Here is a 72,089-nt window from a genome sequence, read left to right as displayed (position 1 = left end):
AAATGATTTTTTGTTCATGTTCACTTACCTTACAAAGTCAGTTTTAAAGCTACTGTCCATTTACAGCACAGAACAACTAAAGCGAGGCTGCCATCTGTTTAAGTGGATGTGAATTCCTTTTCCAGTCAGCTTAGTTAGTTTACTGTATACTCAATTATACTATGAGAGCATTTAGCCAAGTCAGCCAGTGTGGTGGAACTAAACACCACACCAGTCTGTCTTGGCCTCGTTGGCATGGCCTTGGGGTCAGGCAGACAAAGAGAAGCAGTCAGGGATACTGGGGCACAGCAACATCTGAGCTTATGCATTTGCCCTACATACTATGGACTTTGGATTCATTTTCAATAAAGATTCAATTGAATATGACTTGAAATAATTTTCTGTCATTCACATTGTCTCCAGCATTTGACAGCAGGACCAAGTATCAACAGATTATATAGGATCATCTCAAGATTAAATACCCTTACTCACTTTCTTGCAGAGAGTTGTATGAGATGTATGTACAGGTGCTGGTAGGTAGATTTTGTTACCTCCCACAGAACCAGGCTAGCTGTTTCTCCGTTTCCAGTTTTTGTGCTAAGCTAAGCTAACCGGCTGCTGGCAGTAGTTTTATATTTACCATACAGACATAATTTTGGCAGTGATCTTCTCACCTAACTCCTGACAAGAAAGCGCACAAGTGTTTTTCCCAAAATCGTACACTATTTCTTTAATTCAAAATAACATTCAACGTTCTTTTAAAAATGTTACATTACCCCTGAATAATCACACTAGGTACCACCATATTGCCTATAAAATCCAACACTTGTTTATTATAAATACACAGTACTTTACAGGGAAATTTTGCTTGGTTACATCACTACAGACTTTGCTCTCCTGCCTCTGGCACTGGAAGAGAGCTGTGTGTTCACAAATTTACATTCAAACTTTTTAAAGTCTTAATTACCATGACTAAGATTACACAGACACCGTTTTGTTCGAGGGTAAATTGTACCATAAATTATATATAATTTCGCTAAATATTCACTAGATTTACATAATGACCTCACAAATTCCTAAATTGTTTTTAAGGGGTGTATGTAGGTCACTCCATTCTGCTGGCACCATACTAATGGTTGAAAGACCAACGGTACGCGTCTTCTTGAATGCAGCAGATGTTGGGTCCTGATCAGTGGAGCAGCAGCAGCATCACCACTAGCTCAGTGGCCCCGGGACTTAGTCTGTTAGTCTGTCTGGTGTCTGGTGTCAACTTTTATGCATGTATTCACACGTACTGTACACACAGGCTTCTTTAACACACTGCAGAAAATACAAAATACAAATCACTCCACCCACTCTGCATTGATGATACATCATCAAGATAATTCTGCCCCCATCGCTTTGTTTTCATCATGTCGCTTCACAAAACACATAGTCGCACCCCCCACATGTGCGCAGACACACTGTTTCCATATCACTGAGCTGTCCCTTATGATTGCCATATTCAGAGGGCCCTGTGTTTTTCTACAGAATATTTCTATAAAAAAATAAATTAAAAAAAACACGCACAGCTTGATTGACATCTATGGAAATGAGGAGGCTGCATCCTCAAAGGAGACACCATACGGATGGGAGCAGCACACTGACGAGAGGCATCTACAAAAGGCGCTTGTAAATTCCTGACATGCCTAGCATATGTTAATGAGCCATTCTCTCGCTCTGATATAATTACTGCGAGGGGATATTGCCTTTGGTGTAAATATCTGTCTCGCATGCATGGCTACCTCATGGGGGTGAAAAAAGTAAAGAATGACAAAGTAGCGGGTGCATACATTCTCATTTACCATTGGAAAATTCACTCAGGATGATATATTGGGGAGAAGGCAACTTGTGTTTATTACATACCTCCTTTGTTAAACCACTTTCTGCAGTCTTGTATCGTTTGAGGGTATTTAGTCTGTCTTGTCATTTGGAGCACTTACTTATAGGATGTCTTTAGAGGAGCCGATGGCTGCTTGAGCTCACATTGCATGTTCGAGCTAGAAAGTGATAGTTTAGCAAAAAACAGAACATAGGATGCTGGATTTTGTTTTTTTCTTTCCTTGCCACTGTCGCAATAGCCAATGCTAATGCTTGCTCTTGAGGAAATTACTGTAATTGTTGGGGCTTTGTAAATCATAGTGTGGTCTAGACCTACTCTATCTGTAAAGTGTCTCGCGATAACGGTTATGATTTGATACTATAAATAAAATTGAATTGGATGAAAGCTTTTATTGTAATGGATATGATAAAAATGTCTGTTTGCTGCTGAAGGACAAAAGGCGTCTTGTCTCTGTCCTTCTCTTCTTTGATTTTATATTCTACTCTCTGTATCATCAGATCTTAGTACTACATGTTAAGGCTTAATTTATCATTTGCATGGTTATCTGTGGTTGTCTATGAATCAACATTTTTATAGTATTACATTTGTCTTTGCAACGGGTTCCATTAACAAACACTGCCCAGCATGATATCCCCACTGCAGCACTTTTACATGTATAGTCATTTTCAGAGATCCATCAAAGCCTATATTGCGGTCTTCCCCTCAAAAAAATGATTTGACACCAGCCCACCCTGATTTCTCCTCTCCTCAGGGCAACAGCAGTGGTGCTATTAAAATGAGTACATTGATTGCTGAATTAGGGGGCTTTTGACTGGATAGAGAGAAAAACAGCCATTTGATAGCGAGCGGTAGTCCAGTGTCATAGCCAGGAGTGTGCACCACTCCAATCAGTAGAATCTATTGTCGTGCATCGCTGCCCATGACAGATCTTGGTATCGAGCCACTGGCAGAGTACCAAGGTATTGTCTGGTTGATGGCTGCACAATCAATTCTGTTGTGTTACTAATAGCTGTGGGCACTAGGGGGCAGTATGATTCTCTGGAGCAGATGAGGAGAGAGATGCACTGATGCACAGCACACTGAGATATGCCTGATGAATCTAAGAGATAAAGCAGCTAATAAAAGCAAGAACAATGAGGTGTTATTGGAATTCAAAGCTTAATTGAAATCTAAGCATGAAATCAGAGCATTGTAACTCATGTGTGACTATTAAATCTAAAACGTGCAACCAAATGTGAGAAAAAGGTGAAAGTTTGCTTGCACCCATTGATGCATATCAATAGAAAAAGAGATGACAAAGACACCAGATGTACAAGACAATAACAGCACCGTCTCTTCATCACAATCAACACATTGAACATCTTTGATAAATAATCTAGAAAAGAGATTCTACAAAACAGCCACCCATATGTACTAGTCTAATAACTCAGCTTCCTCGTAGTCTTTTTCTTTTTCACACCACAATATAATATATAAATAACAGTTGGAATACAAGCAAGAAAACGGTCTGTCCTTTGAGGTTACAAGGAAGCGATGCCATTACTGAGCCATCCCTCATTAGGGGCAGTTTTGAGACAAGAGCCTGGCCGTCAGGCCAGCAACCTCTCCGGCAGTTCTGGGTCAGCATCAACCACACTGCGAAAACACCATTACCACGCTGCATTTGATGGAAAAAGAGACAAAAACAGTGCTGAAACTTCAAAAGAACAAATAAATCTTTCATCTTGAATGTCTCTGAATCTTTTCTCGGGTTGGGTAATGACAGGGACCGTAGAGAGGGATGAATAATCTGCGTTTCTGCTTGTTTGGGAGAAAACGTTTATATATTAGGGGAACAAAACTGGATGGAAAATCAGCCTGGAAGAGATAGATGCTGCATTTTATCTTTTGATGTTACATGTGTGTTTTGATGCTTTCATCTTAAAATAATTATTTGTGTGATATTCATTTCTATTAGATTTTGATATTATTCCTTACACTGTAGTTGACTTCTCTATTGTAAAAAAATGCAAATCCTCTGACTCACATGTATGCAAGTATTTCATACTTTCTTGTAGCTACCATATTTGATTAATTATTCAAAACAACCTGGCATATGAATTCAGCCTGTCAGAAACACAGTGGCGCACCTGCTGAGTCGACCCTAAGAAGTCTTTCAGTTCCTGCTCCACTCTACTCCATCATCAGTATGATTGACGCCGCACAATCTCAAAACCCAGTTTGAGGTCAAGTGATGGCCATTGGAGCATGCCCAGTATAGCGGAGCAGCAGGCGGGTGGGACACCAGGTAGCAGCATCTGGTCTCCGGGTTTTTCTAGAACACACACTGCCTGTGGCGCTGCAGGCTTGGCTGGTCAAACATCTGTCTGCGATGTGCAGGCCGGCTGGATGAGCAGACCCACAACCCAACCAACCAGCCAAATGAGCGTCCTGCACAAGTGAACGTACTTCAGGAATATGTGGGTTAATATCTCTATTCTCTCAATCCAATCTCTACTCATTCTACTACGAGTCATGCTGTCTGTGATGGGGCGCATAGCTGCCGTCACTGTAGCGATGCACTACCTAGTTAGGCTCACAAAGACAGAGTGCGAATGTTGCCGGTGTATGTTTTTTTAGCATGTTGATATGCTCCGTTTCAAATCATCTGTTAAACTTGCCATTTATCTAATTCCACACAGTAATCCCGTAGCGTTCTTGTGCACAAATTTACAGCTAATACTGCGGTGATTTAAAGGCTATAGCTATATCCATCAATACATCATAGTCTGTTTAAAACCATACTGTTTGTCACAAACATCATTTATAATAATCACACTTACATCTTTGTTAACTTACTGTTTATTTAGTTTAAAAGGTAACAGTATAACAGGTAGTCTTTGTGGCTTACCGGCGTCTGCTCTTTTGTTGATAAAGGAAAGTTTGCCGCGATCGGCGAGTTTAAATTACGTTACTACATCCAGGGTAACAGGAAGTGACTGTAATTTTGAGTAATTATTTATTTTGTCTGTTAAAGTATTTTGTGGCTTAATGAAATGTTTTGGTGAGTCATGTATAAATCTTCAGTAAATTACTAGTCTCCTAGATCTATTATTGTTGGCTGTTCGCCTTAGCCACCCCTGTATTTTATTTGTTGTTGGCATGTTCCAATTTCAGGGGTGTGCTACAGGCCTATATAGGCTGTCAGTTTCAGTGGCTCGGGCAACTAGAAGGGGTGGACGTAAGTCTGTGTAAGGCTCTAGTGACTAGTTTCACAAGTCAACTTATATACAGCTGTATCTGTATTTTTGGTACCATTTCATAAGTTTTGACTCTCATGTCAATTTATTTTATTTTTCGTGAAAGTATTTTTTTGTTCTTTTTTTTTTTTGTTCCTTTAATTTTGGTTTTATTAATTGTTTGTTTTGCCTGTGGGCCTTAATTTGGACAGAAATTAATAAAAGTCCATCACTCCAAACTTCATCTTTGACTACCCTGAGTGTCACTATCTGCTCACAACGACTCTCCTACATCTACCTTCAACACTGTCATTGTTTGTTCTAAAGACCACATCCTCTAAAGTTCCATTTTTATTAATGCTTCATTTTTTGTTAAGCAAATGTTTTTCTCCAAATTCACACAGTTCACAAAGTAGCTGTTGCCTCCAGTGACAAAACTAAAACTAGAACATGTGCATATTTCAACCACATATTTTGTTGTTACAGTAAGATGTGTATAAAAAAAGTCCTTTTTGCTCAGCTGTATTTTCTAATCTCTCTGGCCAATATGTATACTATTTCAAGCACACCAGCTATTGTAAACAGAGACATTAGGCTCGTTCGAGATGAGCCAGATCTGTGCAGAATTGATCACCGGCGATCGCCGCCCAATGCATGCCGGTTAGATTTGTGTCCGACTTGATCCCGACTTGCTCTGACGTCATGCACACGTGGGCAACGATAACCTCACAAGATCAAGGCGGCCGCAGTTTTGCGACGCAGGCAGCGCAGTTTCTTTTCACCGACTACAAGACCCAGGCAGACCCAGGGCATGCTGGAAAACGCCTGCCTCTTAGCTGATTGGTTCAGAATTGACTCAACATGATGACGTTTTATATAAACTTTTTATTTATTTTGAATTGGAGGGATTTTAACTGCTATTTGTCTGATTTAAAGGCTTATTCTGTACAAACCACATATTGTGTGGCTGATAGTTATGTTAAGAAGTCAGAGAGACTAAATCCGTTCAGATTACAGATCATCTACAGTGTGTTAGTTAAAATCATCAACAGATCGCATGTAGAGCATTTTGACAGCTACTCTGTCAAAATGTCAATAAAAACAACTGGAGACTGTGTACGAGCTGATATATGGGTCGGATATAATTTTATTAAATCGGACCAGTGTTTCTGTCACTTCCTGTTCAGCCTGAAAGCTGCTGAAAACTGTCCGACTTGACAACGGATTTTTGTCACCACCCCTGGCTGCTGCCGCCTGTTCTTGTCCACTTTACAGGCGAGACGCAGTTCATCTTGAACGAGCCCATTGACACGAAGGAATTTCTTCAGCACAATGAATGTGGACACAGACAATCGTTGCGTTCATACATAGTTGAGAATGTATATTCTAACTTTTGTTTGTATGTACAATTGAACAAGAGTCTACAGCTATACTAGCAACTTTGCGTTGAACTAAAATAGGCCTGCAACTAATGATTATTTTCATTGTCGATTATTTTCTCGATTGATCGATTAGTTGTTTTGTCTATAAAATGTCAGAAAATCGTGAAAACATTTCCACAACTCAAAGAAATTTACTGTCACAGAGGAATGAAGACACTGGAAAATATCCACATTTAAGAAGCTGGAATCGGATGATTTTGACCTTCTTTTCATAAAAAAGAACTCAAACAGATTATCAAAATAGTTTATAGATTAATTTAATAGTTGACAACTAATTGATTAATCTTTGCAGTTCTGAGCTAAATGCTAACATCAGCAAGCTAACATGCTGATGTTTAGCATATATAATGTTCACAAACTATGCAAACATTTCCTAATTAGCACGTAACACAAGGTACAGTTGAGGCTGATGAAGAATCGCACAAAAATCAGGTCAGGGGATCACTAACGTCAGCAGGATTCCCCCTCTGGGGACCATGAATGGCTGTACAAAATTTCATGGCAGTTTTTCAGATAACTGTTGAGATATTTCAGTCTCTGGGCCAAATTGGTGGACTAACTGACAGATTGACAAAAACAAAGTGAAAGCTGCCCTCAGCTCACTCCACGTTTTAAATACCACAATCATTTTTAATGGGTCTAACTCCCTGTCCATCATTTATATACAATCGACTTAAAATTCATAGGTTACAGCAGCATAGGTAGAAAAAAAAGAGTTTATTATTTCTGTGTTCAGAATGACAAGGACCTGCTGTGAATCAAGAGGCAGCTATCGTAACCTTGCCAGGATAATTGAAGAAACTTTGCAGCCACTGTCACGTCAATCAAGCATTCATGTGCTGTCTCCCTGTGAAGAGAGGTAAACATTTCCAAGATAATTAGGAGTGTTCAATTTGACAAAAGGCAACCGTTTGCATGCGGTTTTAATGAATCCAAAACAATCTGTATGGGACGTTGCTTTTGTTTAATTAGCACATAAAAAAGTAGTGCCATCAAGAGAAGCTACAACTACTTTTAACATTGAGGCGCAGTTGCATTTGTAGCTTATCAAATGCAAAATAATTTTTCCTGTTGCTATAATATTTTACCTGAGTAACGCCAATAGGAGTGAAAACAACAAAAACATAACAGCACAAAACTTCACACAGCTCAGACCAACAGAAAAGAGCAGCATGATGCATCGCGCCCGCTTGCCCCCTTCCAATCCAGCCTTGCCGACACCAGATGGCCGTCTCTCCCACAATGCCGTGCGGTCGCAGATGTCAACAGAAGAGGTGACAAACACTCTGCAGGTGTCTGTCCCTCTGCGTCTATGGTGTGTGTGTGTGTGTGTGTGTGTGTGTGTGTGTGTGTGTGTGTGTGTGTGTGTGTGTGTGTGTGTGTGTGTGTGTGTGTGTGTGTGTGCGACGGGACAAAAAGCATCTTTCTTGCAGGGAGAGGAGAGTGTAATTGATAGCAGAGGACAACCTGCAGGAAGGAAGTGCCATCATATGCTAAATGGATGGGTTGGCACAGACTGGCATAAACTATTGGGACAGATGTAGTAGAAGTCAACATTATGGAATCTTATATTAGTATGTTGAGAGTTGAGAGAATGATCAGTGGGGCGTTGTGTCTGGTAAAATCCACATTTTGTGCTTTCTTTCTTTTTTTAAAGATAATATTTTTGGGCATATTAGGCCTTTATTTTTATAGGACAGATGGAGACATGAAAGGGGGGGGAGAGAGAGAGAGAGAGAGAGAGAGAGAGAGAGAGAGAGGAATGACATGCAGCAAAGGGCCGCAGGTCGGAGTTGAACCCCTGGCCGCTGCGTCAAGGAGTGAACCTCTATAAGGGCGTACACTCTACCAGGTGAGTTACCCAGGCACCCATTTTGTGCTTTCTAATATAGTGCCTTAAAAATATTACACTCTTTGTAGCATCCATAACAGTGCAAATATATCATGTATCACTGCATTACTTCATGCTGCAATGTAACAGTGCTTTTGGCTGCACTCTGCAATCTGTTCCTTTTTCCCTGTGTGTTGGCCAGGCCAGGTGTGGTGGTTGGCAGGGGCTAGCAAAGCCAGGTGAGCAAGCTGCTGGCCAGGTGCCCTCCAGAGACTCACTAGACTGACCAGATACCAGATGGCTGTGTTGCACCAGCAGGCAGGCAAGTACACCAACACATGAGAACACACACAGATACTCATGCAAGTGGACCGTCTCGCACATGCTTTATAAACATGCCATGCACACACAGACACTCTGTCGTGCTCCATAAAAAGGAGAGCATTTGGAGACCTTTCAGCCCTCCAGTGAGTTTCAAAGTGAAAAGCTTAATGTGTTTTTACTGTACTTCTCTCCCAGCGGCCGAGGTAGAAGTCATGCACAACACAGCGATATACAACTCGCTCCACCTCAGAGCTCACATAAATGTCACTCATAAAAGTCTGAAGCTCAACTACATTGGGATGAATTTTCGAGAGTTTATGGGACTCCAGTTTTGGTGCTTAAATAAATAGGTTGGCACGTAAGTTAAATTACTTATTGAAACTTTGGCCTATAGTTTAAAGAGATATTACAAACAAAGAAATTACACTTTTCTGAAAATATATCTGAAACAATCTTTTAACAACTGAGCTGTAAGTGGATAACCATGCTACACTGTGTGAAAGAGGATCTAATGTGGATTAAGGTTTTCGTCATGCTGTACATTTCTATGCAAATTTAATCTTTCAAAGCTGCTTGAGCATTATTATTTTTTTACAGTGCACATTCATTCACCTGCTTCACTGAGTAAAGTAAGTCACGGAGTAAAAAAAAGTGAGTTTAGCTACAAGTCACGTTTTTTTTTTTCCATCACATGAAAGTTCTCCAAGCATACTGTATCTAAAAGGCATAGTATTTGCGTACCAGTAGTTCATCATAACTAGCAGCTCCTCCATTTCCACACAGCCGCCCACGAAGATGCTTTGAAACCATGGGTTGATAATCTAGAGCTTTGAATCTCAGCCCAAACCCGATTAGCCTGACTCTCTGGGTTTGGCTCGATTCAGGATCCAATTCCCTCTGGTTTGAATTAGGTCAGGTATATTATTCATCCCCACACCCCCCAACCCCTAAATTAGAAAAAAAAAATTTTGTTTGCATTCATTTTAAATTAATCGAAGGATATTTTTAATGAATGTAGCGCATTCTTCATTTGATGTTGACATGTTTTATGTTAAAATGTGTCTACATTTAACAAATTGCTCTTACTTCACCAACAAGGCAATTTTAAATAGTGAGCCAGGGATAAAGTGACCCTGTGGATATTATAGTAGTAAAGTTCAGTTCAGGGAAAGTAAAACGGAATCCACGCACCAGGTCAAGTGGGGTTATTTCAGAGCAGAGTTTTAAAGCTTTAATATATTCCGTTCTCTCTTTACCCTTGCCAATATCATATCTGACAAGACCTGAAAGGTTTTTGAAGCTAATACCACGGGAATACCTCTTCAGGCTGATACAGTCTCAAGAGCCTGTTTAAACTCAGAACAAATTCCATCTAGACTCACAGTAGCAGCCAATTGCATGTATTATGTCAGCAGTGTCTGAGACCTGAAACACCATATAGCTGGTTGTAATTAAGGGTGTCACAATGTCACAATCTTGAATTTTGAATAAAAAAAATTGAATCGTCGATTCTGCCACGGCCCAATGTAGGGCTGGGCGATATGGACCAAAAGTCATATCCCGATATATTTTGGCTGAATATCGATATACGATATATATCCCGATATTTTTTTCCGCAAAGTGAGAGCAAATGTTCAGTCAAAGCCAAAATCAAATATGACATGTCACAAGTAATTTCATAGAGACAGTTGCAAAATCAAATAAATAATAAACCGGTTTCTTCACCTGGTTCATGATTAAATGCTCAGCTGTTCAAATAACAATAAAATGTAAACCTAAATACTGTATAACAGGAGTACCTTTTTTGAAATCAAAGCTCCATATTTGTGATTCGTTCCAAAGGTCAATTGAGCTTTTGATATTAATATAATCTACTTTGTTCAAAATGTAATGCCTCATGCCTGTAAGCCTAGGTTTATAGTCCCATTCTTCCACTTGATACGGCTTCCACTTAAGCAAACTAAAAGATGAACTATCGAATACAAAACAAAGAAACTAATTAATGTGTTAATACAAAGAATATTTATTATGATCGGTTCACAGATCTGAGTCCAAACGGAAACTTCACCCTTCTGAACTAAGAGTTTCTGCTTCAAGGTGAAGTTTAAAACAGACTGAAATGTCCAGGCTCATTCCTCCACTATTTATTTCTGTATGTATTTATGCGTTACATGTCATTTTAACGGGCACTGAGCTCCAGATCCTGCAGCCGCAGACGGTCTCTGCTGCCCCGCTGTAGCTTCTCTCCGTCCGCCTGCCGCCGGCAAACTTATTGGAACTTTCCGCCGATATCGACATACAGGTCGTCCTGGGCTACGTGTAAGATCCTACCGATCACCACTCTGTCTTTGGCTGGTCCGATCTGGATCAGCGGGGACCGGCGCAGCAGCGAGGCAAAGCTGTGTTTTTCCCGGGGGAAGAGACGCTGCGGCCGGCCACGGAGCTCTCTGCCTCCCGCTGCCGCTGGAGCTCAGATTGCTGGTCGAAGGCGGCATACATAATCATAAAACACATTGTCACCTGTTAAATGTTATTCATTGCTGTTTGTTCTTTTCATTTCCTCTATCGAACATAATTAAGCAGTACAAAAGTCCGGCATCTTTAGCGTTGATCTGAATGCTTCGGACCCCTGTTCCAAGATGGCGGCGGTTTTGACGTATGTTTAGAACCTCAAGGCGACATCTGTGTATATATCTATGGGAGCAAGGATCACATTTGAACTATATCGATATATGCGATATGGTCTAATTCCATATCTCATTTAAAAATATATCGATATATTTTTAATATCGATATATCGCCCAGCCCTAGCCCAATGTCACGTCCGGTCGGCTAGCCAAGCGGAAAAAAAAAACACACGTGTAGCCTGTCCATTTCCTGATTGATTCTACCACTAGAGTGGAGGTGCGAATGAGCTAGATTACTACACACACAGTAGCAGAAGAAAACCAGCTACACACAACAGAGCATACACCGATCGCACTCAGCGTGAACGAAGCCGGCACGAATGAGGTAAAAAAAACAGGAGTGAGTCGGTTCATTCTCCCGGTTCAGATTCCCGACACTACTCGGGTTAATTAACTGGCTCTTTGGTCAGTTCGTCAACACGAGTGTTGAAGTGCTGCGAGTCAGTCAACCTCCTCTAACTTAGCTACAGCCAGTCAAAAGATAGCATAGCAACTGCAAATGCAGGGGCCCCGTCCTCTTTCACTGAAGTCGCCGGTGTGGAAGTATTTTGGATTTCCAGTGAGTTATGTTGACAACGTTCGCGTTGTCGACAAAAAAAGCCACAGTTTGCAAGCTCTGCTATGTGTGTGTACCATATTCTTCCACTGGCAGCACAACTAGCATGGCAGTTAATCTGTGTCGTATATGTTCATCTGTTCGAAAATAGTTTGTTAAGACACTTAATTGTTCAGAGAAGACTATGGACATGGCTGTTTTATTTATTTTTTGTTTGTTTTGTTGTGAACTTGAATGTCATCTGTGAAGAAGACTGCAGTTACAAAAGAGAAACTAGATGGCAGGTTATATATACAAGTTATTGTTAAATTATGTTGTTAATAAATGTTTTAAAATTTGACAATGTAGTGTGGTACATTGCGAACAAAAATCAGATATTATATTGCATACAAGTCTAGTCTAAAAATGGCATAGCAACCTGTGCTTTAAAAAAAATAAATGTAAAAATCAAGAATCAAACCGTGACCTTAGTATCGAAAATGTAATTGAATCGAAGATTTGGAGAATCGTGACACCCCTAGTTGTAATACATACATACAGTGTATAATATCCAGCCTCCATACAGAAACAATGACAGCCCTTTCTACTGTATTAACTAACGGTTCATAAATCACACTTGTGAGCCAGGCCGCGAGAAGACGGATCGGCCATCTGTAAATATTTATTCAGCATCTCTATAATTAAACAATGCATCATGTCAGACATACGTGTCTGATGACGGCGGCTCACACTCAGCGCTGAATAATACAGTGTGGAACAGCTTGGTCAAAAATTTGTTGTAGATTTGAAAAAGAGACAGCGACACAGACAGTGAGAGAGCAATGAACTGACGAAGGCTAGATTGGTCCAACATGTTAGAATAGTAAAGGATGGACTTCTAAATGCAAGATGTCACTTGACAAAGAGTAATAGCAGAGATGAAAACCACAGATGAAATGATAAATACAAGATGATGCAGGAGAGAGAACGGGTGAGAAGGATGAGCTGCAAGAAAAGATGAATCCAAGATGTCAAAGGAAAGAAAGAGAGAGAGAGAGTGGGAAGGTATGATGGAGGCAAAAGTTACATGATGGTCTGCCAGTAGCTATTTGACCCCATTAAAGAAATTAGTTGGAGCCAGGATTCACTGGGATCTAATCTACCTCATTCTCTGGATATTACCATTTGCAGGAAAGTTAAAGCTGTATTGTATACTAAAATGATCTTAAATTATGATAAAACCACGAGAGCAGTATATTGTGTGTGTGGGAGGCAGAAGTTCTTTGACTTGGCTAGGATATTTTGTGGGTCTGATTAAAAGTCGCAGACTAACAAAGCAATTCTTAGCTGGCCGAGTGGTTCATAGAGTAAATGAGCGACTGGAGAAGCTGTGGAGTTCTAAGTAAAGTTCCACAGACAAATTAGGCTCATACTGTATTAATGTCTTTGGTTGCTGATAAAGAGGTTTCCTTACAATACTGTACGCAGCCCTCTTTCAAAAGAGAAAAGGGAACTCTAATTTTCCCCTTGGTCTTATATTTATGTCAGAGTGAGCCCTTTTTGTACACTAAGCTAAGTCAGTGTTGGGAAGGATACTTTCAAAACGTATTCCGTTACAGAATACAGAATACATGCCCAAAAATGTCATTTCCGTCACATTACTAATTTTGAGTAACGTATTCTGAATACTTGGATTACTTCAACATTGAATTGCATTTTATAAGTGTAGGAATGCGACCATCAAATCCTGTTTACTAAACAGGCCTATTCTGTTGTGTTCTTCTGTTCCAACTGGCTGAATGTGTACCTAAACAAGCAGATAGATTGTTGTATTTGTAGTCCCGAACTGCATACAACAAAAATCTAACCGCAGTCTAAGCTACCACAAGCTAATTTTAGCTAACGTTAGCTAGCATGTCAAACGGGGCTAGTCAGTCTTTCAACGGCTCTGGGGCTAGTAAATCAGCACATAGGAGAATGTAAAGTTGCACGTCAAGTAACCAGGTACCTGATACAACTATAAAATAGCAAGGTGACCAGTAAAACTACAGCAGACGGCCGACAGACCCCAGACTGATATCATCTCATTTTTAGCGTGTTTATCAACGCCCTTACGCCACCAAAAAGTGAAAAGGGTCACTAATCATCTATAGAAGTGACCAGGACTCAAAGTTTCAGTCAATAAACTGTAGAGTTAGGGCTGGTTTGACCTGCTAATGGTAACAGTATGGTTGAAAACTCTGTAGTTAGAGTTCAGTAGTACATAAACATTGGTATTCCCCCAATAATCAAAACTGGCCAGTGCACCCCACCCCCAAAAAACTAATAACAAATAACTTGATGCAGAAAAGGCACAAATTGTTGCAAAAAAAAAAATCACCAGAATGCATAAAATGATGTGTTGGATATTGAAAATTTCAATATTGCTCAAAAGTGGAGATCTCAACCCCCCCAATGTTGAACCCAAGTTACGTCCTTGACTAACACTAAGTTTAGGCCTACTTTAGGTTTGTTTCCGTCTGTATAAATGTCTGTTGCGGTGACATGCACACAACTTCTCTGTATGTCTCGGTCTGTGTTCAGTTTGCTCATTAGTATGCAGGATGTGTCTGGATTTGAATCCATAAGGGAGCTGCCATTTCCGATCTGAGACATTTCACGCAGATATAGAACAATGTTGCAACCTCCCCCTGGTCTCCAGACAACCAACCCCGGACAGTCTTCATCCATCTTCCTTCCCTCTCACACTAATCAAATTTGTGTGCCATGGGACAGCAAAGAAGTCCCATGTATATTTCAGCAAAATATCTCAGCCAATATGCATTGCAAAACTCTGGAAAATGTGACATTTAGAATGAAAAATTTATTTTACAAACAAACCCTTCACCAATAAAATAGCTTTTAATCAAGATGATGGCTTGATGTGCCTGCGGTGCTTCTATTACATTTAAACGCCTTTATTAATAAATAGCATTGGAATAAATTAATTTTATATTGTCCACAGGGACAACCTCATGAAGTGATAAATATTCCATTGGTCCTGTCATGCTTTCTTCATCTCATTAATATGAACACTTCATTTCTGACAACTGGGACAAACATAACAAGTAAAATAACACACTGGAGAAATATTTAGAACTCAATAATGTAGGTACTAAGGGTGTGACGAGATCTCGTTTTACAAGATCTCGCGAGATTAAAACGTGACGAGATTTCTCGTCGAGGTGAAAAGTTGTCTCGTGAGGCGATGTTATGTCAGCGTGATGGAGCGTGAAATTACTATTGAAGATCCCCCTGCCACTTTTAAATCATTTGTGTGGCAACCTTTTGGTTTTCCTGCGGAAATAATAAACGGCGAAAGAGTGACAGACAAGACGAACGCAATATGTAAACATTGTAAGAAAAAAATGCCGTATACCGCGGCTAACACGAGCACTATGCAAAAACACTTACAGCACCACCACAGCTCTCTACTAACTACTGCACCCGCGACGAAAACATTAAAAGGGCAAACCACTCTAAAAGCCTTTGCATCTCTGCCACCGGTAAGTGCAAGAGCCACGGCAATAACGAGGGACATAGGCGTTTTCATTGCAGCTGATATGAGGCCATTTTCTCTGGTGGAAAATGTTGGATTTCGGCGACTCCTCCACACACTGGAAACGAGGTACGTCATCCCATCACGCGCGCATTTAACTCGCACTGTAGTCCCAAACCTCTACAAAGAAGCCAAGGTCAGTTGAATAAAAAAAACTATTTTCCATTCATATATTTCATCATTGAGGATTTCTTTAAATTTTTTTTAAAAATCTCGTCTTGTCTCGTTCTCGTGAACCCAATCTCGTGATGTGTCTCGTCTCGTGGAGTAAGTGTCTCGTCACACCCCTAGTAGGTACTGTTAATGCATTTATCCTAGCAGGAAACTAATAAGGCAAACTTTGAAAAAATTAGAGGTACTCTTATATATAATTTGAAATACGTTTTTTTGGGTTTAAACAATGCTTATATGTGTATATCTATTAGCAATAGGACTCTTGAAGGCCTTGCACACATTCTGATACAAATGTACTTAAAAGTGTTGCATTGTGCTTATCTATGTTTACATCAACAAACACATCAACTCCCACTCGCAGACTGGAGGTGAATACTGACTCCTTTGCATGCATTAACAGATTCTAATTTAGCACACTCTTGATAGTCATGACGTCCCCAACTTATGACATTTATTTAGGATTAAAGACCACCATTAAATGCAGGGCCTTTGTAGCAGCACCAACCCAAAGCTTTATAATTTTGTTTTAGCGCGCACACACACACACACACACACACACACACACACACACACACACACACACACACACACACACACACACACACACACACACACACACACACACACACACACACACACACACACACACACACACACACACACACACACACACACACACACACACACACACACACACACACACACACACACACACACACACACACACACACACACACAAGATGGATGGCATGCATTCCTATCCCTCTCCCAGGCAGGCATCCAGGTGCACAACAGCTGGGTTAGCTGGGGGGGAGGGTGCTGGGTATGGGGGTGATGGAGGACCAGGGATGGGTGGATGGAAGTGGAGCCAGACGGTGTAAAGGATGCTCAGGAATAAGCTGTACATTTCCTCAGGAGTGCTCCGGGTGCTTATGGCATCACCTTGTCTGTCCAGACAGCAGTAGTAATCTATGGTGTTGCTGTGGTGGCAAGCCCAGTTTTATCAGGCACACTTGGTCACAGTGACTTTTTTTTTTTTACATAAACTTTAATATGTGCTCTCTTCTGTCCCTTAATAAACAGGAGTAGATACTACCATGATGTTTAAGAACTCTATGTGCCTCCAAAATGAGTTATTTCAGGGAAACACACTACCATTCCTTGTGTATCATGTTACAGGTTTATTTATTACTGCTCAGAATGCAGACAGAAAGATTAAAAAGTTCTAAAATACAATGACATGTATTGATTAATGCATAGAAGCCATATGTTATCCGTTTATATATAAAAGGCATTAACATTTTGGTTTTTTGTTATCCCTTTTGAAAAACATTTGAATCAAATGTACAATTTATAAACTTTTTATGCAATGTTTGTGTATTTTGTCTTATTTCATTCGGTCATTATACTGTGTCATAATCACATGAGATAAACGAACAAATAACTTTTGGAGCTGAAACAATTAGTCAGAAAATGAATTGGTAACAATTTTGATAATCAATAATAATTGCTTAATTATTGAAATAAATCTTCTCTTTAAAAGTTGCTACTTTTTTCTGTTGTATCTCATCGTAAACAGAATAGCTTTATCTTTTGGGCTGTTGGTTGGACAAAAATAAGACATTTAAAGGCATCAATTTGGACTTTGGGAAATTGTGACCGGCATTGTTCACCATTTTAACTGATTAATTAAAAAAAAATAATTTGCAGGTGCAGCCCTAATCGCTTGTATGTTTAAAGTCTGTCGGGTTTTTTGCATGCACAAACATCGCAGTCAAGGTTAGGCTTTAATGTGCGGACCAATTTATCACAGCTCAAACTAACCTGGAAAATAAAATACAATTTCCCAACTATCCATATGTTGTGGGGTTTATACGAGGCTTCATGCAGCGTCTATAGGAGAAGTCTGCATGGCGTTTGAATGAATTGGAGGGATCCACTGAACAGGAAACAGTGGGGTTCAAGATGACTGATGGAGTGTGATGTCCCACTGTGCGTCATGGTAAACTGTTTTTGGATGTGATTTGGCTCAATGGGTTTAGAGTGGAACAGAATGGCTTGAGAGAGAAAATGCTACATGAGATAACCACTTCCAAAGTTACTGTATGGAGTGTAGTGATAAATGGAAACCAGTTAATGTCAGTGGTATGCACAGTCAGAGTAAAGTGTATTACCTGGTACATGAAGGACACTCACTTATACACCTATAAAGCAATTACAGAAATACCAAATAAACCTTTCCATATCAAGATGCACGTCTTACATCCACTCTTCCATACAGACCACACATATAAGCATGTACACACATACACTTTGAGCAGTATCATGTGTATGTGTGGGCCCTGTGTCTCAGCGTGCCATCCATCATGTGGTAAAGCCACAGTAGGCAGTATACAGTGTGCTTGGCCTGGGCTCCTCATTAGCCATCAATCACCTCCTCTCTACTGGCTGCCTGCATGGGAAGAGACCTCCTGACTTACGTCCTAGCAAGATGTTCAATTCGGCACTTAAACACCCCACACACACACACACACACACACACACACACACACACACACACACACACACACACACACACACACACACACACACACACACACACACACACACACACACACACACACACACACACACACACACACACACACACACACACACACACACACAGGTGAAAACATTTACTCTCTCTGCCTTGAAGTCAATGTAAAATATTGAGAGGTTAGTCGCTGTGAGAATGCAGTGACTTAATGGTCCACCAGTTCTTTAAGTAAAATAGCTTGTTTTTCCTACACAGTTTGATGGGAAATTTGAAAATGTCAAAGCGTAGTCCTTCAGCACCGCAAACGGGCAACATTTTCTGTTTTAAAATTATTTCACAGCTATTTTTAATGATGAAACTATGGATTGTCATCTTCCTTACTTTGTAGAGCAAGATTTATTGTTCGCTTCATACAGGAGATTCTCTGATACTACTGTATATCAGAGAAAGTTTCCCATTGGTAATGTTAAAAATGATAAAAGAATGGGATAAAAATGGTTCCATTTAACAGCATGTTTAACGTCCACACATACACGTGAAAATCTTCATTTCCAGCCTCCCCCCACCCACCCACATTGAACAAGCATGTGTGAAACAACTGTGGCTGTTTCAACTAGAACAACTGCATGGTAGATTACAGGATGCTGCCATGGCTAAGGGTGAGATTTAAGGAGGTGGGAGAGATGAAGGGAGGGAGTGTAACAAAAAATAACATAGAAGATACATTTCTTTTTCTGTTGAATCCTCTTGGTAAGTTTTCACTATCCCCCAGGGGCTTAAGGAAGCATAGTGATTTTGTTCTCCCCACTCACCTGCTGGGCACTGTATGGAGGCCATTACTTGACATTGATAGCTGCAAGGGCTTTTGTCCTTGGCCTGTTCATGCCACAGCAGAATACACTGTACTGCACTGCTGAGGAGACGTAAGGTTAGGGCGTTCCTCATACAGTGTTCGTGGTGTAATTGCAAGTTGGTGTCAGACTTTTGTCTGTTATTGCATGGTACCACTTCTGTTGGACTAACAAACTACCCCTGATGCATGACCTTCCTCAAAGTGGTTTAGTGGGTCACTATTCCCTACATACAAGTGTTTTGTCATATGCTTTTGCAGTCATAAATCATTTTGAACTTTGATATTTGCAGGGCATTTCTAAACAAATGCCACTGATAAAGCATTTCAACCTTCTATCCTTTACCCCTGACATCCTCACGCTTCCCCTTATTCTTTCTGTCTCTCTCGCTCAGTCTGGTTCCTCCACTCCTATCTCTTTCTCCAGCTCTCCTCATCCATCTCTGCCCCTGTCTCTTTTGCTATTTTACTTTCCCCCTCTACTGTTCCTTGTGTGTCTGAGAGAGAGAGAGAGAGAGAGAGAGAGAGACAGAGAGGCCTGACACATGGGCCCAGTTCCTTAATAATGTCATTCGGTGTGAACGCTATTAGCAGATTACCCTTGGCCCAGGGCAGCCTAGCCATGTGCAGGAACTAGATAACCTTGTGTTCGGTAATTTAATATCAACACTTCCCCTCTTTTCTTACAACGCTTTACAACACACAAATATCCTGCTAGTCCCCTCCAGTCCTATTTCTTGAAGAGAGAGAGAGAGAGAGAGGGGGGGAGAGAGAGAGAGATAGAGAGAGAGAGGGGATTACAAGATAATGACTTCTTGAAGATGCCTTTCCTCCGCTGAGAAGTGTGGCAAATTACCCCTTGTCCATGGATGTGAGAAAATACATAAACAGGCTTATAGTGAAAATTCCATCAGATTTAATGCAGTGAATTTAGCTCTGTGCAACATCAAAGGAGCCGCCCATCTTTTTAAAGGCCCTAGATGGGCTAGTGTCATTTCCCCCCTCCTTCTAGTTCTTCTCCTCGCGGGCTATCATAGGCCTAACATTAACCACATATCAGGCCAATATGAAAAGCGTAGGAGGAATGTACTGTCAAAATGTTTGATTTTAGAGGCAGGGGCAGACTGGAAGGGAGAGAGAGAGAGAGGAGAGAGAGAGAGATCTACCACTTAAAGGAGCATGTCGTTTTGGAATAAAATCACACGCTCTATCCCCCCCACAAGCTGAATCACAATCCTGCATTAGCTGCTATATCACACATCGTCCTGCTGCTGCTCTTTTTCCTGTCGCCCGTGAGCCAAAGCTGGAGCGTGAGGGCCAGCCGGCACGGCCCTATCACTCACCGGCACTCTCTCACGCCGGCATTACCACGCCTTTATCTCATCTCCTGCAGCCCGGCACGGCCAGCCGCCTCTCGGTCCTCCAGGCTACTTTACTAATAACCTATTCCTTATCAGTCACTGTGCACCTCTGCCTGTGATCAAAGAGCCAATTAATGGAGCGGGGAAAGGTGAAGCATTCAAATAATGGAGACAGCTGTTTTTCTCTGTTTGAGAAAATCCATTTTGTATTGTTATCGGCTCCAAGCAGCCCCCCCGACCAGGGCTTAATTCAAGTCGCTGTCTGCTTCTGCCTGGCTTGATAAGAGAGAGTGAGAAAAGATGGGCGGGGGGGTGGAAGAAAAGAGCTCTGGTAACAATGAACTTTATGTAGAAGAATGTGGCAGGAATATCCCAGCAGTCCAACTCATCCCTGAGCTTTATCAACTCCAAAGTGGTTTAACACAGAGATAAAGATTGGAGGGTGGGGGGTGGGGGGTCATAAAAAGGCAGAGCTTCCAGAACTCACGAGCTGCTTTATGGCTTCACTGTCATTCATTTAGCTATTTAAGGTCCAATACAATCTTGTCAGGCAAAAACCTGAGGTTAGTTAGGTTTTAGTTTAGAGGTTAATTGTACTGGTGACAAAGCAGCATATAAATAGCTCTATCAAAGGCTAGCTAAACAGCTTTGATGTAATTTTTATATCACTGCTTAATTTGAACAGTTCCTTAAGCCCTGTCACCATGCTTAAGGCGCAGGGTAAGGTTATTGCACTGGTTGTATAATCAAGTGTTTAAGATGAAACTGGAAAAAAGGATACATTTCTCACAGTAGGCTGATTTGTTTCCTATATTAGTAAGCTATCATACATCTCCAAAACATATCGTGAAAAGATATAACTACTTAAAAAGGTCATACATAGGCTCTAGCTGGTTGTTATTATTGTGTTTCGTCTTTCAAGTAACCTGAGCTCAGCAAGCCCCAACATTTGGTCACCTGAGACTGTCATGCACCATCAAAATCAATCATTTAGTTTTCCTAGCTACCTCTACTCATTCATGTCAAGTATGGCGACTGATCTTTGCTCTCTTAAGAGCCCACTTGCAGATGGAGAGGATATTTTAAGACGATATAATTTACAAAATGGGCAATAAAATAGTTTTACAGCCAGTCAGACAGGAGGATCATGAAATTTAAAGACACCCTCCCTGACATGTGTAACTGTATTATTGCGTATTTAATTACTGTACCTGACCAGTTCACATCAACATTGAAGTCAAATGGGAAATTTGTATTTTTCTGACAGCCCCAATAACTCCAACTTGTCAGTTAATACAGAAATACAGAAAAAGCATTTTCACATTTCCTGAAAATGCAAAAAAAGGTGCATAAAGTCAGTTGAGGTCCATCGTTTAAAGTAAATAAACCAACATTTCATGGATATAGTGCTATGTTTTCAGTGCACAGTATTTTTATCCTCACTCCACCAACTCTATATTCATACAAATATCTTAAGTTGTCTGATGACTTGAACTCTCAAATGATGAAAACATTGACATCTTTTTTCCATCCATCCCACAGAAAAATAATATAATGAATAAGTCCTTCACTCTTTCTACATCGGTTTGTCAATATTACTTACATTTTCCAAAATGAGCTTATTTCATAGATACAGCTATACAACCTTGTCATTATGAGGTTCTTTCACATCCTTTCTTTTAAATACAAATACAACATTTCTTTTCATCTATATATTCCAAATATTAGAAAGCTGCAGAGATGTGTGAGGTGTAAAATCACAAGTCTAATCTATGAAAATAAAAGATGTGCAGATTCCAAACTTTAACTGTGTCTCTAGCTAAAAGATGAACAAGCCATTGGAAAAGTATAAACTCACTGAGCTCCTTAATAAAGACAGTGAAGTCCAAGGTCAGGAATCAGGTAAAATAGCCAGCAAGGTGGAAAAATGAAGAAGCTGTGTAGGCTACCTACTTAGCAGTCATGCTGCAGCCTTCAACAGACCGTCAACAGATTTTCCACTTCTTACTGCCTGGATTTCCACTCTACAGCACAACCAGCTGAATCAATTCAAACTGGAACAAGATAGTTACATTTTATATTGAAATTGATGAATTAAAAGAGCTAATTGACACTACGGCGAGTGCAACCATAAAACAATAGCCTAAGCTATAAAGTAAACAGCATGACAATTCTTATACAATCAACGGTAAAATAAAACATCACCAAAGCAACAACAGGAGGTGTATAAACAATATAAACTCCGCCGCGACTGCAGCCACACATAATAAAGCAAAAAGAGCTGCAGTTCTTACATACCATGTAGCGCGCGCGCACACACACACAACGCTACGTTGCCAGGTTACTATGGTTGTGGACGTTCTCATCTTATCTGGAGAATGAGTTCTCTGTTAGCTCTGTCGGGGACTCTGCAGCCTTCGAAGTCTACCTCGGCATGCATCCTTCAAATTCCACGAAGGCCGAACCGAGCGGTCTCCGAAATGACACGGTATGGTTTAGTGAGTGTTTGTCATTGTAGGCTACTCACCTGTGTGAACGTCACTGGAGCACTGCGAAGTCCTCATCAATGTGCTCTAGGTTCACCTTCACTGCTCAGTGTATATAGGCATAACCAGTCCACTTAGTGTCTAGCTGTCACAAACAGCAGAAAGTCCTCACACATCTCGGTAAAAGTTGCTCATTGAACGCAGAAGTCACCACTGCAGGGTCCACCATGAGCATGTTAGCATTTAGCTATTATTAGCCAGATACTGCGTGCACCTGTTGATGACGCGGTCACCTTAGCGTGCGCGCCGGGTGGTGCATTAAATCAGTGATTATTAAGGTAGATGCAATCTTTTTGTAACTATGGCATACGAGGTGCAATAATAGTAGCCATAACCCATGCACGCGATCCTTAATTTAAATGCATAGTTGCGCATTGTTTGTAGGCCTACTGTTGACAGTTCCCGCACGGGTGCGAGTCCGAGATCTGCAACTACCCGCAGCTGACTTTCTTTTGTTCCTTTCTCACACAGACACAGTTCATAAGACGTTTTTCCATGTGACTTTTTACTGTGAGGGAAGAAACTTGAAATGTAGCAAAGTACATTACTTGAGGTAAAAGTTGGCTATACTTAGGCTAAGTAAAATTTTATTATTGATTAAAAAAAATAAAAGCCTACTCAAAAAGGCTACACAAAAGTGACTAGAGTAGCCTATGTTAGTTACATTAATGTTATGTGTTACTTCCACCCCTGTCTGTTCAACATGGTGGATAACGCCTCATCTGATCATGCACTTTTTGTGCATATCTAGCTTAAGGACCATTCAGGATGTTAAAGGGTAGGCAGGCTACACATGCAGTTTAGTAGGCCAATTGCACTATCATGAAGATAGGGAGAGATAAAAAAGAAAAGAATGGTAAAACTCAAAGCAGGCCAAGCTATCCTGACCTATTTTTCTCGAAATGGTCAAGCTCCAAAAACACAATGCTGCAGGATTCTACATTTCTCATAATGCAACTAGTGACATGTTAACTGAACATCAACTGTGTCCTAAAAGTGTCTCTTTTAATTTTTAGAAATGCTGGTGTTTATCTGGATTGTGTTGCTGAGCTTGGATACTGCTGCTGTAATGTAATGAAGTCTCCAAGGCAGGTATTAACATATTTATTACACCGTTAAGAGAACAACAATACCAGAATTATACTGCAAAGTTTCACAGACTGACAGACCATAGTTTACAGCCCAAAAAAGAATAATAAAAAAAAAAAATCAACAAAAAGAAAAAAAAACAAGAAACCACAGTTCTGACATAGTAGACTGGAAAGCTCTCTAGAGGACACTGACTCTAGGCGATGGAGAGACCGCCCAGTGTCAGCCTACCACTAACCTGTGGTTTTCATGTCTCAATTAATTATTGCACAACAACTTCAAATCATTTGAGCTCTTTTTTCACAATAAATTTTCTCGAGAACCCAAAAAAAAAAATAAAAAAAAATACTCCCACCCCTGAAGCTCAATTCCCTCCCCCAGATTAATGCTACGGGCTTCGTTGTTCACTGTTGGCCCCACACATTTCCACAAGTAGGAAATTCAAATAACATTTTCCCCTATTGTGAAAAACAGGCATGCCTAAATTCATAGCCTTAATTTTTTTTCATTTTAGTTTTTTTTTTTTTACAAGCTTTTGACTTTTGTATATCACCTCTTTTGAATTTACCGCTGCTGACAAGTCGACAAGCGCTTTAGGATATCTTCACAACAGAGAAGAAAAGAGGAGAAAAAGGTGGAGGGGAAACAGGAGAGGAGAAAGAGCGAGAGAGAAACACCATTTCTTATCCGTGACCCCAGCTTGTATCATCGAAATAGGAATCGACAACACGTTTCTTTAAAACTAGCACAATGTTTTTTTTTTAAATCTGTTCAAACAATTGAAACTCTTGATTTACTCTAAAAACGCCACAGGCATAAAGGAATATAACAAAAGTTTTTTCAGGTTTTTTTTCCCCTCTCATTTCTATTCATTTATGTTTCATTTATTTATGAGGTCTGCATTGTTACCAAGTAATGATATGGTTTTGCAGCTGTATGAGCTTCAACTTTGGGTTTTTTATTTTCCTGTTCTCTTGTGCCCATTTGGTTTAGACTAGACCAGTATCAGCGCTGTGACTGATGCTCTTATCGTGCTGTAAGAGGTAGAGTGAGACTTGTTTGCCACAGAGGAATTTGTAGCAAAACACACATAGAGGAGGGAAGAAAGAAAAAAAAAATGGAGCTTCTCAAAGAACCATTGAGCGATAATGTTTGTCTCCTTTTTTTTTTTAAAACCCAGGTTTTGCCCTGCAGTGATGAACACACGTTATTTATTGTATACTTTCAAATACACTAGTGTTAAAACAGCTTGGCTGTCTTCACAGCTTCTGAGGAGTCGCTAGTAGGGTGTCAGACACCTTTTTGGATTGTTTAACCCTTTAGAGTCAAGAATGCAGGTGTGTATTTTATTTAGACAAGAAGGGAGATATGAGGAAGTACAGAGGGAGCAAACAGCCCAGAACCCTTGTGGGCCTCTACTTGTTCCTTGAGGTCAGAATTTGTAACGCGCTTCTGTGTAGCACCAAGGTGTTTGGGGTGTAGAGCCTTTGTGTGCGTCGTCAGGATAAGTGCTTTCTTACTGCGAATGAGAGGTTTGTTTGATTTACGTTGAAGGTTTACAACAAAAGCTGCGACTGATTATCTATCCCAACAGCAAAAATGACATACTTTGAAATAAATAAATAAAAACAACAACTGTAAATGGCCTGGTGTGAAAGCCTAGTCTCACATTCACCTCTTTTAAGAATAAAGAACTTAACTGCTTAAAGCTGAAATGGACACTTAGTCTGGCATTTGTGTAATGCAAAAATGCACTAACAAGATCAAAAAATATCTCAAAGTTTTTCTTCCGAAATGACCATAGAAGTCATCAGTGTTCATTATAGTTATTATTGCTCCATTAAAATGTAACACTGCTGTAACTCATTGTGTTGAATTGACACCTGCTCATTTCACAATATAAGATGAGTGCCATTTGTTTCCAGAAAGGATTAAAATAAATGACTTTTATGACACTGAAGTTAGTTTTCTTCCATAAATGTGTGAAATAAACAACCAAATATATGTGTGAACAAACCTCTTTTGAAAATCGTTTAAATCAGGATTTTGGTCCTTGGTGTCAGTCTTTGGCTGTTTTTGGTGTGTGTTTTTTTTGTTTATCTCTTGTGTTAATACTGTGTGTTACCTGGTGCTTTGCAGTGTTAAAGCTGTCAATCGTAGTCTACACCTCTGCATTTGGAAAGTTAGTTTGTTAGAATATTTTTTTTGTATTTTTTGTACTTTTTTTGGTTGTTTTTGAGTTTTTCTAAAAAATAACAAATATTTAACAAACGTTCAGTAATGTGCATGCACTGTCTGTAACTATTAAAAAAAAATTGTTATGGCCGCTTTTGTTATGTTGAGAAAAAAAAAGAAGTCTTTGATGATTTTACATTTTTCCAACTCCCCCCATCCCAACAAAATGTGAAAACAGATTCTTCTATTAACTATGTACGAAATGGTTGATGAGTTTTGGCTCTATACCGACAACACAAGTATGCTGAAAAGAAGCATGCTGAAATAACCTCTGTGACAGTGCAAATACATTTATGTATGTCCCTTGTACAAAACATTTAAGTTAGCATTCCGCGCAACATGCTAGTTCTCAGAAAAGATCTGGGTCGGACTCAAGTAGCAGCTCTGAGATATAGCTTGTGTCTTTTCTTGAGGACGAAGGAAAGTAAAACTTATAGAACTACGAGGGATCTACCACTTACACAGAATAGAAAAGCAGCTTAGAAATAAGATAACACTTCTTTTTTTATCTCTTTTTGCTAGAGAGAGAGAGAGAGAGAGAGAGAGAGAGAGAGAGAGAGAGAGAGAGAGAGAGAGAGAGAGAGAGAGAGAGAGAGAGAGAGAGTTATGAACGACATAGAGTTGTGACTGGTTGAAGTACTATGCATTGTCACAATTGTCCAACACATATACAATAAATAACCATTGGTGACACCACAGGACAGAAGTCTTAAACACCATGACATCTACAGAAAAAGTATGAGAACACGAAGAAAGATGAAAATGTTTTTCACAGTTGAGACAGGAGGGGAGCGTCTGGGGCGCAGAATGAGCATCCTACCGAGTTCTCAACACTTTCTAGCTCTGCGTGGCTTAGCGGCTGCTGTTGTGGCGACATGACAGTCTTGCCGGTGGGACGATGACTTCACTTCCTGTTTGAGAGCTTCTGTGACCCACCGAGCATGCATGTGCGAATTGTAGTCAGTGCATCTTCCACATGTGCAGTGGGCAAAGTTTTGTAACTTGTCCAAGAATTCTTCCTTTTACATCCTTCAGGGAGACGGATTTGTATTTCCCAGCCCACTGACCTGGATATTATTACAAGTGAGAGGGAAGTAACATTGGTTGAACAGCTGGCTCTGCTTGCAATCTGCTGCACATCTGCCCATTTCGTGCTGTCTGTTGGCCAGAGATTTAGTCCATCCCTCTCCTCTCTCCAGGCAGCAAACGTTTTTAATCCATCCATCCATTGGTTTGTCTGTCAGGGTATTTCAATCAAATATCTTTCTTTACAAATAGTATTGATGACTTCACTCATTCTGCTAGCTAGTCATGTTCCCTTGGTATGCTGTTTGGTGAAATGAGGTTAATGTCTTAGGTAAAGGAAGGCAAAAAGCATTAATTCGAGGATGGAAAAAAACGTTTAAAAAAAAGGGAGGTCAGATATACTTGTCTCAAGTTCACGGCTATCTCTGCTCAGTCTCTTAATATTTACAGGAAACAATAAGATAAGCTACAATGACAACAACATTAACAGCAACAGGCACGACGACAAACGGACAACAAGAATAGCAAGTGTAACGATAAAAGGATGTCAATATTTAAATTCATTCATTCAGAACAAAGAATATCTTTGTGTTTCTTTAAAGTCATGGCAAGTCAATATGACCTGATTATGGACCTCCTCCTCCTTCTATGACTACGCTGCAAGATAGACAGAAGCATTGCCATCTCTCTCTGTTAGCCACGTTAGCTTAGTATCTCTGCAAGGCAATGTAGACAGTCATGCTGTTTGTGGGGTTAAGGGGTGTCCTTTGCCTCCATCCTCTGTGTGAGTCTCTTAGCGCGGTGTGCCATCCAGGGCAGAGGAGGACGGAGTGCTGGGAGTGGAGGAGCGAGGAGTAGCAGCAGGCGGGGTAGCAGCCGGACTCCCAGTCCCGCTGCTCGGGGTGCAGGCGGAGGAGCTGATGGGAGCAGGGGTCTCTGACCCTGGGACTCCTCCCTGCTGCTGGCTGGCCTGCTGCTGCTGCTGGGCCTGGAGGGTCTGACCACAGACATGGTGGTGCTTCTCCCAGTCCTTATGCTGGCAGAAGGAGCCGCAGTAGCGTGCCGTGTTGCAGCCGCTGCACGTCTCACTGGCTTTGCGGCCACAGTTCCAGCAGCTCTGACAGACAGATAGAGACAAAGTTAACTCACACGAAAATAATACAGGAGAAGGATTTATAATTCAGACAAATGGACAGTTAAGCTGATGAACTTCTGATGATCGATAAAACGGTAATTAGGACCCCTTGTTTGTTTTATTTTATGCCTCTATTCACACAAAACAATAACCATATGTTAGTGACAGCAAAATGCCACCAACAGAGATCTAGCAACAGATATCAGTGCACCAGTCTGCACATTAACAGGACTAGCCTCTCCTTTTACAACACTTAAGCTCAAAACAAACCACAGGCAGATCAAAAACCCATCTCTGATTACACGTTGGGCCTCTGATATATATCGGAAACCGCAGGGAGAGCATGTCAGGGCGGCTGCATATCCACAGGAAACACAAGAACAAGGTTACAAACAGCTTCTGAAAGTTTTCCTTTGGGGCACTTCTCTCTCATAAACATCACTCCTACAATTAATGACAGATGTGAGCCATATCTCTCTCTCACTTAACTGATTAAACGTCAAGGTCTCTAATGGTGATTAGCAAATGAAAGCTGCTTCCCTTATTTCCTCTCAGCTGAATTGGTAACACCTTTCTAAACATGCTAGCTACTCTGTCGGAAAGAAAAAGAGGAAGGAGTGAAGCAAGGGTAATAGATGCTTGGTTGACCTCGTTTTGCTTTACTTTGCTCTCCCTCCTGACTATAAAATGCCTTCTATTTGCAGGAACACTTTTAAAGCTGTAAATGATCAGCAATCTCTTTGATATTTGAAAGAAAGTGCACAATGATTTGCTTTTAATAATACGATAACATAAAACACAACACAACAGAAAGCTTCTTTGTAGAGAAGATCCTATCATTCGTGTCATTTGGGAGTCACTAGAACAGCTGGCAACTAAGGTGTAGTCAAAGTGACAACAAAGAAACTACCAAACAAGAGGATGGCGATGACAGTTTTCATGATGTGTTTGAAAGATGGAGGGTACACCTTTCGATGTTTTGAAGTGCATGCTCCTACCTCGCTGGAGTCCTCCTGTTGGTTGATTATGGAGAGTGCGTCCTGGGCAGCCTGTCGCTTGGCCTCGGCTACAGTATGCTCCATTTTGGCCCGCTCGCTGCTGATCATCTCGTGAGCCTTACGCTCGGCCTCTGACACAGCCTTTTGTAGCTCTGACACGGCCTGTCGCTTCACCTCATTCACAGCCTCTTCTGGAAAGAGTGTGGAGACAGAGGAAGTCAAGCCTCCAGTACCTGCAATGTAGTGTGCATTGTATCATCCTGTTGTTGGGAGTTTATTAGAACACTGCTAAATGTAAGAATTCACTGAGGTTTTTACATATTTTTTTATATTTATATGTTTTCTGAATGTAAACAATTAAATTACATTTTTCTGAAACAACAAAAGTTTCATAAGACAGCAGTGCTACAGATTGGGCCCTTCAAAACGATTTATGGTAAAAGCTGTTCTAACACATCTGGAAGACAGAAACCATAACCATAAAACTGATGCCTTCACTCATTTTTATGTGAGGACAAAATCTGAGAAAAGACATGCTTTGTAGTTCTGGAGATGATGAGAATGAATTCACATTTAGCTTTTGTTATTCCTAAATCAGCTGCATGTACTCTGGCATACACCAAATTTAACCAGACATACATTTTCTAAATCATCAATTGTTTTCGTTTAATCATTGAGGCATTTAGAAAGTAACAGGGACTGTGGCAAGTTAACTCAGTTAAAGGAGATCCTCTAATGGGTCAATGTGGGATGTTTTCATTTCAAATGTCGAACGGATCTTATTTAAAGATGAGAAAACAAAATCTGTATTTTTCTTCTAATTTGAAAAACATGCCCATGAGCTCATTATTCCCAGGTAATCAGTCAGAAAACGTGCTTTTGAGATGGAGCAATGTGTTATTTTATACTTGTTTTGTGTCATGAATAACCTTGCCGCATGGGTGTTAAGCGCTGGAATTCCAACCAAACGTTAAAGCAAAAGGAGGGCTTTTTGTTTGCTCCCATCAAGCCTGTAACTTGACTAATTGTGTATGCAAATCAGGCAATTTATATTTAAATTATGCATTTCCATTGTGATCCCACAAGGCCATGTGGTGAGGGGAAGTGGGAAACCGGTAGGAGATTGTGCAAGGTGCTTGAATATTTATCACCAACTGTAAACATTTTGCCCATTTCAAACAGATGTATTCACCACCGCACTCCATTGTGTTAAAAAACCTATTTTGCAATCCTCCCTGGGTCACATTTAAATCAGTCTCTCCTCAGCCACAACATATGAGACTGAAGAATGCAGAAAGAATGAAAAATAGCGGGCACTATTTATCCTACAGAAAAAAAAAGCTTTACGTCTAACAAATATGCTTCACTTTACTTAATTCCTTTGTACACATTCCGCTTGTATTACAAATGTAAATATGTTTTCAATATCAGAGAGAATGTGTGCTTTTCTAAAGACTTTTCGTGATTGAGCTACATTTTCAAACCAGGGTGGTTTTGTCTTTAACCTACTGTGCTGCCTGAAGTCATGGAAATTGCCCTGGTGCCGTGTGATATATGCCTTGTGCATGGAATTGTGATTACACACCAAATGCCTTAGATGGAGGATCGATCAAAGCTGGTGAGGGGAGGAGAGTACTGGAGAGCAGGCAGAGTCCCGATGGTGATACTCAATTCAATTTAAATGCATATTACTTGTTCTGAGTATCTGCACATCATGCTTGGTCAAGCAAGGGGACAATTTATTTTCTCCAAGGGGTTTAAAAAGCACATATACTGTATCACTGACGCTGAATACAAAGTGGATTCCTCGAACATTGAACACTCAGTGGAAAATTCTTTCAGTTTTTCAGGACAGCGATAATGGTGATTGCAGCAGTGCTCATGAGTTTAAAGAATGCTGTTTGTGTATGCTAACATTTTTATGGCATCTAATGAAAGCTGTTAAAGCAACAAATTAGTTTCAATACTTGATCTTAACTGGCTCTACAAATTTCTCTCTACAATTTTACAACACTTTCGTTAAATAGAATAGCTGCAATGTCTGTCGCTAAGGGGATTACAAAAGTGCCAAATGCAAGAAGATACCAAGTCTTGCTACTGTACTTTTAACAGCATAACCACTGGACCAGCTGTTAAAGCTGCTTATGTTCCTTATTTCACTGGTGCAATAAAATTGTTTTATGACATGACATCATATTTGGAGTGTGCATATTGTGGTGGTGAAACTCTTATTTTTTAACTTCCTAATATAAATGATTTTCTAAGCCACATTAGTTCAAGTCTAGCAGGGGGACTAGAGGGGAGAATGGGGTTCAAAGGAGTGCCTCTCATCCACTTCCAGCCCTGAGCCATCTAGGTGAAAAAGATGGATTTATTTTTTACAAAGAAAAATGTCTTAAAAACTGCAGAGAGATAAAGGGAAAGAGAAAGTGTTTGTGTGTGAAAATGGCAGACATGGAGGTGCTGCTCACCAGCTTTCTTCCAGATCTCTTCAGGGACGTAGCCAGACACGGGCCGGTGCAGCAGCTCCCTGTGAATTTCTGGGGAGACACAAGACAGACAGCCATGGTAATCAGAGATCAACCAATGTTTTGCATGACACAGCACAAAAAAATCTGTTGTTTAACCTGATGTTTCTGTAAAAAGGTTTAAGGAATAAAACAAAACATCCAGTTTATTCGTCACTGATGCAATAAACTGGTGAGATGTAAATGGCTCAGTTTACAGGGGACAGGAGAATGTACAACTGACTGACTGACTGTCATTGGTATAATCGTGATAACATAGATGATATGGCCTGTTGGCAGCATGTACAAACTTAACAGTAGAGGACCTAGAATTGAACCCTGGGGAACTCCACTTTAACTATCAGCTTTTCTGGACATAGAACTGTTGGAGAAAATAAAAAATAAATACCATCACTTTCATGTAGGACGCAAACCACCTAAGTAACAATTGAAGATTTTAGATCAGCTACTAATAAGTGATTATAGGGCTTCCTTAATAGTAGTTTTAAAACTGCATATTTAAGGGAGCTAAAAAAGGACAGCTGGTGGGATTAATATTTCATGTATATTAAAATACATAAACACAAAGAAAGACGTTAGGGGAAATTCCAGTGAAGACATGTCTTGTATGAAATGAAAACATTGACATAACTCATTAAACTTACTGGAAAAGGGCTTCACGTAGTACTGCAATACATGTACAGTATGTGTGATCCCCTACCTGGTGTTACATTTTCCTGCGCTGCTGGGCTCTGCTGTCTTGACTGCCCACTAGTGGTGCCCTTCTTCAGCTCTTCAGCGTCGCTGTATCGTCGGATCCAGTAGTTGAGCTCTTCGCGGTCGGCCTCCTGGCACCGCCGCAGTACTGTCAGTGAGCGCCTTGTCTTCTCCACCATGTCCATGATACAGTTCAGCAGCTGGGGGTGACAGGGAGCGGACAAGGCGCTGAGTTTACACATAGACATGGAGGGATCGATTTAAATTAAGCAAGGGTATTGGCGGCGGGTGATATTCTAAATTAAAGCCAACATCTGTGATGTTATTTTAGTTAGCGCATTAATAATATATTTATCTGTATTGTGAAGTTTGGTAGTGAAACACTAGGTGTATATTTTGGAGACACTCTCACCCTTGAAAGGTCCCTTGTCACATCTCTCCACTTGACATCTTACTTTATCCCTTCACTTAATAGTATATTTGTGATTGACTGATTCAATTTTCACTGCATACCAACAACTTTGAGGTGAAACAGCATCACAAATATGACATTAGATGTTTTCTCATGTTTCATTTATGGGACTGGATTAAAACACTGAAGGTGAACATACAAGCAACAATTTAACAATATTTACATTATATGTTTGATACACTGCAGGCAAATATATTTACATGCAAACATGCATGTCTCCATTCTATATAAAAACCCTGACTATTGGTCTTGATATGCTTGTAATGTCAAACCTTTCTTACAATGATCTCACAAAGGCTATTTTCTACAAAGAGCACACAAAACTTGTTCTGTACAGCAGTTAACCAACATACATTTTCTCCTAACAGTTTAACAAAGACTTACAGTACAATATAACTGTGATATATAACTATTTAATATCACTGAAACAAAGAATTAAATAATCTCTGGTACTTAAGGTATAGTAATAAAAAATGTTATTACTTTTCTTACATGGTCAAGGTGCTTCCATTCCTCAGCCCACTCTCTGTCTGTCAGCCTGTGGTCAATCACTTCCTCCTGCCTGGTCCCTGTATGCATACCTGTAAGAAAAAAAGAAAAGATACAAAGACACACAGACAGATAGAAAGATAAACAAAGAGGATCAATGTAACATTACACCATCACTCCCTTTGATCTATCCTTCATTTGGTCCCTGGTTAAAACTTTCTCTCTATCAATTTCATTCTCCTCCTCCCTCACTCCCTCTTTCCTTTGCTGTCTCCATATCTCTCTCCCACCCTGAGGGCAGGACTCAAAATGACTGAGTTTCTAGTCCACTAAACATCCATCACAAGGCGAGACATGGTAAATGTCTCTCCTATTTTTAGAACCGAGCCAAAGTCGTCATTACAGCTTCATCAAGGCAGAAAAATGTCTCTAATACCACGACACTGTGCCTAAATGTGCTTCTGTTGTGCACTCATACATCTCACAGTACATTACTTTAGTCATTTAGCCATCAGGTTGTGGTGGCCTCGGCATCTCTGGGGCAGCAGGGCGGCCTTGTGGTCAGAGAGACTGTTTGTAAGTCTGCTGTACCAAAAAGCATCCACCAGGCTGAAGTGGACACTGACTGATTATCAGTATTATTAAAACTGATACGGATCTCAGTGGTATATAAAGAACTGAGACGCCTGAGAAATGATGTAAAAATGATGTAACTTTTGTAACTGTTTACTTTTGTATATAAAATTCTCCTCTATGTTTCTCTTGGTACTACTACAGAGTTAAAGCTTTGACAGTGTGCCATGTAGGGGAGTTGGTTTATGTCTCAAAATCCAAATGTATGGACACACTGCCACGCGCACACACACTAATATGCACCCTCCTTCCCCATGTCCTCACCAATAGGCCTGGCTCTCTCACGGATTTCCCGATGATTAGAGGCGGGGTGTCTGTAGGTGTCCCGGTAGTGATGGGCAATGGCCATGTCATCCAGCCTGTAGTGCTGCGGAGGGAGCGGGCCTGGGTGGGGCAGGCCGTTGGGTTGGTAGGAGAGCCCATTGGATGGGCTGAAGCGCTGGGCGGGGCTTATGGTGCAGGGCCGCTTGCTAGGGTGAACATCCGGGTGCAGGGCGCCATCTCGCTCAAAGCCGTTCTCTTTGGTTCTGGGTGGAGAAAGAAAGAAAGATACACATTTTAAGTATTTCATTGTCACTGCATGCAGCACTCTATGTTGTTAGTAGGTTTGTCTTCCAGTGGATGTTTTGAATGGACTCTTTAGGATGAATCCTGAAACCAGTGACACTACATTAGGATCATACAGAATTATTTCAACCTACTGGCAAAACTTTTCACTTATTCCTTTTAAGTAAAATAAGATTGAATATAAAACCAAATATGGCTGAAAGTTTTGCTGTTGATAACAGACTTGAACTATTCTTGTTACAGTGAAAGCCTGGCAAATATTAAAAGAAGAGGCCCAATGGATGAGTAGAAAAGGGAAAGGGAATTAAAAGGACAAAGTAGATGACACAGGAGAAAAAAACAGTGTGATGTTGTTACAGTTAATACATACAAAATCCAAACTTGAAACATATCATCACAACTGTCTTCCACACCTTTGTGCTGTATACTGAACACTTGAGTTGCCCTGGTAACAGACAAAAGAACTGCTGTGGAAGGCTGTTTCATCCTGGAATTCTTTCATGGAAAATATATCCATTCAAACATACGCGCACACACGCAAGTAAAGCGTGTGCTCACACAAATTATACACACACAAACGCACACGCACACACACGCATACATATATATTCACTAAAGTAGCTTTCAAGGGATCAGGTGAAATTTTGTAAGGCTGCTTCCGAAGATTAATGTGGCCAGGTGCGTTTGTGTGTGCGCATGCTTGCACATGTGTGTCTGTGTATGTGTTCTCAGCATTGTCAGTTCACGGTTAAATCTTGCCAACCTCCCCCCACTATCTGCAATCCTCCACTTTCCTCTCTCTCCCTCTTCCTCCCCATCTCTCTCTCTCTGTGAACAGATTGAACTTCTTAATGAGCTGTTTTTATGGGCTCCTAATGCTCATCCACAGCTCTCCATATGCTCTTTCCATCCATCCGTCCGTCTCTCTCTGCCTCCCTCGACTCATCCATCCATTCTTCTCTCCCCCTCAACCACACTCTTATCTCCCCAGCTTCCCTGCTGCAACAATGTTTATATCTACAGGCACTGGAGTACACACATGCACACACAGTCACAGTCACCTATGCAATGCACGGATGTGTGCACACATAATATACCTACTGTAGATACATATATGGGCCCAATTTACATGCACATACCTATGTCCTGGCATTTGAATACTTTTATTTATTTAACAGTAAATTACATTTTCTTTTACCTCTACTTAAGAAAGACCCATGCCTTCACTTGAGACTGGTAGTTATGAGAAAAAGGGCTTTTGTTTGTAAATTCCATTGTTTAATAAGTACATTTTAGATTAGTTTTGAGTAAAAAGCCTTTGGATCTGCTCCCCTTTGTTGTTATATAAATTCAACAGTTTCCCTATTTCACATTAAAAACCTTTCAGGGAGGGTAATTCCTTCACTCGCCTGTAAAACGTTTATTGTGAAACACCTGCGATAAGTGTTCCATTGACAAAAGCAGAATGGATCAGAATTAATCAATAAGTAAGTGAGAATAGCATTTCTCTTAAAAAACGAAATTCTGTTGAGTATAGTTTAATTATTTTGTATGTGATTGACAGAATTAATGCTGTGAAAATATGCTGACTTATACTGTATTTACGATGCAAGTCATTACCGTACAGGTACCACAAAATCTGCTCTCCAAACTATTATTAAAATATCGGCTTTGTCAGATAATTACTGTAAACACAATATGTATGTTTTTTTTCTCATATGAATATTACACTGCAATAATCCTGGTCAGGATCCTGCACACCATGGTACAGTATTAATCAGGTTGCGTTGATGGTGCATTGTTGTCTGTAATTAGGATTCCCATTCAAATCCCAATATTCCGACACAGGGCTCCAATAAGTGGGAACGCTGAGCAGAGGTAAGCAGAAACCAGAGGTGCTTAGCCAGCCATATTGGTGCTAGAGCCTCATCTGTAAGCGTTATCAGCTCATCTCCCTAGGCACGCACGCACAAGTACACGCATGCACGCACACACGTACATAGGTGCACCTACGTGAACCTATCATGCCTTTACACTGGATAGAGAATCATGCACACACAAATTCACACAAACAGACCACATTTTTTCACTGAATACAGATGCATACTTACTTTTTCTCTTTATATATATATATATATATATATATTATATATATATATATATATATATATATATTTTTTTTTTTTTTTTTTTTTTTCTCTCTCTCTCTCACACACATTTACACCACACCTTTTTCCCTAGCTCACTCGCCTATGTACCAGACGGGCTGCAAATATGCAGGTATTACAGAAAAAGTCTGCCTATCTGACTGTTGGGGGAAAAGAAAGGTGAGAATTATTAATATCACTTTGGCATTTTTGTCTCTCAGCAAAAAGTAAATTTTCCTCTCCCCTTCTGCCTGTATTTAAAAATGTTGGATGCCTGGAGAATTATTTTTTTATTTCAAAAGACCTAGCACACTTGAAGCACAGGCACAAACTCAAACAATTATATTACAAATATTCACAAACTTATGTTCAAGAAATTAAATACAATGCTTATTAATGAAAGAATATTTTCATCAGTCTAAGCATAGCTATTTGTTAATCTCAGTTATTAATCTGATTAGTGAAATCCCTTTGTAAAGCCATTCTGGGAGAAAATGCATACAAAAATGTAGATGTATGTAGTTATTTTTTTTTAGTGGTATAGCAGCTCTACCAAATAAAATGTACTTTATTGTGCTAGGAATAAGCCACGGTCTTAAACATGCACACACTCTCGCCGTTGGGCTGGCGGGTTTTGTGCTTGTTTCCGTTTGTGCTGCTTCGGGGGAAGACTGTTGGAGAGAGGACTGTAGAGTTTTACAGGGCTGTGTGTTCCTGGACGGCATGTCTCACTGCTTGTTCATTAGAGCAGAGAACATTGAGTCGTTACCAAAGTCTGTGACAACAAATGGATATAATGATTTGGCTGGGATGGGGAGTGCAGAGAAACACACACACACACACACACACACACACACACACACACACACACACACACACACACACACACACACACACACACACACACACACACACACACACACAGACAGACAGACAGACAGACACACACTAATCAAATCAAATAAAAAAAATGATAACTTATACAGAATACATATGTATACACATTCATTGACACATTCACACTTTTCATTAAGGCACAGCTGTCTTCCTTCCCTTTTTCTGTCCTCAGGATGTGTGTGTGCGTGTGCGTGTGCGTGTGCGTGTGCGTGTGCGCGTGTGTGCGTGTGCGTGTGTGTGCGTGTGTGCGTGTGTGTAGTCAGGTCTACTTTTCCCATCTCCTCCTCTCCTCAGTTCTGGCCCATTAACAGCAGAAGCCGGGGAGCTGAGATGTCCAATGGAGCACGTCATGAGGCCGGTGGCACACTGACAGACACTTCCCATACATACATTAACACATCACACTATTGCCTTGCATTGGCTCAGCTTGTGTCTATGGAGTGTTGTTTGGGTTCATAGGGATGATGCAGGCAGACTCAAAGGGATTCATGCATGAGATCACATAATAGAGGGGAAAGCCTGAGCTGCTTTAATGTTTGGAGCTGCTAAATGTATAAACCAAATCAGTCCCACACTGGCAAAATCATGTTCTGACTTCCTGATTCACCCACCTGTCTGGCGTCCTTCTCTTGCCATTCTCGTTGACGTCCAGCAGGAGTTCAGAGGAGTCCACTGGGGAGGTGGTGCTGGTGTCCAGGAGCAGCTGCTCATGCTGGGCCAAGTATTGAGCTGGGTTCTGCTTGGCCAGCCTTGCACAGTGCAGCAGCTCCCTCTGAAGGAGCGGCAGGTTGGCCTACAGAAGGAAACATCAGTGTATTACTAGAGGGAATGTAACAACTGCGCCGTATGTTTTAGACAACACTGATTTCTAACAGAGAAGCAAAAATAGAAATATCACTGCCTTTTTGTCTTTCAACAAATGGGGAACAAAACTCACTCGCTCAGTCACTCAATCCTCTCTCTAAAATGCTCTCTGCTTCCTTTTCGGCTAATTTGGGAAACAATGATAATGATCTGTCCGATTGAGCTGAGCTGTTTTTACTACAATGTGTTCAACAGATATATCTTGTAGGGAAAACAATAATTATTAAGATTCAGAACTGCACGAAACAATGGTAATTCAGTTGTGTCTGTATTGCTTTAAGGCAAAGTCAGCTTAAGCTCTTAAATGAGGAAAAATGCACTTGGAATATACAAGTTCTACTTTGCCTTGTGCAAATTATAATGTTGTTGATAATTATTTTTACAACAAAGATAAATTCAACCAGATTGATGCATCTCTTTGATCTGAAAAAAAAAACATATTAAGCTCCTAAAGCACATCAATATATGATGGTATAATAAATGTTTTCCCCCCAGTATTTTCAATACAAAAACATCTATTTGCAATATATTTTTTCCACGTTATCTGTGCCCTGTTTGCTCATTACCATGGAACCAACCACTTCCTGTGACCCAGAGTGCATTAACACCCAAATCTCTATTTTTTTTAAAGAAACAGCAGCTATTTTCAATCTCTTTGACATAACAAGAGGGTCTGCTTTCTTGTGTGGAGTTACAGGGTCATGCAGGTATGTGCACACTGACTTCAAAGACATCTGATGGGGTGCATTTTGAAGCAAGAAGATGAAAGTGTTGCGTCAGGCAGGTTCAGAATAAGAGTGGGGGCTATTTTGACGAGGTACATCATAAGAGCCTTTGGAGAGGCCATCTTTGTAAATTTTTGGTCTGTTAATCTATATTTTATCCTGAATAACATAATCTCTCTCTCTCAGTCGATGGCTTTGTTTTTTTTTTCTTTCTTTTTTTTGTAGTTTTATAATCTATGAGCTTTCTTTCTTCCCTTCCTACATAAGCTCACAAATTTGCTTCCGTTTCTTTGACCAATTCCATCCCATCTTTGCCAACTGCATACAGAAATAATACTTGCAAAACACAACCATGATTTGTTTGGTGGGATTTATGTTTCATAATAAGAAAATCCCTCTCCAGTAATTGGCTGGTAATAAAAGAAATACCAAGCGCTGGCCTTCGCTTTACCTGCCCGAGTTAATGGTCCGTTGATAGTTTATGATCGTAATTACCCTCTGAAAAAAAGAGCATAAAATAGATTGCTTTGACCTCGCTGAACTCATCTTTCATTAATTGGAGGTCATCCTAATTGCCAGAGATGTGGGATGCATTAACAAAAAGGACTGAAACAAGAAATGCAGACCACTGAAGACACTGGATCATTTTTCATATGACAAAGTATGGCGATTTGCTTCTGTGCAGTTATGGTAACCAACATCTGCCCTTGCATAAAAGGAAATTTTCAAGTAGTGTTCAGCAGCCACAGCTAAAATCCGCCCGGGATGATTTATTGTGAAAATACTGGATTTGTCATTTTGTCAAACGGTGCCAAAAAACTATTCAGAATCTGCCATGTTCAGGATATGCTGCAGTTCATCAACTTTCTGTTTCTGTGTAATTTGCAGTTGGAGGAATATATAGGAGACTTCGTTTCTGCACGTCTATATTGTCCTATTTCAATTATTTACTATCACGATTTTCTCTCTCTTTAGGCAAATGTGTTTATTCCTCTGCCACACAGCACTCCTCTCACTTCAACATGACACAAGAAAAACAAAACACTTGACAGACTTAAAATAAGCTCACTTTTAACTTGAAAACAGAGAAACATTGTTACTCTGTAAGCCTGTTGTCTCGTGTGGCGGGCGTCCCGCCAACACATCACGTCACTGGCGCTGTGTGGTTTATGATTGCCTCCTTCCAGTAAAGAGTCCCAACCAATTTGCGGTTTAGTATTAAGAGAAGGGGAAAGGGGTTGGGTGAGGGTGGGAGTGGGGTTGGGGGGGGGGTTTGGACGGGTTGGATTGGTCTAACATTAGCATAATGAAAAACTCGGAGCCCTGACGTGCATTGTTGCAGCTGTGCTTCAACGCACCTATAAAAGCTCCCCTACACCTCCAACTGCTCTCTGCTACCATATGGTAGCTGGCATTAAAGGCTCCGCATTGGGAAGACCCTAAAATTAGACTGGGGAGGTAGACAGGCAGAGAAGGAGCGAAAAAAAAAAAAAAAAAAAAAAAAAAAAAGAGTTGCATCTTTGATTCCGCAGCCATCCCAGTGATACACTAACCATCTGGCGAGGAAAGGAGAAGGAAGGAGGGACTGGAGGATAGATAGATAAGGGAACAGTAAACAGAGACAGGAAAGCGATGAAGACAGAAAGATATGGAGGGAGAACAAATCACCTTGTGATTCAAAGCAGAACAAATGAAGAAAAGTTAAGAATAAGGGAGTGATGTGAGGAAGGAGACAGGGAGGACACAAAGTCCCTGTTTCTGTCGTTAACAGTAACAGCGATACTAGTGGGACCAATACCACATCAACGCAGGACCTCAGTGGATAATATAGGCTTGTGAATGTCAGTTCACACATGCACACATCATCTGCAAATGCACCCGTGCACGTGCATACAGACAGCGTAAAGTGAGATGATATTGTGCTCAGGGAGAACTGACTGTCTTGTTTTCACAATTAACATTTACTGTACCTCATGCCTGTCAGTCAGTCAGACACAAACACAGAGCAGGGTAGGGAGGGCTAGATAAGGAATGGATAAAAGATAAAGAGAAAGATGTAGGCAAAAGAATTGAAAAGAGGATTGAGGGGGAAAAGAAAGTGAGAAAACAAAACAGAGCCTGTAATAGAAACAAATGAGCTCTTTGTTAAATGTCATGCCCCTCCCTGCTCTCCATCTCTCAGTACCATAGTGATATTGATCTCAGCTTCACCTAGACCCCATAACACAATCTGAACTGCTGCGGCTGCTGCACAGTGCATCCCTCAATATAGACCCCCAGTCCCATTTGTCATCTTTGACTACCAAAACAAATCATACCGCCGCCACCAGTCTCACCTCCAGACTGCTTTAGCTCCTCAAATCCTGCAGACATTCAGAATATGCACCTATCTTACACAAACAGCCCAAATGCACATAAATGGCCACATAGATACAAACAGAAAATCCACCATCCCTCTTCATTTTTATCTCCCAGACTGGAATAAAGAGATGTAAGCTGTGCCGTTGTGACTGAAAAAAAAGGCAACAAATGGGCTGAAGCAAGGGCACGACTGGATGCTTAAAAGAGTGCTCCTTCCTCATGTAATATACCATGCTAATGGTTGAAAATGGGAAATACTCGCTGGAAATGTAGCTTAGTGGGACGAAGAATCGTTGATAAAACAAGCCTTAGAGAAAGTGGTGGAGGAGGCTGGAAAGGAGCACGTGAAAGAGGACGTTGTCATCGAGCCACAAGCACACACATTGTGCTCTGTTCCAGCACACGTTAAGCAAGTTTCTAACAAAAAAAACAACATATTGCAGTTCAAACATTGCACAGAAAAATTATAGTTGAACATGACTTATGCACTGTTTCAATTGGAGAAGGCATGAAACCGACAGATTGAGCAAGAGAAAGAAAAAAAGTATGTGAGAGACAGAACGAGAGCGACAGTATTTTGTGAAATTGCAGAGAAACTGAGTGAGAAGGAAGAAGGAGACAGATTAGGTACAATTGAGAGACAACAAGAAATACCAAAAATAGGGAGAAATATCACAAACATAAGTATGCACATCTGGATCTGGGCTGGCTTAATGTTTTCTAGGTTTGCTCAATAAGACCGAACTGTATTAAATGCATATTTAAATATCTACCTTTAGGAAGGGTATGACAAAAGGTCGCAGAGGGAAGTTGGTGGCTTCTTGGAGCTTGGAGTGAAATTCTTCAATGGTTAGCGTGGAATTCTGGAGGAGAGAGAGAGAGAGACAGAGAGAAAACACATGAATCCATGTGGAAGGCATTAAGTGATAATATTACTTATTGGACGTTAAGCTACATCCTGACCTGGAGTGAATGTTTCGAGTTTTGTAATAGAAAGCATATGGGCAGGCCGCAGTGAAAAGAGCCACAGAAAACAAAGACGCACATCGCTTCGCACATGGCTTCAATTAACAAAACAAATACACATGCAGGAGTCACATCATCAAAAATATGCTGCATGAGGAAGAAATGTGCCTAATTATTATTTTATTTTTTACAAAATATGCTCCTTGGCTCATTTAAAAACCAATCACTTTACCTTAACATTTAAGTGCAGTTGAATATTTTTTTTTTTTTTTACATTTCAGTCTATTAAGTCTATCAGCTCAGGTCTGCTTGTTCGTTATTATGAATAGAAAGTGAAAATATATATATTTTTTTGAGTATCATATTTGGAGTGTATTTCATAATGTGTGTCCTATGTGTATGTCCAATAAAATACATACCTACAACACACGACGTGGTTCTTTTTCGTTTTCACCCATTTGATTGTTTGCACATATGCTTATGTTGTACACATGCATGGCACTCCTGTCCTTATCAACAAAGTATATTACACACTTGTGCCATAATGCTCCACGTCTGTGCTACATCTCTCCATCAGTGCCAACCGAATAACTGTCTGGCAATTTTCAGAGACCAGGTAAGACCAAGGTGATCAAAATACGTTATGGACCAGGAAAATGTGCAAGACAGAGAGAGTGTAGTATATTTAGAGTCAGATGGGTTTTTGTATTGTTGAAAACAGAAGGGGTGTGTGTTTGGAGCAGTGGGGGGTCCAAAGTAGGTTATACATTTCAGTTTGTCAACCCAAACAAAGTCTCTCCTTCTTTTGGTTGCCTGTAACTCACATTAATGGCTGACAAGACAGCGGTGACTGACACTATTTTTAATTTTCAACATGAACTATATTCCAGCGATTCAGAGCAGAGAGAAAGAGTAAGAAAGAGAGAAGAAAGCGATGAGTGTGCACATGGGAGAAGAATCTGCTATATAACAAGCAAAAATACAAACAAGAACAAAAAAATGCGAGACGGAGAACATTATAAAAAGCAGCAGATATGATTTTTCCTCCCCACACTCTCGGTGTTTATTTCCCAGACCTGAATTTTGTTACATTCAGCCTTACATCTGTTCACCCAGATTGCGTAGGGGCTGTTCTTGACAGCTAGTGAAACCTCCTGAGTCTCCCTCTCTCCCTCTCCCCAGCACACAACTAGCTAATTAACGGTGTCACTCTTTTCAATAAGGCAAGGGGAGGGACAGAGAGACAGTGAGCGAGAGAGGAAGAGAGGGGGAGAGAGAGAGAGATATGGAGGGGGGGGGGGAGGTATGCAAGGCAAAACGACACAGGAGAGGCATGTGCATTTGCAGACGGTGAGAATAATAAACATAGTGAAGCCAAAAGGAGGCTATGCTCTGTGAGGCTAATTAAAAAAATTCCTCCCTCCATCTCCTCCGCCTCCTCCTTTCTGCACAACATTCAATCACTATTTTTTGTATCCCCCCTGCTCGTTAAGTCAAATCTTCTCAGATCCCATAGATGTGGTAAATCTTTAGATTTGCACATGTATTTTATATTGCCTTTATATAACCATGTCAGCTAAGCTGGAGGAACACATCTGTCAAATCTCTGTTGGATAAATGTAGTTTGATGTTTGCAGGCTTGATTTGTATTTTGCAGTATAACCAATTCATTCTCATGTCTCTGGTGAAGAAAACACAGTTTCATTCTTGTTATTCTTTGCATATGTGTTGTTTATATACTGTATAATTATGAAATGAATACAAATTCTAGCTGCTTTTATCCACTTTATGCGCTGGATTTAATTTGGGTTAAAAGTTGTGATTATCAGTAATGCTTTAATTTGTGCATCCAAAGCTACAATCATCATTTAGTTGCAGTTACTATTATCCTATATATCTATAGGTTTAGCTAAATAAATCAATCAAGTTTTAATATTGAAACATGTTAGGTTGTCAGACCCCTGCACATCCTGAGTGAAAACATTATTTGGATGTTAAAGTAACAAGTTGAATCTTTATTGCCTCAGGCCTATGGTTTTCTATGTTGTATTTTAATTTATTAAGTATAAAACAAACAAAAAATCCCAAAGTTGATCTGGTGCATAAAGACGGTAGTGTCCTGGTCTGATGTGATCCTGTCACAGAGGACAACATACTGCCATTGTTTTGTCAGGCATTGTGTTACAGTGAATAATGGGCTGCAAAGTACTGATGGATGTCAATCCCGGAGGCTGAAGTTCGCAAATCTTTCTGTTTATTTTACACTTACGCCTGAAGGACCAGATGGGTGAGGTTTCTGACATAAGAAAATAAAAAAGCCTTAAAAAAACGACCCCTGAGGTTTTCATAATCATCGATAAGTATTTCAAAGTATTTTAAGTATTCATCTCTGTGACTGAGAACTAACCTGAGATTACTTAAACTGTTTGATTTAGTAAACTCATTCCATCTGGTACTTCAGGCATGCTGAACAAATGCGAAGAATTATTCTCAAATAACCTACTAATGGATTCACTTATTCCTGCTAACTTAAGGCCCAGTATCAACTTTCACTCTATGAGCCCTTTGAACTAAAGCTCATATACACAGAAGCCACTCACCACTAGTCCCAGCACTAATGTGCGGACTCGCTCGCCGATTTCAGGTGAGATGTCATTGCCAAACTGCTGTAGAGTTGTGAGAAAGCGCTTGAGCTTGCTGAGCTGCCGGGCGCCGCAGGCCGGCGGCAGCTGCTGGTTGGCCAGCGAGGATGAGGAGGAGGAGCTAGGACCATTGCTGTAGCCGTTTGGAGGAGATGGAGCGCCGTTAAGCGCTGTAGGAGAGTGGCTGCTGCCATTGGTTACTGCGTGAGACAAGGACATAAAGAATAGTGTTCAGAGAAAGGAGAGCAAAATGAGAAATAGTTCATAAAAAAACTATGACTTTTTCAACATAGTGCAAAAGTAACACTGCATTCGCCCTGGCTAACTGCAAATCACCACAAATAACCTCAAGTCCCTGACTGTGCCTTTAACAAACACCAACAAAGGAAATAACATACGTCAGCTTCACTGAGACCAAACCACTGATTTGAAATGATTTACATTCCTCTGAAAACATTCACAATCCTCAACATTTGTTTCCAATCATAGCAGCACGTTTGATCCTTTGCGGCATCCTCTCATAAAAAACATATTTCTGCATTTGGAGACATGTTGCCTCTCTGCACCCCCTTCTCCCTTTGCCTCCCTCCCTGCAGTCTAAACAAGCAGGGACAGTGTGACCCCCCGTCACGCCAGAGCAAGGGAGAAGTGTGTGTGTCTGTGTGTGTCTCTTTGTGTTGGGGGAGTTGGTGTACAAAGAGATACAAGGCGGCATAAAGCTTTCCCTCTAATGAGATTAGGTTTTGACTAGCGATCCACTCACTCCCCCTCTGGCTGCCGTCCAAAGCCGCCACTGTAAAGAGAGGAGAGAGACGAGATACTCAAACTGCATGTGGTAACAATTATGTCGGGTGGAAATCAAAGCATACTGCTTTGTTAAAACCTTCGGCATGTGTAATGAGAGAGCTGGGCCTTTCCTCCCTCATCGCACGGAAGCCCTGATGTTAATTGTGGAGTGTGAGCGTTTGCAACAGAGAAACAGGCAGATATAGAGAGAAAGTAAATACCAGAAAGGAAGAAAAGGGAGAATAAGTGATTAAAAGAGAACAAAATAATGCCTCTGTTGCAAAGAAGCAGCCCTACTAACGCAGACTTGAGTGCTCTGAGCATTTTGAAGGCCTTTGATTCTTAGATTCTAGTGCTCTTCACGCAAGTGGTTAAGTATGCACTTCTAAGTGAATACTAGGGTATAATTTTGTTCGTCACAGGCTATGTGCACGTTGCAACGGTTTGCAAGCGTCGTTGGAGAACTTGTTTGGAATGACTGCAATTTGGGAAGGCTCAATGCAACTTGTTATAAAGGTCTTATGTTGCTGATGGCATTTAAAACATTGACAATTTTGGATTTCACCTACGCATAATGCGGCTGTCTTCCCAAGTGTAAGCACATGTATATCTGCTTTGTTTTACAACGTTGCTGTGTTTATTTTTCATGGGTGACTTAAGATGGAATTATCCTTCTGCGGTCTGATGTACAGCCATCCCGCCATCACCTAAGAATTGATTTATAGTTCAGCATCACATTGCACCTGTTGAAACAACCACCAAAGTATTGTATATAGGGATGCACCAACCCAACTTTTTCTCACCAGATAACTGTGATACAACGTATCAGCCTATCTGCCTATACTGAGTACCGATCCAATACCAGTGCTTTCTTTTCCCTGATTTAAAATGTGTAGACCACATTAGATGGAACACTGAACATGAGGCCAGGGATGCCGTGGCACTGAGAACTGAGTCATCAGTCTGCTGTGAGTGACTACAATGTAACGCATTCTGGAAACTTTATGATGACATTTACAAAGAAACAGCATTCAATGAAGGTCGGTTATGTCATGGCCAATACCAGATCCCCCTAATAAAGTCAGTATCTGCACTCATACGGTACATTGGAAACTAGTAGGAGACAACATAACTGTTAACATGTCAAATATGTCACAACATGAGTGTTGTTAGATCTTTGAAGACCCTATGGCGTAGATGATGTATACCTCCGTTGTGACACCATAAACCCTTAACACAGAACTATAAACCTAGCTTTACTCACATGTGGTGGGGGTGTAGGAGCTGTTTCGGGGTGCTCCTTGCGTGCTGGGTGGGGGCGGCATGGTAGGGGGGGTCAACCTGGACTGTGTCTTGACGTCCGCAGGTGAGTCGGGCATGGTGGAGCGCTTCCCAGTGCGATCTGAAGGCAAACAAAGCGAAAGATTATAATAACATACCAAAAATAACATGCTGATATATTTTAACAAAGGAAATAAACAACAGCTCAGGGCAACACATTCCACATCTGTGCGCATAGAGAGGAACTATATCATAATTTGCACATACACAGCAGCAGGATTTAATTTGATGAACAAAGCGCCGACGAGGTGTACCACACTAAACTTGTTCTGGAAATAGATGGCTCACCGCATCATGTGTCTGGTCACAATGACACTGATGCATATGCTCAGACTGTCAGATGATGAATGAGAGGGGGAGAAAGGGGAGACTCACAGACACACAGACAGACACCCGAGAGAGGAGGATAAATCTGCAGCGAGTACGGGTCTCACTCCACCACCATCTGTGCCATCCTGCATGCCCGCTGTACAGAACGGCGACATAGCATCCTTCCCCCGCCCCCCTCCCCTGCACACGACTGCAGTGCTCATCACACACACACACACTCACACACGTGTGCTTGTTTCTCTAGATACTATACAGTATTCACATCTGTTCAGGACTGGAGCATGGCAGAAAACCAACTAGTCAATTAACTAATTTAAGAAATTTAAGCATACAGAAAACCAGTCGGCTCATACTCACACTACTCATGAGAAATTTTAGAGATAAAACCTTGATCACAAAAAAAGAAAACATGCCTGTTTTCACCTCATGCAGTTGCTTTGTGCTCAGCAAATAACCGGCCATATCAAATGCATGAGAGCAACAACAAGACATTATCAGAGTCTTGCACTGGCAGTGAGGTCTGAGCCCATATTGTGCAAGATAAGATACACAACTTCCCCTTAGCAATAGCAGTAACACAGAGTAAACAGACTGTTATCAACTGTCTCTGTGTGGCACATTGTGAAGGATTGAGATTGCAACAACAACAAAAGCTAGAGAAGAAGGGGGATGGAGGGAGAGAAGAGAAAGGAGAGAATGAGAGGAGGGAAGGGAGGAGCTGCAAGAGAAACAAAAGAACTATCTGTGACATTGGGAACACATAGCTGTAATCATGGAGTGGATGCATGTGCTTTGACTCAGATACACACAAGACATGCACGGTAAAGGCACACACACTGTAATCAGAGTGGTAAGGGAAACAGGGTGGTCTCTGTTCCACATTTTTCTCAAGACCCTAGTGTAAGTGTGTGTAAGTGTGTGTGTGTGTGTGTGTGTTTTTGCAAGATGAAAATGCACTCTATACTTCCGTCTTATATTTTACATGTACCTACTGTATGTTTATTTGCATATTTCCCCACAGTGTCTGTGTATAAAATGTATATACTACATACTATATAAATGGTAGTTTTCCTTTTATTAAGTTTAGGTGAAATGAATGAGAAATACTGACGTGAGAGAGACAGGATAGCCTAAGCCTGTTAGCTAGGCCCAAGCCTCAGTAGCACTCTGGCTCACTGCTGCCGAGGTTCACTGTGACTAAGTATTTTAGTCACGCTAGCTCAGCTTTAGCAGGCAGGCAAGTGAGAGATGGAGATGTCACTGAATTTCTAAATTGAGAGGACTCCATAGCTCCATTTCAAATAAGCAGAGGGAATGTGATGTAAATGAAAGAAACAATCACAAGAAATATACAAGGTATAAATACATACTGACCAGCAACATGTTCAGAAACAGTAATGATACTGAGAAGAAGTGTGACATACAAGAAAGTGAATTTCTTTTTTTTCCAAGAATCAAATAGAGTCTAGAAGCCATACTAGCTCCTAGCTGCTGCTCCTTATGTCCAATCACACTGAAATGATTTGAACTAACTTACTGACTGATACTGGCATTCTTAGAGCTCCTTGCAGGCACACTGACGTATATAGGTAGCAGCAATACGCTGTTATCAAGATATTCTCTTCTTGTTAAATAGTCTCCAGAAGCTTCCAAAGATTATTAAGGCAAGCAGATTCCAACCCATAGAGTCAGATACTGTCAAAGGACAGGAAAAGAAGAGTAATGGATTATCACTTCCCCAGACAAAGTTCACATATCTCCCTACTAAACATATCACTTTTTACAATATGGGACTTTTAAGTTTTTCACTCAAAACGGTAAATTATACTTTAGAAATGAAATTATTTATGGAAATAATATTGACTGAGGTATTGACTATAACACAAGTTTGAGATCGGCAAAGGAGGATTGGAATGAATTGCAGAGAAAAGGGGATAAATTGCAGAGAGCAGCATGAATAGATACAGAATAGAGATTAGTGGAAAAAAGTCAAGTGATTAGGAAAGCAGAGAAAAGAGGACTGGAGGTGAACGAAGAGTCAATGCAAAGAGAAGACAAAGAGAACAGAGCGACTGTCCAAACTTTAACTTTCTATTCACTGTGCTGCATTTCTGCTAACACCGCACACACACACACACTCTTTCTCTCCATCCTCCCGACCTGGCCAGACTGAGAAAGGTTTACTACTCTAATTTCCACACAGTAAAAGAGAGTCTGGACCTGACTATTTATTTTATAAACTCAGGATATAGCAGAAAAGCTAGTGGAAACATATAGTCTTACCTCTAGCTGCCAGCTATCATATCCTGTATGCCTGCCTAAAATATGATCTATGAAAATACAAGGTCATTAAAAAAGACGACCGGGTGACAGGACCCAAGGTAATTCATCATTTTCCAGTCAAACACAAAGACCTTACATGTATAATGAGCCTAAGTGAAATAGAAAGAAGTTACCATATCACACATGGTTGTACTTATCCTGTTTCACTGGATCTTTGAGCTCATGCTTTCCATAGTCCTGTATATTGGGTTTTCTAATTGTGTGGTAATTTTTTGGCCAAGTTCACTTGATCTATTGCTAGATAGTAGGGCGTCAAATTAGGATCCAAATCATCTCATGTTGACCCTAATATTTGTGACTAGATAGGTAGATGATGTAAATTACTTGCATCCCTACAATGTAATTTAAGGCAGATACTGACCTCCAGCAGTCCCCAGAATGCAAAGTATACAATATTTTTTTTTCAATTTACAGCAATGTGGGGTGTTTTATGAGAGGGATGGAGCATTATTCATTGGGGCAGGAACAGAAAAATGCTTTTCCTAAAATCTTTGACTTGAAAAGTCAATAGGAAGCACAATGTAAAACACATAAAGAGGGAAATAAAGCACAATAGTCCAGACTCAAGATCCACCTTAACTCCTGCATGGCTCTGCGGGCCCTGCGGCAGCATAAAAAGATGAGTTTGGTTACAGGCTTGTAATTGGGGATTAACACCTGGGTCAGTGTTATGATTGGATGACAGTGGTCGGGTGGAGATGAGAGAAACATAAACCCTGAAAGCATTTGAAACTCTGCAGCCCCTTAGGGGATAAGATGAAAGATATAGAGTGAATTAGTGTGAAATCCATGGACACAACAAATATATGCTCTCACTCTAGCACACACACACTCACTCACTCACTCAGGGGCACACACACACACACACACACACACACACACACACACACACACACACACACACACACACACACACACACACACACACACACACACACACACACACACACACACACACACACACACACACACACACACAAAGAGCATCTCTCTGTTCCTGATTTGATTGAGAGCACTGCAAAGCATATAAGCAGAATAAAAATCAATGGCTTTATACTAACCAACAAGGGCTGCAGCCAACCATTCACTTGGCACTTACTATGCCACTTGAATCAATAGCAATACTGCCTTTGCAAGGTAATTTACCCAGTCTTTGGGAAAATACAAAAAATACATCTTACAACTGAAGCACATTATTGAAAACAGCTCATGCCATACGACTGTGTGCTATCCATTTTTATGAGCAAATGTGGCATGAATATTTTAAAATAGAGAAATACGTGCAGACGACAGTCAGACAAGTCCTCATTTTATTACAGCAATAGAGTGAAGCAGAACAATAGCAAGTGCTCGCAAACTCATGCATAATTCAATTCAAAAAGCACCACCTGAACACGCAACCTTAAACAACCTTGAAAACAAAGTCGGGCGTCTCCTCCAGCCTAATACATCTGTTAAAAGTTAATGGCTGAACTTAATGCACATCTACTGTTCATTTATTAGCCCTGTTACTGCCCCGCCAGTTGAATATTGTAGGTGAAGCGGCAGATCTGTGGCCGGCCAATGGATGGTATTCTAGGACTGGACAGGTATTGATGTGCGGAGCTTTAATGGAAAGGGGCGATGAGTGCTTTGACTTTGCCTAACTCACTTTACGACTTCTCAGAAGTGCTGTTGTCCAGGAATTAATGGATTGAAGAGGATGAGGACGGTTGTTGAAGAGGCAGCAATTAGCTATAAAAGAACAGAAGAGCCTCTCAAATGTGTGTTGATTCACTCGTGCAATCTCTGCAGGCAGATGTGCCAAACCTAGTGATGATCATGCTTATGGATGACAATGATTAATGTCTCACAACAGCCACCTGCTACGTGGTTTTATCTAGAGTACCATAAAGGAGCTCTTAGCACAAATATTTGCAGTATGGGTGGCGTGAATGAGACATAAACCCATAAGAATATCAGGGCTGTGGTGATGCCTCATTAAATGTTTCAGGTATATTGTCACCCAGCTATCATATTGTATGTGTCAGAAGTAATTACACTGATATCTGACTGATAATCTCCCAGGAGGGATGAGGTTTTATTTGCTCTGTCTACATAAAGTTGGGATTACACTAATAGCATAAGTGACGTTACAATGCTGTGTAGTGAGAAATCTTTTGGTATAAACCACTTCTTTTTTTTTTTGGCATGTGAAACTTTATATCCATGCCTACTTGCATTGTCACAGATGTCTTTGAGCTCTGAGCAGTTCAATTAAAGAGTTATGTTCCTTTGTCAGATTGTTTTAAGATGACTGAAGGGGTAAAAGTTCTCCGTATTTCACAAGACTTAAGACAAGTCACAAAAAATAAACAATTCTTTGTAACTGAAATATTTTTTGTTAATCATCTTGTGATCAATCAGCTCCAGGTTGGGAATCACTTTTTCAAAAAAGCTTTAGTGTACTTCATGTTATCATTTGAGAATGAAATAAAAAAAAATTGAATACAGCCCATATCTCTCCAAACTTGCTCTCAGTCTCCCTGTTGAAACACAACAGAACAAAGCAATAGGTTGAATTGCACTTGTTTGTAACTTCTTTAATCTCTTTAAAAAAACGTTCCCTGATTCACGGACCGATCCTAGAAATGAGGCAGAACCCTGGACAACCATCTGCCACTCACAAGGATGTCCTCACACTTACATCACCCGTTTGCATTGTCCATGATTACATGATCCTCAATGTTTGCAAAATCTCTCTTTCTTTCTTCGCTTTTCTCCCTCTTGCTCGTACCCTCTTTCAGCCGAGCTCAAAGAAAGGAGATTTTATCCCCCAGCTGACTTGTGATACACGCCGTTTCTAAGGTTACATGCAAGTTACATCACTCGCCTAAAACAAGGTTGTTGCAATGAACGATATCTAGAAGGAAGAGAAGCAGTTCAATATATTACAGAGGACATTGCTAACCCACAACTCGGGGCAAAAAAAATACAATGTTATATCAAAACCATACGCATTTCATCATCGCACACAAAGCCATGAGGTCATTTTGTATTCAAATCACATTGTGAAACAGGGACACCATTGCCTAACGTTGATATTTTAGATTAATCATAGAGGCTACAACGGCTTCAAAGTCTATCATCAGGAGACAAACGATCTCCATTACACACTTCATGAGCTAGAATTGCCACTGTGTGTACGTGTTTGCGTGAGTGTATGTGTGCAATGGGATCGTACAGTTGGAGACCCAGAAAATGATGTGATAACAGTGGCAGTAATATGCCACTCGAGAGTACTTCACACAGGCAAATCCCATTCTTCAAAATGACAATGGATTTCAATCACGCTGGGTGAATTTTCGAGAGTTGGCGGCTGTGACATAAACTATTTATGGTGCACTGGTGCCTGTGTTAGCACAATATTGTATTAGTCAGACATAAAATATCATCATTATGGACTTAGATGAAAAAATGCATATAGATAGACTGACCCACTTATGCACTGCACACACACAAGCAAACATATAATCTTGACAGGCATAATACCTTCAGCGCAAGTGAAAACCGTGAGGCACTGAAGCCAAAGGAAGCATTTGAATTGAGCACTGATGTCCACAACGGCCAATGGCTGTGCAAAATGGTGCTTCTGGGTGTGTTATACCTATGCACACACATACACAGTACACAATAATGTGTGAAGAGAGGGAGCGGGACAGATAGGTAATGGAATAGATGAAGCGATAGAGCGATGGTGTGATAGTGGTTTGAAGTGATTGCTCTGTGTGCTGGGTACAGATGTGGAGAGAGGGAGCAGGGGACACACACAAGAGAGAAATAAAGGTAGAAAGAATGAGAGGACGGATGTGTTAAAGAACACAGTTGAGGGACAGGTGGGGGACGATTGTGATTCAGACGGAGTGCGCAGACAAACAAGAAAAATCTATCGGTATGCAAGTGTAGTAACCTCTCTTCTCTTTCCATCATCCCTCTCCTTTGGACCATGTGCTCGCACGCACACACACACACACACACACACACACACACACACACACACACACACACACACACACACACAGTCATCGGCAGCGAGATGGAGCAGTATGCAGAGCATGTCCCATCAAACTCCACCCGCTTGTCAAGAAGATGTATGGGTGCAAAGCCCACAGACACACAGCTGCAAGGATGCATGCACAAATTTCAAGCAAAACAACACAACTCCCTCTATTTTTGTGCGTACTTTGTCTTCGTTTCAGCTAATTGCTAACACTACCTTGCCCTAATATCATAAATAGGAGGCTATATGTACAGCACTAAGTGAAAGAGTGATGGTCTGATACATAACTAAAGCTCTGCAAACACATATGCTCCTGATCGGTGACAGCCTTTAGCATCTCCCACCATATCTGTATTATTCTCTCAGTGTAACATCGTGTGTTTACACTTCGTCAAGCCAGCAAAGACATACGGAGATTTCTCAATCGCACACAAAGGTCTGAACACCATCTGTTCCATCACACAAACATTAACATGCACACTCATGCACATATGCACAAAAAAACATAAACTAAACACACAAATCCTGCAAAACACCTCCGACTACACACACGCTGGACAATAAAACATATGTGGCGAATAACATTAGAAGTCCTTCGCTCTTTTTCAAAAAATAGGTTTATAGTAATGTCTGTTTCACCCATCTGTTGAAACAAAGTCTCTCTTGCAGAGGGACAGAGAGAGAGAGAGAGAGAGAGAGAGAGAGAGAGAGAGAGAGAGAGAGAGAGAGAGAGAGAGAGAGAGAGAGAGAGGGAAGCAAGTGTTAAGGAACAATAAAAATGATTCACAGTGCCCAATACGTGTCCTCTCTCAAATTGAACCGATTCCTGCCCCATCTTTTTGCCAGGCAAAATTGAACTACAGGGTCTTGTAAAAAAAAAGACGGGGAGTGGGAATGGCTGGCAAGAAAAATACAGAAAGAGGGTGGGAAAGAAGTGGGTCAGGCAGAGGTAAAGGTAAAGAAAACATGAGGATATGTACAGTGTGGCAGAGAGCGAAACCTTTATTATAGCTGAGCTAGAAACATATTGCCATCAGACATTTTTCCACAGCATAGCCAAGTGGGCTCAACATGTTTAGAAAACTCTATCAAAAGCATTGTTTATTTATATAAAGCTGGCCTGCCATTGCCATTAACAACATTATGTCAAAATAATGATATAAATGTTGCTTTTTGGGGAAAAACAGAGCAATATATATCAGATGTAAGCCTTGGTGAGCTCTGCTTGGCCATTTCATGGAAGCCAGCCTATTGGAAATTGCTTTCTGTGTACAGTTTGGTTCATTTCTGAAGCCATGCTGACAACCGGCCAAGTGAACCCAAATGGATCTGGGTGTTTTCCCAGGCAAGACTCTACGCCAAGAGAGAAGGGCTCACACAAAACACTCAACACACATCCTAATGCTGACGACAAATGGCTTTATTTTCCATAAGCTTTACGCACAGACAGTGGGTTACCTTTCTTGCCTTTGTGATATCGTGAATATTTCTGTTGTGGGGCTGAGGATTAATATTGTTGCAGCATATATACCACTGTTTTATAGTACTCACTATGGGAATCTCATTGTAGGCCGTGTATTCTTGCTTTTGTGAGTCTATAAATGCACACAAAGCTTTTTTGTTGTCAGGGGAAAATGTACAAGAACACACATGCACAAACCCTCTATGAACTGATTGAATCTTGTAGCACAAGCATAATTTAAAATCATTGATGCATCCACTCCATCTCTAAATACAAACACATTGATATGCACTGATACACACACATGCCCAAGTGGCAATTTGTATATTTTCACTGTTATAGCTCCCTATGCTACATGGAACCATCTCTGCAGCCAATTTGAATCTGTGCATGCGTGTGCATGTGTGTGTGTGTGTGTGTGTGTGTGTGTGTGTGTATATATATATATATATATATATATATATATATATATATATATATATATATATATATATATATATATATATATATATATATATATATATATATATATATATATACATGTGTGTGTGTGTGCATGCTAAAAGGAATCATATCCCTGTCTTTAGGAGCAAAATCAATTTTCAACAGACAGTAAAGGCCCTGGTGCTTTACATGACAGTTATCTTTTACTATGTGGAGAGACACAGAGGGAGAGGAAGGATGGATGAAGGCGTGGATGGATGGAGTGATATGCAATGCAGGCGAAGTGAGAGTGTAGTTACTGTGTGTGATGGGTTGAAAAACAGACATGGTTGAAAGGGGGAAACAGATGTGGAAAGAAGGAAGAGATAGGAAAAAGGGAGGTGAGGATGCTGAAGACTGGGACTGAAAACAAGAGATAGCATTAAGCTCCTATGACAGACAGATGGGGAAATCAAATGCGAGAGGCAGAGGACGAGCACAGAAAAAAAAGAGGGCAGAGGCTAACATTAAGGGAGGGTTCCTGGTGGAGGGGTAACCAGCCTGTCCCCCTGGTGTTTTCAAAATATCACATGACGGCTGCCATGTGTTTGAAATTACTGCCGGTTAACTATCTTCCCCAAAACCGCTCCAAAAAAATATGTCTGCAATTTATGAAATGTGTTCCAGGGCTCTGCTAAGTAGAACCAGATTTGCAAAACAGAAAAAAAAAAAACTTTACCTCTCACCGCCTCTTCCCTGAAAACTGCTACTCTCTTTTCTTTTTACACTCCCTCTCCTCCACCCCTCCCTCTCCCTTGCAGGAGAAGATGTTTAAAAACAGGGTTTGAGTCACATCTGGTGAGCAGGGAGCCAGAGAGTGGTGGTTGGTGTGACCTCGCATCAGGGCATTTCCAGGCCTACTTGTGTGTGTGTGTGTGTGCGATATGGTGACCATGGTTTGCTAATGGCTCTGAGTGGCTGAGAGTAGAGTATGTCTGGAGGAGGAGGCAGCAGAGGGATGTTCTCTACACACATACATACACACATGTAGGACCACCACGACCATTCCAGGTCAGCGATGTGTCTTTGTCTCCTTTCATCTAACCATTACACACTTTCTCCTCGGCTTTTTCCTCCTCATCGTTTCACCTTTCACTGTCTCACCTCCCTGTCAGCCCACAGCCATCTGAGGCCACTGACAAACAAGAAGAAAGGATCTCAAAATGGGCAAAAATACAAGATCACAACAAAGCTTTGACATACACTGACCTGTGGAACATCTGTGACAGAGTCGACCACAAAGTTGCTGGAAAAAAAAAGTTCTGTGAGCAGCAGGGGCGGAGCCAGACGATATAAACATTCGGGGCTTAGCCCAAACCTAGGGGGGTCCGGGGGCATGCTCCCCCGGTTGAGATTTTTTTTCCCAATTACGTCAGCTAAATGCTCTACTTTTCAGGCTGTTTGAGATAATAGAATGCATAAGAATGCAAAGGAATAGGAGTGTTTCATTAATATTATTCTTAGTGTTTTGTTATTATTAATAATTGCTCAGATTTACACAACAAAAGATTTGACACATGGCACTGACAATTCAACCAAATACAAAGTATTTATTCAATTTCCACATAGTGACTTATGATGTTGGGTAGTATGGGGGTCCTCCCCCAGAAAATTTTGAGCATTAAACTCTTCATTTCCTGCATTCTGAATTTGTATGCACCTATTTATACCTTTTTCTGAATAAATTGATGCTGGAAATCTTTATGTAAAAGGTAAACATAGATTATAATCCAAATATAAAAACATAATGGAATATATGGAAGTAAGGCTCTCAGGCATTCTGTATTGCTTTCATCTATTTATTCTCCTGTAGATTAGCTTTTCTAATTATATCTGAGTCAGCACACATGTAGCCTAGAGGCATCATTTACTCTTCCCTTTTCTTTTGCATCTTTTGTTGATGAAGTAACCTCCTTAAATGTGCATATGACAATTATTCACGTCAATGAAATTAATTCATTTGAATGAATTAATAAAGCCCTGGACTGTAATATTTCAGATTTGTTTGAGCAAGATTTGTGCTCATGTCCAAAACTTTGTGCACATTCAAAATATATCTATCTATATATAGTCGTGATATTTTGAGAAAAATAAAGTTATAATAGTCAATATATTTCACAAAATAATCTACCTGCACCATAATCTGCTGTGCATTACATGATTGCTCTGCTGATACGGTCGATCTCAGACCGTCTGACAGACACAGAGCCCAGTTTGGGTCTCTGAATGAGCGAATATTTAGGGAAGTGTCTGTACGCTGCTCTTTGCTTTTTTTCATTGGTTGTTGCGTTAAATCTTATTAGCTATTGTGTAGCCCCTTTCTTTTTTTTGACTGGCCGAAAAGTGGCAGGCTCGACTAACAACCTTATATATATGTCAATGCTAACAACTCCAGGGGAGACGCGCTTGATTCCTGCCGGTTCCATAGTGAGAGCGGCGTGCCAGAGACATTTTGGGCGCTGCAGCATATTCAATTTATTATAAATAGTTTTTCCACGTGAGAAATACAATGTGTGGCGGGAGTGCGTGACAAAAGACAGAAATGAGTGACTGTCACACTCAATTCGTGACACTTGAGAGCCTGCAGTCACTTAACTTGCACCACTTGTCCGTGGTTCGTCTGACGCTGCTTCTGAATCACTCTCCGGCCGGTGAGGTCTGTTACTATGGTTACTAGTGTTCCTGTTCTGTACTATAAAAAACTTTGTTATATCCATAACTTAAGCCGGTTAAGCCTGGTTCAGACGGCAAGATAATTAGGCCGATTTCAGGATTTCAGATGCTCCATTAGTAAAATAATCTGATCAGATATTCCTGCCGTGTGTGGTGTGTTAAGATTTCAGCCCGGGATTCATCTCAAATGGGGATATCCAACTCCAGACAATCCCCCGGGGACAAACCTAAAATAGGATCAATGGGCATTACATCCACAGCTGCAGTCCACCAAATACATGGAAATGAAATGTAATTAATCTGTGTAATGTGTTGATTTTTAATCACCTCCATATCATGATGTAGCAGTATAGTCCATGCTGGCGTTGTTTTCTTTGACCATCGCCTTTTCTTTTGATAACGTTTTTTTTTTCGGATAAAAACAAACTACAAACTATTGCAGACCAATGATTTTTTCTGAATCACGTTTGATCCGAGGGATTTTGAGGGGACCTGGGCATCTCAAATCGGTTCGTGTGTGATGTGTTTGGAAAATCACCGTGTGTGGGGTCTCTCAGGATTGGAAAATAGGAAGACAATTTTAAAATGTGAAGCAGGCTTTAGGCAGTAAGCTTGCGACACCGATGAAACATACAACATGCAAGACAACAGCCCGCCAGCCCCTGATGATAAGTTAAAGACGAAGAAGAAGATTTATATTCTTCTTCGTTAGTTTTTATTGGCAGTTGGCAAACAAGCTGAGTGATGCGCGATGCATTACCGTTCGCCACCACGCACGGTAATAGAGCTGTTGTTTCATTTTTTGCGGCTCCAGTCACAAAGACTGAGAGAGGAAATAAAACAAAGTTGAAGTTATTTTAAAAAACCTAAAAGATTCGGGGCTTTTGACAAAACATTCGGGGCTTAAGCCCAATTAGCCACCCTGCCCTCTCCGCCGAAGGTGAGCAGAATAATAATACTGTATTGTACTGCACATGGGAATCATTATTCTTTTTTTAAACTAAATCTGTATCTGATTTAAAAATTTTTTTAACTGTGACTATAAGATGAAAACCAAAACAGAAGGTGAAATCAGGTTTTAGAAATAACGTGCTGCTCAAATACTGCAGTTTAACTACAAAGTATTTATTGTGTCAAGCACTCACAATTTAAAAACACTTTTTATTTTATTTTATCTCTTTGCTAAACACTTTTTGAGGCATCCTCACTGCAACAGGACCACCCCCCAACCCCATTACTGTGAGTGCAATGAACCGTATCTTCTTTTAGCACAACAAGCAGTATTAAAACATAAAAGCAACAATTTAAACCTTAAATCAAGCTAAAAACAGATCTGCTCCATTTAAAAACATGGATATTTGAATGGAATTTGGTGAAAAGGATAATTGATTAGCCTTATATGTACAGTATGATTATATGTATATTGTATACGTAAATGTAATATTTCATAAAATATTTCGTAAATGTAATATTTCATAAACACACATGTTTAACTCTAAGTTGCCTGAATCTTACAAAACACTTTGCTCAAACGTTACTGTATAAAAGTTAACTCAGCTCTGTGGTACACATGTTGCAGTCTTTTTTCTGCAGGAGGCACTTTAGATTACTGTCCTTCCCACATCCACCTCCCACTGTCCATCAAACAACAGCAGCCTTTTAGCCAACACAACTCTGAACTCTGTCACCACACCCACCGCCAACACTACAAATAGCATCATCACGACAATCCCATTGTTTTGTTTTTCGGTGGCATAAACCCAAACACACAGACTCAGACACACACAGCCTAACCGCTCTCCAGTGCTACAGATGGATGCCACCACTCTCTCTGGAGCGTTGCCAGCACCAGCTAGTGAACAGCTTGCCTGGCACAGTGCTCTGCATGCCTCTATGTGTGTGACTGCATGTGTGTGTGTGTGTGTGTGTGTGTGTGTGTGTGTGCCTGCAGGAACAGTAGCGAAATAGCCTATTGCAGATGGGTGGCCAAAATAACCCCCTTCACTGCATACATACAAACAAACAAGAACACAGCCACACACACACATGCACACACATATGCTCCAGAACAGACACACACACTTGCACACACACAAATGTCTTGGTTTCGCTTAAGTGTTCCCGACCTGGCACACACTGGTGCTCGCACAGCTGCTTCCTCAGAGGCAACACACACTTATAGACTCACTCTTTCACACACACGCACACGCATGCACACACACACATCTGTGCTTAGTTTACACTTCCTGTTTAAGGCATGGGAAGTATAAAGTCCTCACTCCCCACACACACAAATACACACACTGCCACCACCACTCCCACACCACCAAAGCCCACACACAGACAGATGTATGCATGCCTCTGCCACACTCACATCGACACACACACACACACACGCACGCACAAACATGCTAATACGGTGCTTTATCCTCGGTAGCTATTCAACCTTGTATGTATCTGCTTGTTTTGCTCAACACACAGAGAGAAAACATCAAGGCGTTCAATTGGAAAGCCTCCAGTGCTGCTGGCAATCTGCCTGCAGAGGCCTATAGATCAGCATGATCATAGGCGTGTGTTAAGACACATCACTGTTTAATGATTTGACAATGAAATTAAGACATGAAAGCTCTTGCTGGAACAACAGAATCAATAGAATGTAATTACAACGCAGCTGCGTACAGTTGATGTTGTTTCAATGCTCAAGGTGTGATGTAAATCCTTATGACAGGCAATCTGATGTTGCTTCATTCTTTGGCTCTGTGTTTTTTATATTAGATGCAGCTGTAAGGTAACCGCTTAAAATGCTGCTTCTGAACCATGAATTCTTCATATTCATTCAGGGTAAAGGAATGCTCTCTTAGGATAAAACCAAGGCAGAGAAACTTTAACAACTGAATAAGTCACTTGGTAGACAGCCTGCCAGTCAGTCAATGAGCTCAGGCGGCTAGCAGCAGGTACCCTCGCCCCGGCACAAAGGGGAGAGCATGGTGGCTGGCAGTGCCAACTGTGCGCTGGGTAGCTGTGCCAACTCTGCCAGCCTTGCAGTGTCTGTTTGCCAGTGCCATCTGGGAAGAACAGCTCTGTGCGTATACAGTACCTCTCCTCAGCTCAGAGGACACAGACACACACACACACACACACACACACACACACACACACACACACACAGACACACAGACACACACACACGCATTGATGCGCACAAGAAAGCAAGGGCAGAAATGTGCTCCACATACATGCAGCATGAACACATGCATGGCATGAACACACACAGAAAGGCACACACACACGCACGCACAGCCGGCCGCTGACAGCTCACCATCTGTGCGCTGCCTCTGACTTCTCCCTCTGCTTCGTTCTCTGCCCTTGTTTTTTGCTTTCATAAACTCTGGGTCCCTCTCCTCCCTTCCTTTCAGTCTCTCAGCATGTCTCATCTTATCGGATGACTTTCCAAGCCACAGATTCCTGCATTATGTCACCACCTGTGTATTGACACTTTACATGTATTTTTTTTATATCATGGCATACAAGATTACGCTGCGTCAATACTTGACAGGTCTTTATCAGGTTAACTGGAATTGAACAAGACAGGCAGAGTCCACAGAGGCTCTCCTCTAAACATCCTTTCCTTCCTATCAGATGTACAGATGAGATGAGAGGCGATAAGAGGTGCCCTCAAGTGATTTAGTCATATAGAAACGTGTGTGTATGCAGTTAATAAAGGTTTGGGTATGCACACGTATAAAACCTGGAATACATCACACACGACCTATAGAAAACCAGAGGGAAAGATGAAAAACATGAAAAGGAGTGTATGTAAGGTCGAATATCCCTCCATCTTAGTCATAGTACACTGTGTTTCTCTTCAGAGAAGAGTGAGTGAAGATGAGAACAAAATAGCGCAAAAGAGAGAGAAATAGAGTGACAACAGAAGGTTGAGAGGAGAAAATAAAAAGCAGGAGGAGAAGAGAAGTGGGAAGGTAATATGAGTTCAGAACTGTGGAATTCACATCAAAGAAAGGCTAAAACAGGTCACTGTCATTACCAGAGCTATGCCTTGGGTGAAGCTCTCTCTCTCATGTTTCTCAGTTAAACCCTCTGAACCACCGTTTGAAAAAAAAGGACAAGGAAAGACACAAGTACTACACTTATAGTCCATGACCAGAGTATGTTCATATGTTAATATTTTGATCCCTACATCGCAGTTTAACAGCTTGACTTTTGGAATAGCACCAAGCTATCACTTTTCTCCTCTACGGCAAAATATTTTCAATCACAAATCTCCCCTCTCTTCCTATTCCTCGCTCCATTTATTTATTTCCCTCTCACTGGCCACCATACCTGCAATAACTTATTATTGTTTTCCCACACCATCTATCCTTTCCTCTTCCCTCTCCCCCCCGTCTCCCCCGTCCCCCGTCCCCCCTCCCTCTAGCAACTGCATAACACCATCAGAAAGATCTACAATTGAACAATTTCCCACTCCTATTATTCTTGCTCTTTCTCACCCTTCTTTCTCATTCAGTCGCCCACCTTCCCCTGCTGCTCCCTTCTTCCTGCTCTCTCTTTACCACATCTACCCATTTTCACCACTCATCCTCCACTATCTCTGTACGAATCTCCATCACTTTCTCCATCCAGCCCTCCCAAAAGCACCACATGCTCTGGCAGTGGCAGAAGAAGTAGCCTCATTACAAACAAGGAAAATCCATTTGGATCAGCCGTCTGCTGCTGCACTGGCCCCCCTCTGAAATCTCCTGAGAAGAAATGCCCCACATCTCTCCTCTTTCCAGCTCTCTTCTTCCATTCTCTCCCTCTTGGATTTCCCTTCTTTCTAATTAATTCTCTCTATTTCTCTGTGTTTTCTGTTTGTTTTTTTAGCCACTTATTTCCTCTATGTATTGATCAAGTTAGAGCTCAGAATTTATTTATCAAATGTATATTTTGATGTGAAAAATATATGCAAAATAATGTCATATTGTAAAATAGAATAATTCTAAAAAAGAAAAATAATGTTGATTTTCAACTCATAAATATGATATAGCACACTTGCCAGCAAACATTTGCTAATTAACACATCCAGCAAATACAGAGCAGCATTAGCATTTATTAAGAGTCATGTTTTTGTCCAGCTGAGGACGATATTTACTCTTCTTTTAGCTCTTGCTCTCCACTATATCCTGAGGGAAATTTATGGCTATTTAGCAGCTAAATGGTTCTCTGTGTTCACCAGCTAGCTGCTAACTTTGTCTGTTTGACATGTGGTGTTGTGGCTGATAGTGTCCAGATAGTGTTACAGTTTTTTTCACTGAAAACAGCTGCCTTATGAAAACAACAAAAAACTACACTGATGAGAGCAGTGAGAGTGAACCAAAACAGTAAAGTTGCGGGCCATAAAACCAAAACAATGTGCTGAAAGATGCTAAAAAGCTCCATACTGATGACAGGAAACGGCATAGTTGGTGATAATTCTCGGTGGGTTCATCACTCCAAGTGAGCATCATACATTGTTAAAATAAAAATAATGATCATCGCAGCTTTACTGTAATATTAGATTACCCCCCGGCCCTACACTAGTTTCATTTATATGATACAGATATCAGATGTTGCTAAAACAGGGAAGCAATGTCGTACTAAAATCAGAATAGAATCCCACATGTATGGGTTGGATGCATCCAGTATCTACAGGATACAGTTTTCATTTTTGCTCAGTGACCTCAAACTTATAGTGTAGGTCCATTCAGTTAAACTAATGGAATAGATCGATTCTCAGCAGTGGTTCTTGCAGTTCGAAAATGAATCACTGCACCACATCCTGTCATTTTTCTCTATTCTCTCTCCACTGTGGTCCCCCTTTTTCTCTTCCCTCTCTCGCTCTGTCTTTTAAAAGCTCTTCGCTTCTTTTCGCCCTTCATTCCGCTCTCTCCCTCTCTCCTTCTGCTCTGCCATCATCACAACATCTGATTAACATATGTCTGGGTTTTCACTCCCTGTCAGCCTGCAGGCATCTGCACGCATGCACACCCACAGTCACACAATCTAATGCACCATGTCTCAGGTTCAGAAAGGTAGAAGACAAAAAAAGCACAGACATTCCACTGATCCTCCTTTAAACTGCATTTACCTCCCTTTGTGTGTGTGTGTGTGTGTGTGTGTGTGTATGAACCAACAACAGTGGAGGATGAGAGACAAAGCATCTTAACGTTATTGCAAGCCAACAAGCCTCATGCTCCCTAGTGAGCTGCTTAAAATGCCAGTAATGGAGGAGAGAGAGAAAGAGATAAAGAGACACACACACACACACACAAATAAGACACACAGAGAAATGAGACAGAGACAGATAAGAGTGAACATGTGTGTGTGCATGTGTCTGCACCAGTCGACAACAGCAATAGCTCCACCAGCTCCCTTGAGACATGCGGCCCTAAACATTTCTCACATTCACATAGTCTCTCTCTTTAAGCTCATACTGTATTTCCTTTCATAAGCAGACATTGATACAATGGATTTAGTTTATTCAATAAACAGCAGCAGTTGGGAGCTTAACTTCATATCCCACCTTCCAGTTATTGTAATCAAAGATCAGCTATTGATTATTTTCAACCCTGGTGCCAGGAAAGCCTGCCATGCTCACCAGCATCAGCCGCTGCCAGTCAAATACGTGATCAGTCAGTATGCCTGAAAGGATTTATTGGCTTACAGCACCAATGAAATCATTCCATATGTGTGGAAGCACGGTGTTGCAGGATGCTGGAGCCTCTTTTCAAGCCATTTGTTCTCACTCCTCTGTCCCAGATTGCCTGGAATCAGTCCCACTTCCACCATCTCATCCGCAACATAAACATGTAATAACAGCAACAGACGTAGACAACCAAACAAATACTTTAGTGAGAAGCTCTGCCAAAACACATAATCTAACTGACAACAAAAGCTTCCCAAAACTCAGCGGCCAAATAGTGATGATTGTTTGCATTGGTCTACGTTTTGTAATGCCTGTAATCTCACCTGTTTGTTTATAATGGCATTCCCTGCAATTTGAACACTTTTGTTAAAAAGGGACAAATACATTCCAGGCACTCACATTCCAAATATCACTTTTACAATTGTATGGGATATGAGTCGTGCTGTGTTAAATTACTCTCTCTGTGTGTTAGTGTGTCTGTGAATGAGCATCAGGGGCTTGCTTTATTCAAGTACTAAACAAGTCAACTTGTCAAGAAGCTGTGGCTTTAAGTAATCTTGCTGCATTCAGAATATAGATCTCCCTTCTCTCGTCTCCGCTTCTGCCTCCCCACCACCCCCCCTCACCCCTCCTCACCCACCCTTCAGCTCCTCTTCTGGCTATTAAAGAGTCACTCTCAATATATGGGTTAATATATGTGCTTAAATTTAAAACAGGCAACTAAAAGGCTTTCTTCATATAGGCGTGTTAACAAACTGAATAGTCATACAATGCTGATGAGGAGAAAACGTTTTACTAAGGGGATTTCAATGGAGCGCCGAGGCTGTTTTGTGTGAGACGGAGCCATCCTCTGTGTATAAGCCAATGTGTGTGTGTGTGTGTGTGTGTGTGTGTGTGTGCGTGTGTGTAAGGGTGGTGGTGGGGTAACTGGCTTCAATGAGAAATAAATGGGAGTGACTGTTTTGTGGAAGACTTGATAAACTCAATAGAGCTTTGGAGGGCCCACTCAATGATGAGTCAATGAGGTAGACTTGAATAGTGGGGGTGATGGAGTGAGACACACACAAAATGCTTTCACTCTCTCTCTCTCTCTCTCTCTCTCACACTCACACACACACACACACACACACACACACACACACACACACACACACACACACACACACACACCACACACACACCAGCCTCCACCAGCATGTGTTTAATGGCACAGAGTGATGTGTGTGCGAGAGAAAATGGGAAGGGAAGCAAGAGAGGTAGCTATATGCAAAAAGAGCGGAGATGCAAAAGGATGTAAAAACAGGGTTGTGTTTGGACAGACAGTCCACCACATCAGCACACACCAAGACAGGTCTGCCTCCTTCCCTCTTTTCCCTTTCCTGTCTTCTTTGCCCACTAACCCTTGCTTCTTTGCTGTCTAAAATTGATGTGTGGGTATCTTTGTGTGTGTGTGTGTGTGTGTGTGTGTGTGTGTGTGTGTGTAGCCTACAGAATACACTGAACCCCACACAGTTTACACCCCAGTGGAGACCATTAGTGATTCTCGACCAGACACAGGGAAGACATAGTCTGAGGGAGACACAGGAAAAGAGGCAAAAGTGTAGCAGAGAGAGGGAGAGGGAGGGGAGGGATGGGGAGAAAGAATCAAGAGAAGAAGGATGAGAGAAAGAGAGTCAGTGACAGACTGGCAGACAGATATACAGACACACAGATGGGAAAATAAATGAACAGATATTCTGGCAGCGATACACAATACTGAGAGAAAAGGAAAGGGAACATCAGTAATCTTCCTGTCTGTGACTTTCTCTCCCTTTCTCCTTGTTCCTAGTCAAAGAGAAGAGAAGAGAAGAGAAGAGAAAAGTGGAGGTGTATAAAAGAGACATGAAGGAGGAGAGGAAGAAAGAAGGAGTCCAGTTTGTGAAGTGCAATGGGCCACAACAGGCGCTCTACTGGGCTGCACTCAATTGCCCTCTGCCTCCTGGTCACACATTGCCCGTGAGAGATACGCATATGTGTGTGTGTGTGTGTGTGTGTGTGTGTGTGCGTGCGTGCACAAACACGATGGCTGCATGTGAACAACAACTCTAGAAGAAGGGAGGTTACATATGGGGTTGGCCTTTGAGTGTATGAGTGTATGAGTGTGTGAGTGTGAGTGTGAGTGTGAGTGTGAGTTTGTGTGTGTGTGTGTGTGTGTGTGTGTGTGTGTGTGTGTGTGTGTGTGTGTGTGTGTGTGGTGATGGAAAGGAGAAAAAAAGGGGGGAGCTGCAGAAAGAGAGCAAGTGAATGAAAGTGTAGTCAAAACGGTGCAATCAGCGGAGTAAAAAAGCGAGAGTGAGACTCCCTGTGTGTGCGGCAGGTCCCCAGCCATCTGGACACTTTCCTCCCTTCCTACCTCCCCCACTGCTCTCCTCCCCCTCCTTTTCCTCTCCTTTCCTCTCCTCTCCTCTGCCGACTGGTGTGCTATTCATGGCGGACCCATTTCACCTTTCAGTGTGTTACGCCCGCTTGCCACAATACATGCTAATGAGGTAGAACAAATTACTTTTTTGCTGTGGGTGCATGCATGTGTGCGGCCCTGCGTGTGTGTGTGTGTGTGAGTGGGTGGATGGGTTGCTGATTTCAGTTGCTCGCTACCAAACCCCTCGCTTAACTGCCGTAAGAGTTGTTAATGGTTATGCAGAAACCATTTTTGCTTCCTCACCTGGAGGCACAAAATAGCTGCAGATTACTGACACATGATCTGATGTCTTTGCGCACAGATGTTTGATTTCTAGAGCACTGAAAACCGTAAACTCTCCAATATATCAAAAAAAACCTTTTTACACATAGTCTAGGGAACTGCAATTTGAATGCACTTCCCGCTGTGCCTCAAGGATCTATAGCAAATAAACCATATGATCACATTGGGAAACTATCCCATTTCCTTTCAGTTTTGCCTCAACCAACTCATATCCTATAAATCCTTACTCATGGCCTCCGTCCATTTATCCAGCACTGAATGACCTGACCCAGTTCCGATCTGAACTGCTCCGCGATGATAAAGTGGAGAGGTGGCTGTCAGTGGAGACAGAGGAGAGGAGAGAGAGCACATTTCCATTTATCTGTCACACAGATGACACCAAATGAATGGAGCTCTTGATTTGTCGCAACAGTACATGAAACAGAGCAACTGACATCACCAAGAGAAGTGGCGACAGCGAGAAAAAAAAAATACAGGCAGGAAAGAAACGGGAGTGTGATGGTGTTGAGAGATTGGGGTGCGAGATAAGAGATGGAGAGAAGAGAAGAAAGCAGAAGGGAGACATTTGAGAAGAATAGATAGAGGTAGTTGAGCACAAAAAACGAGGGGAAAGAAAATGTGTAGCGATACAGACAGAATGACATACAGTTTGTCAAAATCAACTCCCCTTCAAGTCTTTCTTGAGTAGGTGTTGCTAGTCTCCACTCTCTGCATCACTGGGTGGCGCTAACGATACATCTGTACACCTGCCAACTCTCTCTCCATCCCCTCTCTCTCTTTCTTTCTCTCTCTTTCCATAGTGAATCACTGTGACAGCCTGGCTTGGCAGTCATAATTAACCGAGTGCACTAGCCTGTGTAGCAACACAACACGGAGAGCGAGTAGTCTCAAAGGGAGAAACTCACAGGGCACAGAGTGGACGGAGCTCGTATAGTTAGAGCTGCCACAAGGTACGATGGCTGTGGCTGTGAGTGTAATGAACTGCGTGTGTTCCTTCAAACCAGAGGACACAGAGGTCTAAAGCACACACGCATGCACTAAATTGTGTTTTCATCATATTGTCAACTCAATGACCAAGATAATGAGGGGCAAGTGTGATTCTAAAGGGTGTGGGAAAAGAAAAGGCCTTTTAGAGCTACCCATTTGAGGATGGGTATGCTTGGCTGCTGATTAAGTCAGTGTTTGGGTTAAAAGGTACCAAATGATCCTAAGAAAAATATTGCTGTCCATATTTGTTAGTGAAAATGAAAAGGGTCATTTTTAAAGACTTTAAAAAGTTGTTAAAAAGCATGATGGATGGCTCCCTGCACACCAGTGCCTTCATTTTTGCACAATAAAGTATTTTGACAGTGCCATTATCTAGTCAATATCACTTAAAATGTCTTGTATGTAAATACCTCACCTACTACATCCTGACCCAGAGGAAAGCCATTCATTTTTTGGGCTGCATTTTCTGCATGTAAAATACAGATTTGTCCTGGCCGGCTGTGGAACAAATTGTGTTATTAAGTTACTTTAACACCCAAGGCATCCAATTAAGCTACCCGATTCTCCTTATCAAAGCCACAGTTCTCCAAAAACAAGAGAAACAACTTACATGGATGTAACAGTTTTACAGCAGTTATGAGTGACTGGTGGAAACGGTGCCACAGTTCCTTTAACTAGTACAGCAACAGGAACCAGGCCATTCCTGGCTCCCCTCCCGGCCCCCGGGGCCTAGGGCCCAGCCCAACTCCCCACACAATGGGCCGGCAGAATGAGAGGAACCGCCGGCCATCCAGAGATAGCCCCGCTGGTCAGGAACCAGAAGGAATCTGGGAGGGGGGAGAGGATAGGAGCCCAGAGGATGGGAACCCAGGGAGCAAGGGAGAGGAGAAGGGTGGGGATGGTTGGCTGGTCGGGGTCAGGATGTGTGTGATAGTGTTTGCGTGTGTGTCTCCATGTGGCAGATAAATGTCTTTTCCCATGCAAAGACAAACTAGCACACACAGAAGTACACACACGCATTACACTCATTTACTGGTTCTTTCTCTCCGGAGCCAGGATGTTTTCGCTTGCTTTCAGGTACTTAAAGTTGGAACAGCAATTGTGGGATTGAAGGCGGATGGAGGACAGTTGATGGAGGAGGGAAGAGGGGTGGAGCGTGGTGGTGGGACCGATGGCTTATGGCCTGACCCCACTGTCCTATCTGACTTCTTCAGACACTGCCTGGGGCATCAAACAGTGAGTCAAACCTGAGCAGCAGTGGTCTCTGAACTGACTGATGGCAGGTAGCCATCGAGACAAATATAAAAACAAGTGAAAGAAGAAGAAGCGAATTATCTGAATGTGGCCCTGATCCTCCTGACCAGACCAGCTCCCTGCTCTATTTTGGGAGGTATTGGGGGTGAAACATACCTACGGTATACGGTCCCCACTGTTTCCATGCAAACTAGTGAAGCAGATATGCTCTACAAACTGTCAAAGAACGCATGCACGCACACATATGCGCATGCAAATTTACAAGACAGGTGAATGCTTAAGTGATAATTTCTTAGCACTTTCTAGGCTGCTGGTATTGCTGTAATAACAGCAAGAGAGAGAAAAAATAGAGAGACAGACAGACAGAAAAACAGCAGAGAGGAAAGATAGAAAAAAAAGGCCAAGAAAGCAGAAAGTTCAACTATAGAAGTATAGTTTTGCACCCTGTTTCTTACAGTACAGGAAGGGGCTACTTTATTGCCAGTAATGACTAAAGTGACCAATAACCAAGGGGGTAAGCTTCGCTTCAGAACTCGAACCTCCTATGGCGCCATTTTGTTGCTACCTGGCCATCACCTCCCGTTAGCATTCCACTGACTAGCATTCATTTTGGCGCCACTTGACAACGAATAACTTTACATTTGAAGCGTTTAAAGACTCTATTTGCCCATTGTTTAGTTCTAAAGAAACACGACAATGTATAAAAAGCTCCATTACCTCGTACCTCACGTTATGGCTCCGTAGCGAACGTTTTTGTAAAAATAGGCTAACGATTGTGTCACATAGTAGACGAATTACCGTATGATACAGGATAAGCTTGCAGGCAGTTTCGACTTACATGAGCTGTTTAGGATTAATTACTAATGTTAACTAGCATTTTAGTTAGCAATAATTAGCCTGTGCCCATGTTATCTCCTTACATATACCTACACTCTCCTTCTCTGTAAGATTGGGAATGATTGAGATTTGTTGCTCACGTCACATTTACGCTGTCTCTCTCAGTTGGAGGCTGCGCAGTAAAGCTGGCCATCACCGGAAAAGTGCTTCTAATAGCCTTCACTGGTCTCCATCCAGAGCAACGGGGTCTGTTGGTCCATTATATACTGTCTATGCCAATAACTCTATCAACATACATATGTGACTACGATTGACTTCTGAACCAGACCAAAAATCTGAACCAGAGTACCAACCTATGTTCTTCTCTTCTCTTGCCTTTAACTAGACTGGCCATGTGTCTGGCTGGTAAAATAAAACACAACTTCTTCCACTGGCACCATCATCAAGTGCACCATTACGTCTGCTCTCAGACACCACAGAGAGAGAGACAGTGAAGAGACTGTACGACCTTCCCTAAATCAAAACCACTCAGCAGTATCACAATTGATGGTTTTCAGGGAATGGAGGGATATCAGAGTGTGTGTTTGTGGTTCTACGTCCATCTGTGCTTACTAATGTGGATGTGGTAGAGGCATTACTAGTGCATTATGTAGAGATTTAAAATATTGTCACTTCTGTTGCTGCCATTTCACAGGG

General features: G+C 41.2%; 1 protein-coding gene and 1 long non-coding RNA gene across 2 annotated transcripts; one reads left to right on the top strand and one right to left on the bottom strand.

The window, feature by feature from the left end:
* Positions 1-22,708: 22,708 nt before the first annotated feature.
* Positions 22,709-26,436, top strand: LOC114567839 (uncharacterized). The gene is made up of 3 exons (XR_003694234.1): positions 22,709-22,908; positions 23,983-24,058; positions 24,637-26,436. It is a non-coding gene; the product is annotated as an uncharacterized LOC114567839 (long non-coding RNA).
* Positions 26,437-26,852: 416 nt separating this feature from the next.
* On the bottom strand, positions 26,853-47,601 carry runx1t1 (RUNX1 partner transcriptional co-repressor 1). The gene is made up of 10 exons (XM_028597426.1): positions 47,487-47,601; positions 45,395-45,636; positions 42,602-42,691; positions 38,490-38,671; positions 34,532-34,794; positions 33,638-33,726; positions 32,678-32,873; positions 31,921-31,989; positions 29,450-29,640; positions 26,853-28,433 (listed from the first exon to the last, which is right to left on the bottom strand). Exons 1-10 carry the CDS (start codon positions 47,599-47,601, stop codon positions 28,110-28,112), a joined length of 1,761 nt encoding a protein of 586 aa, XP_028453227.1. The 3' UTR covers positions 26,853-28,109.
* Between the last annotated feature and the right edge of the window lie 24,488 nt (positions 47,602-72,089).

Source organism: Perca flavescens, chromosome 14 (assembly GCF_004354835.1).
Source record: "Perca flavescens isolate YP-PL-M2 chromosome 14, PFLA_1.0, whole genome shotgun sequence".
Lineage (NCBI taxonomy): Eukaryota > Metazoa > Chordata > Actinopteri > Perciformes > Percidae > Perca > Perca flavescens.
Note: the sequence above shows the minus strand (reverse complement) of the source record. Positions and strands in the feature narration are given on the sequence as shown.

Bases quoted from the DNA above. Each gene is read 5' to 3' on its own strand.
- runx1t1 (XM_028597426.1), bottom strand. From the start codon at position 47,601: ATGCCCGACTCACCTGCGGACGTCAAGACACAGTCCAGGTTGACCCCC. The intron at 32,874-33,637 runs GTAAGAAAAGTA...TGTCACCCCCAG, and splicing joins AATGGAAGCACCTTGACCAT to CTGCTGAACTGTATCATGGA. The intron at 31,990-32,677 runs GTAGGGGATCAC...GTGTCTCCCCAG, and splicing joins GCAGGAAAATGTAACACCAG to AAATTCACAGGGAGCTGCTG.